General features: G+C 37.3%; 1 protein-coding gene across 1 annotated transcript; it reads right to left on the reverse strand.

Moving 5' to 3' along the window:
* Window positions 1-881: 881 nt before the first annotated feature.
* On the reverse strand, window positions 882-60,053 carry LOC127619690 (U3 small nucleolar RNA-associated protein 18 homolog). Its single transcript, XM_052092639.1, has 9 exons — window positions 60,034-60,053; window positions 58,955-59,050; window positions 58,808-58,875; window positions 58,613-58,710; window positions 53,668-53,793; window positions 53,268-53,442; window positions 49,034-49,134; window positions 35,611-35,701; window positions 882-1,009 (listed from the first exon to the last, which is right to left on the reverse strand). Exons 1-9 carry the CDS (start codon window positions 60,051-60,053, stop codon window positions 882-884), a joined length of 903 nt encoding a protein of 300 aa, XP_051948599.1.
* Between the last annotated feature and the right edge of the window lie 9,910 nt (window positions 60,054-69,963).

Raw genomic sequence — 69,963 nt, forward strand, 5'->3', positions numbered from 1 at the left:
AGTTCACCTTTTGACTTGCATAATATTCTTGTGTGCACTTCATTGGTGAAACAGATTGCTTGTATTATGAGTGATGATCATCGTGCGAACCACAGATGTCGCACCCGTTTAATAAGCTTCTCTTCATTTTCTTGACCTGTTTCAGAGTCGTACTGTTCTGTGGAGATTTTGTTCTCCATTTGGGGTTTTCCTGGGTCAAAAATGATCGAGTAGCACAAGTAATCCCGCTCAAAGCTCTGTCTTCGGAGCAAAAATATTGGAAAGCCTGCTGCCAAAGTCATGTGAAACATTCAAGTGTCAGGTGAGAAGAACATTTGGCACTTTTAAACGCTCGATGAAGGTCATTAAATTTGCTTGAGTGGCCACAGAAAAATATTAAATGCCAGAAAAACCCCGTCCATGTTTCTTCAATTCTGTCCTTCTCACGTGAAGACCTGCCCACTGATAGATAAGCCCATGCTGTGCACATGGATATTTACACATCGCAATATATACAATTTAGCAAAATCTCTACCGGTTGACACTTTATATCGTCGCCACGATATACATAGTCAAATCGCCCAGCCCTAATTATAATAATGATATTGTTGGTCAGTGCAGATGGGAGCAGTAAGCCAATAAAATTTTGTGCAATCACTCGGTTGCCTGCTCGCTCTACAGCAGCTGAACTTTAAAAATATTAACCCAAATGGCTTCGCTCCTCAAACAAAACCATTTTAAATTGCTACATTTTTCCTCCAAACTCTGTTTTACAAATAATTTGTTCCACTTTTTAGTTTTTGGGAATTTCTTTTGAAAAAAATACAAATTATATATACACAAATAAATTATGTTTTAATGTTTAAAGTTTTATAAAGCAAATAATGTGTTGTAAATGTTACTCACCCACAGGCCAGGTACATGCCATCTCTTGACAATGCAAGTGATGTTCCTCTTACACAGCCATCATCTGCAAACTTGTTCAAACACTTACTGGTACGCACATCCCAGACGAACACCTCACCTTCCTCTGCCACAGACAAACATATAAAATAATAATAACAACAACAACAACAACAAATGCATCACAAATTCAATGAGAATTTCTATGTCCCAAATTACAACATACACCATATGTAGGTGATCAAACCACAGTTCAATTTAATATTCAATATAAAGAACACAACCATGATTTATGAAGGCTGTGATATATGGCTGAACTTGGGAAATGCACATGACAAATGAATGTTTAGCAATAAGTGTTATTTTTACCAATTCAAACGTTATTTTCTTGTAGATTTGATTCTGGGACATCGGACCAGGTTTTCTCACTAATGAAATGCATTTGGCCACTTCCTATTTCTTTTGTTGACGTTCTTAAAAGAAGTTCGGGATGAACATGAGTAGTCGTTCTGCACCAGATATAGCAATTTAATTTTCCTTTACACATTTGGCTGCCATCTACAATGCTGAATTAACACTGAATCTCTCACCAAATCTTGCAGTTAGAATTGAATTCACTTGGGGGCGCGGTGTATATTTGTCTTTGGGGTGTTGGATGAGAGACGATATAATGGCTTCTGTGCATCTTAAAGCAAAGCCAAGTTATATTACTCGACAATACTTGTAATATTTTGATTCTTATTGAATTCTACTCAAAAAATGGGACAGCCCTAGTTGCATACTCTAATATTTCGTTATCCAACGTTCACAGCATTTATTTCCATCCATAATTGCATAAATATTTGGCCGAGATCTTGTATTGATGACAGGAGAGTAGAAGTTGACTGTCTCCTCCATGTATCTGCCCACCACTTCGTAAAGTCTTCTCCAGCACATCCCAAGACTTTCAATGGGGTTAAGGTCAGGACTCTGTGGTGGCCAATTCATGTGTGAAAATGATTCCTTGGGCTCCCTTAACAGCTAATTGACAATTTGAGCCCAATGAATCTTGGCATTGTCATCCTGGAATATGCCCGTGTCATCAGGGAAAAAAAAAAATCTATCGATGGGGTAAACTTGTCATTCAGTATATTCAGCTTACTTCATTTTATTGTCGCATAATGTTGCTGAGCCTAGACCTGACCAACTGAAGCAACCCCAGATCATAACACTGCCTCCAGAGGCTTGTACAGTGGGCACTATGCATGATGGGTGCATTGCATCATGCGCTTCCTTTCTTACACTGATGCACCCATTGCTTTGGAATGGGGTGTATCTGGACTCCTCAGACCACATGAATGTTGCACTAATGTTGGAATGTGGTCTTTATAATTTTATTTTTAACAATCGATTTTTTCTCATAGGTTAAAAACGTCAATAGTTGGACTTCCGGTTTGAACATCACCGTGATGGCAGCACTGTGAACGGGCTCCCAAGGAAACCTATGAAATTTAAAACTTTACCCCGTTAAGACTAAGCAAATTTGAGCTTAGAGGTAGATAAATGAGGGGGTAAGCGAAATACACCAAAACTAACGCTTCGACGAAGCAATATAGTGGGTGCTTAAACCTGGGAAAATAGCGCTGGCATTCCTGCTAACGCTAACGTGATTCACTGCTTGGCACGAGGCTGCACACTGGTGGACCGCTACCGCACGGTGAATCGATATGGCCAACATAGACGTGGTACTTCAGGAATTGAGAGACTTTCGCCAAGAAAACAATGCGAGTTTGGGGGAAATTAAGGAAGAAATGTCCAAGATGAGCGCGAGAATGGACGAGGCTGAAGGACGGATTGAGAAGGCGGAGGAGAGGATTCAAAACACGGAGGACGCCATGACGGAAATAATAAAGTTACAAATAAGGTTGGAGGATAAATTAATGGACTTGGAGTCGTACGAGAAGGGAAAATGTCTGCATCTACGGGGTACCCGAGACTCTCCAACAATGAGTGATTTTGTGGAGAAGTTGCTGCGTGACGGTTTTGAGGTGTCCCAAGACTAGCTTGACATATGCTTCGAACGGGCGCATCGCTCTCTAGGCCCACCACCGCCAGACGATGCACCCCCACGCTCTATTATTGTGAAATTCCTCAGCTTTAAGACCACAGAACTTTTGCTCCGTAAGGCATGGCAGAAAAAAGGATTTATCTGGAATGGTAAACAAGTAAGTTTAGACCATGATTATTCTCCTCTCATCCTAAAGAAACTAAGAGAATACGCAGAGGTGCGCAAGATTCTGAAAGAGCAGCAGATCCCCTTTCAAACTCTCTTTCCAGCTAGGCTGAAGGTGAAATACACTGAAGAAACTAAAATTTACAACAAAGTTGTGGAAGCTACTGCAGATATGTCCAGAAGAGTCTATGCGGTGAAGGTCATCGGATCGCGAGAAACAGCGTTGGAGCAACTGAAGCAGCTGACGTGGAGCAGAGTTGGCAGAGGAGCGGGGAGCAGCGCAGCGAACAAGAGGCGGAACCCCGGTTACAAAGAAAAACTCAGAGCCTTCAAGAGGACCTCACCTACGCCTTCGGATCATTACCTCGTCTCTTGCATGCTGCAATCAGCTAATGTTACTCAATCTACACCATGCTATCGTTCAGGTAGAACTATTCTTTCGACCACTAAAGATGACTTCACTAATACTCTTCCAGATCTATCTCATATACTCAATAAACCCCAAAGCCCAGAAGAACTTGATGAAATAACAAAAAATTTAAATGCAGTCTTCTCTAGCACCCTTGATGTTGTCGCCCCACTTCGATTAAAGAAAATTAAAGAAATAAGCCCTGCACCATGGTACAATGATCACACTCATGCTCTCAAGAGAGCAGCTCGGAAAATGGAGCATGTGGAAAAATACAAAATTAGAAGTATTTCAGGGTGCATGGAAGGATAGTGTCTGTAGCTACAAACACGCACTCAAAGCTGCCAGGTCAGCATATTTTAGTAAACTCATAGAAAATAACCACAACAATCCTAGATGTTTATTCAGTACTGTGGCTAAATTGGTTAGGAATAAAGCCTCAACCGAACCAGATATTACGTCACAGCTCAAGAGTAATGACTTCATGAATTTCTTTACAGATAAAATTGAAATAATCAGAAATAAAATTGGAATTATGCAATCATCTGTCATAGCACCTCAGAAAACAGTGTCGAATAATTTCCCTCATGTGCAACTTCAATCCTTCGCTATCATAGGTCATGAAGAGCTAACAAAACTTATCAAAACATCAAAAGCCACAACTTGTTTGTTAGATCCTATACCAACTAAGCTCTTAAAAGAGGTATCTCCTGTAATATCAGAACCTCTTCTTAATATCATTAACTCCTCGCTATGCTTAGGAACTTTAAAATGGCAATTATCAAACCGCTAATTAAGAAGCCACAACTTGATCCTGGAGAACTTGCTAATTAGCAAATCTATAATTATAGACCGTTTTCAAATCTCCCGTTTATGTCAAAAATACTAGAAAAGGTAGTATCCTCCCAAATATGTTCATTTCTACAGAGAAATAGTATATATGAAGAATTTCAATCAGGATTTAGGCCTCATCAAAGTACAGAGACTGCACTTATCAGAGTTACAAATGACTTGCTCTTATCATCTGATCGCGGCTGCATTTCTCTTCTAGTGCTTTTAGATCTTAGTGCTGCATTCAACACGATAGATCACAACATTCTCTTGAATAGGCTGGAGAATTATGTTGGAATTAGTGGAGTTACATTAGCATGGTTTATGTCATATTTAGCAGACCGCTACCACTTTGTCTATTTAAATGAGGAACTGTCAAACCAAACAAAAGTAAAGTATGGAGTGCCACAGGGATCAGTTTTAGGGCCACTGCTTTTCTCCATGTATATGCTTCCCCTGGGAGATATTATCAGGAATCGTGGAATAAGTTTCCACTGCTATGCTGACGATACACAACTTTATATTTCTTCAAAACCTGATGAGATTTCACAATTCTCAAAATTAGCAGAGTGTATCAATGAAATAAAAGATTGGATGGCCAGAAATTTCCTTCTACTCAATTCTGACAAAACAGAGGTTCTAATTATTGGACCAAAAACTCTAAAAATAAGCCACTAAAATATAATTTGACTCTAGATGGATGTACTGTTACATCATCTTCAACAGCAAAGAACTTAGGTGTTATATTTGATACCAATCTGTCCTTTGAAAATCAAATTACAAATGTTTGTAGAACAGCATTCTTCCACCTAAGAAATACTGCTAAATTAAGGCATATGCTCTCGGTTGCTGATGCCGAAAAACTAATTCATGCGTTCATGACCTCAAGACTAGATTATTGTAATGCATTACTGGGAGGATGTCCAGCAAGATCAGTAAATAAACTTCAATTGGTTCAAAATGCAGCAGCCAGAGTGCTGACGAGAACCAAGAAATATGATCATATTAGCCCCATTTTATCATCGTTACATTGGCTACCTGTTAAATTCCGTATTGATTTTAAAATTCTGTTAACTACGTACAAAGCTTTGAATGGTCTAGCTCCACGAGTACTTAAGTGATCTTCTAACACGCTATATTCCAACACGTTCATTAAGATCGCAAAATTCTGGCCTATTAATAGTTCCTAGAATATCAAAATCCACTAAAGGAGGAAGATCCTTTTCATATTTGGCTCCTAAACTATGGAATAGTCTCCCAAACACTGTTCGAGATGCAGACACACTCTCTCAGTTTAAGTCTAGACTAAAGACTCATCTATTTAGCCAGGCATACACCTAATTTATCCCACAATTAGGCTGCTTTAGTTGGGTCTGCCGGAACCAGAAACCAGAAACATTGAGCATGATCTCTAACTCTGCAATAAATTCAATGGCATCTACGCTTACATCTTTTTATTTGTTTCCCTGTCTCAACCTCGGGACTCCTATCCTGAGGTCACCAGAACCGGCTGGATCCAGCACCATTCCTGCTTCGTGTTGGACTCCACTGCTACATGTCGCAGAATGATGATGACTAAATGCAGCCGGTGCCAGCCAAACATCACTTCAATCTATTATGACGGACTTCAGAGGATGAAATTATGCCAACTCCAACCTGCATCACCTCAGTCTACTTATGGACTACGATCCTGAAATGAAATGCTTAGACTAACAATTGCCAACAAAAGCCTTCATCAGCCAATTAACAAGGACAATTGCATCTATGTGAACTTCTGCAATTAATCAAGATGGACTTCAAAGACTTTGGTCATTAATCTTACAGTTCAAACACAATCAATGTTTAATCAATGACCCTTATCACTTAGTTTAATAATTTTAAACCATGATTTTACCTATACATAATTAATATTTACATTACATTCATAATGTTAGCCAGAGGGGAACTGGCCCCCACAGTGAGTCTGGTTTCTCCCAAGGTTATTTTTCTCCATTAATCTACATCTTATGGAGTTTTGTGTTCCTTGCCACAGTCGCCTACAGCTTGCTCACTGGGTTATTAATACAATTATCATTTAATTATTTATAAACACTATTAAAATTCGTATTTTATCTAAATTACACAATGATGATTAATCGACTTTATAGACATTACAGTTCTTATCGTCTGTTAATGCTAATATTCTGTAAAGCTGCTTTGAAACGATGTGTGTTGTGAAAGGCGCTATACCAGGGGTCTCCAACCTTTTTGTGAGTGAGGGCTCCCTGAAGGAATAAAATAGTCTAGAGGGCTACTTGTTTGATATAGGCGCAAGCACGCACGCACGCACGTTTCAAGTTTTGAAAAATACAACAACAAACAGTAATATTGTTAAATACTATGACAATTGAATTTATAATTATATATTAGGGGTGTAACGGTTCACAAAATTAACGGTTATGTTCAATATGATACAGTGCTGACACGGTTCGGTACGTTTTCGATAGAGCAAAATGAAAGAAATGCATTTTTTTTATATAAAAATAAACAATTTCTCATTTTTAAAATGTCATAAAATAAACAAACACTGTGGCACTTTTTTCACTTTACTTTTAAATCACCAAAATATGTCTAAGTAATGAAATGAATATTGACATCATGGCTTAATAAATGTAAATCATTTCTCACAAGCATTTTAAATTATTATTAATTATTAGATTATTTTTATTCATCAATCAATCCTATTTATAGGAATTTATATAAAATATTTACAATTATAATTGTATTTATAATTTCTCTCTGTAGATCCCATTACACTGAACACATTTAAACACAATTTTAATACAAAATGTCAAGAGTTATTTGTCACACTTACAACAATAAATAGGCCAAATCAGCCTGCTTTTATGGGCAAAACAACAACTACCTGTTTAGCGTTTTTGTAAAAAATGATTGCTGCCTGCTTAATGTTGTTTTCATCTCACTAACTTTTTCTTTTCTAAGTGATGTACCTGGTGGATAATGAACATTGAAGGTCTTGTGGGTTGTGGTGAAATGTCTCTCCGCATTGTGTCTCTTGGCAACCGCAATGCTAGCTCCACAGATGAGGCATACAGCTTTATCTTTAACGTTAGTGAAGAGGAATTCTGTCTCCCACTCCTCGTTAAAATAATAAGTGTTCTTTTTTGCATGACCTGCATCATCAGCCATAATGAATCTTTTTTTCTTTTTTATAGTTCAATTTATCTTATGTACTGTCTGCCCGCGACCGCCTCAACTCACAGAAGTTACGTTACGTTTTGTTTTTTTTTTAAACGTGCTCGACGTGCAGATTCTAAATATTTTACATTATTTTATTATGTTTTAATGGTATATGAAATGTTACCATTAGTTATTTTCTCATTTTATGCCATCATCATAAATAAAAAATAAAAAAACTAAATGAAAGATTACAATTCAGGCTATTTATAGAACGTGCTCGGCGGGCGACTCAGAGACTCCATGCGGGCTACCAGGTGCCCGCGGGCACCATGTTGGAGACCAATGCGCTATACAAATAAAATTGACTTGACGAAATTGAGGTTTACCCACTTTTTTTTTTTTTTTTTTTTTTAAAAACAACAAAGTTTAATGGTGTGTAATAAGGAGATAAGTAAGGTTTTTGGAGGGTGTTCTTCTCAGTGAGGCCTTAGCCATTAAGGGCCTCCTCCACTGACTGATGAAGAAGCTGCCTTTTAAAGGCGAAGCAGGGTCCACCTCAGGGATCCCTACCTTGGAAGTTAGAACTACCTCAGTTTGATTTTCTTTTTATTTATTTTTTTTATGCTATGTTATTTGTTCACAAGTTCCATGTTCAGTGTTTACAAGGGTGTGCGGAGAGCCTATTAAAACGTGTGTACTTGTTCTATAATTTAGATGAGTAGCAGATCAGTGAAAACGGTATCAATCAATGTTAATGGCTTACATAATCCAGTAAAAAGGTGGAAAGCCCTATCTAAATTTAAAAGAGATAAAGCTCAGATTGTTTTTATGCAGGAAACACATCTGTCTGATAGCGAACATGAAAAATTTAACAAGCTTGGTTTTAAACATGTCTTTTATTCTTCCCACAGTTCGGGGAGGCGAAGAGGTGTGGCGATCTTGGTGCACGGCGCTCTAAATTATGAACATATAACAGAATATAAAGATAAGGAGGGAAGATATATAAATGGTAACTGGTAAGATTGATGGTATTACTCTGAGTTTCTTAAACGTGTATATTCCCCCAGGAAGCAATTGGTCCTTGTATAAACAGATCCTAGAATTAACAACAAGGAGTCAGGGAATTGTATTACAGTGGGTACGGAAAGTATTCAGACCCCCTTTTTCACTCTTTGTTATATTGCAGCCATTTGCTAAAATCAATTAAGTTCATTTTTTTTCCTCATTGTTGTACACACAGGACCCCATATTGACAGAAAAACACAGAATTGTTGACATTTTTGCACATTTATTAAAAAAGAAAAACTGAAATATCACATGGTCCTAAGTATTCAGACCCTTTGCTGTGACACTCATATTTAACTCAGGTGCTGTCCATTTCTTCTGATCATCCTTGAGATGGTTCTACACCTTCAATTGAGTCCAGCTGTGTTTGATTATACTGATTGGACTTGATTAGGAAAGCCACACACCTGTCTATATAATACCTTACAGCTCACAGTGCATGTCAGAGCAAATGAGAATCATGACGTCAAAGGAACTGCCTGAAGAGCTCAGAGACAGAATTGTGGCAAGGCACAGATCTGGCCAAGGTCACAAAAAAAATTTCTGCTGCCCTAAAGGTTCATAAGCGCACAGTGGCCTCCATAATCCTTAAATGGAAGACGTTTGTGACGACCAGAACCCTTCCTAGAGCTGGCCGTCTGGCCAAACTGAGCTATCGGTGGAGAAGAGCCTTGGTGAGAGAGGTAAAGAACCCCCCAAAGATCACTGTGGCTGAGCTCCAGAGATGCAGTCGGGAGATGGGAGAAAGTTGTAGTAAGTCAACCATCACTGCAGCCATCCACCAGTCGGGGCTTTATGGCAGAGTGGCCCGACGGAAGCCTCTCCTCAGTGCAAGACACATGAAAGCCTGCATGGAGTTTGCTAAAAAACACCTGAAGGACTCCAAGATGGTGATAAATAAGATTCTCTGGTCTGATGAGACCAAGATAGAACTTTTTGGCCTTAATTCTAAGCGGTATGTGTGAAGAAAACCAGGCACTGCTCATCACCTGTCCAATACAGTCTCAACAGTGAAGCATGGTGGTGGCAGCATCATGCTGTGGGGGTGTTTTTCAGCTGCAGGGACAGGACGACTGGTTGCAATCGAGGGAAAGATGAATGCGGCCAAGTACAGGGATATCCTGGACGAAAATCTTCTCCAGAGTGCTCTGGACCTCAGACTGGGCCGAAGGTTCACCTTCCAACAAGACAATGACCCTAAGCACACCGCTAAAATAACGAATGTGTGGCTTCACAACAACTCCGTGACTGTTCTTGAATGGCCCAGCCAGAGCCCTGACTTAAACCCAATTGAGCATCTCTGGAGAGACCTGAAAATGGCTGTCCACCAACGTTTACCATCCAACCTGACAGAACTGGAGAGGATCTGCAAGGAGGTATGGCTGAGGATACCCAAATCCAGATGTGAAAAACTTGTTGCATCGTTCCCAAAAAGACTCATGGCTGTATTAGCTCAAAAGGGTGCTTCTACTAAATACTGAACAAAGGGTCTGAATACTTAGGACCATGTGATATTTCAGTTTTTCTTTTTTAATAAATGTGCAAAAATGTCAACAATTCTGTGTTTTTCTGTCAATATGGGGTGCTGTGTGTACAATAATGAGGAAAAAAAAAATAACTTAAATGATTTTAGCAAATGGCTGCAATATAACAGAGTGAAAAATTTAAGGGGGTCTGAATACTTTCTGTACCCACTGTATGTGGCGGTGATCTTAACCTCACATTAAATGCTAAATTGGATTCTTCGAACGGGAAAGGTGATGCGAGAAATATTGGAAAAAGAATGGTACATCTTATGGACGAATTAGGATTAGTTGATGTGTGGAGAGATTGCCATCCAACTGATAGGGAATATACCCAATATTCATGCGCACACAATGTCTACTCAAGGTTAGACTATCTCTTCATGTATAGAAATGACCTCTTTAGGTTAAAAAATTGTGAAATAGGTCCCTGTACTATATCAGACCACAACCCGGTTTACGCTAACATCTGCCTGAACAGGAAGAATAGATCTACCTTATGGAGGTTGAACACAAACATTCTTAATTACCGAGATATTAAAGAGCGTTTGAAGAAAGAAATAGAGGAGTACTTAGAATATAACGATAAGGACGAGATGTCTCCAGGAATACTATGGGATGCACTTAAGGCAGTGATTAGGGGGAAAATAATTGAGATTTCCTCTCACCTGAAAAAAAGTAGGTCAGCAAAATCTCCGGCACTTAGAAGATAAGTTGTTAGATCTGCAACACCAACACTCTAGGTCTCATAACAGTAATATTAAATCAGATATAATAAAACTGAAAAAAGAAATAGATGATTTGAACACCATGGACATACAGAAAAAACTAATTTTTATAAAACAACAGTACTATGAGGTAGGGGGGAAAATCACTGAAACTCCTTTCTTATAAGCTCAGGAAACAGCAAGCAGAGAGAACTATTCACAAAATTAAGAATCCCCTAAATGATCAAATAGAATTTGAACAGGAAAAAAAAAAAATTCAACAATGCTTTCTGGATTACTATAAGAAATTATATTCTCAACCTCATATAGACAACAACCTGGACATCAATACCTTCTTGTTTGAACTCGAGCTGCCAACAGTGACAGAGGAACAAAATTAAAAAGTTACTATCCACAATAAGTAAAGATGAAATCCATTTAGCAATTAAAAGATTAAAGGGCGGGAAGATGGCAGGGGCAGATGGATTTGGTCCGGAATGGTACAAAGTAATGCAGGATTTTTTGGTCCCAACGTTGTTGAAAACATTTAATTGGGTGATGGCAAATAAGATAGTCCCACCCTCAAGGAGGGAAGCAATAATTTCTATCATCCCAAAAGAAGGAAAGGATAGATTGCAATGCAGTAACTATCGCCCAATTAGTGTTCTGGATATAGACTAGAAGTTGTTCACCTCAATCATGTCAAGAAGATTAGAAACAATTTTACCAGGGTTAATACATAAAGATCAGACGGGTTTTATCAAACAAAGACAGACTCAAGACAACATTAGGAGGGTTTTACACATAATGAGGCAGGTTGATAAGCAAAAATTAGAGACCTTAGTATTGAGTTTAGACGCCGAAAAGGCATTTGATTCAGTGAGGGGGTCCTTTTTATATAAGGTGCTTGAAAAATTCAGTTTTGATAAATCTGTAATTGAGGTTATTTCAGGGTTATACAATAACCCAACTGCTAGGATCAAAATTAACGGAGACCTCACTGAATCATTCATATTGGAGCACGGGACTCGACAAGGGTGTTGCATCTCGCCTCTCCTCTTCGCCTTGTTTATCGAACCCTTAAGCCAGTGGATCAGGCAGAGAAGTGATATAACTGGAGTAAGAACAGTAGGGGGCAAAAATTTGCACTTTTTGCTGATGATTTATTATTGACTATATCTTACCCCACACAGGTTGTTCATTAAACTACTACTACTAGACTATGGCTCTTTTTCAGTGTACAAGGTTAATGTAAATAAAACACAGGTATTAACTCTGAATTATGCCCCACCAGAAGAAATCAAGGATAGTTATATATGGAAATGGGAGGCAGACAGTATCAGATATTTAGGGGTGGTATTGCACCGAGATTTCACTAAAATGTTTGAAGCTAATTATGGCCCTCTGAATATAGCAATAATATCGGATATACAAAGATGGATTACCATACCTTTTTTGGATTTACATTCTAGGATTGATTCAATAAGATTAAATATTCTCCCCCGAATGCGCTACTTATTCCAGTGCTTACCAATTTTCATACCTCAAAAACAATTTGTAGAGTGGGATAGAATGCTGTCAAAATATATTTGGAAAGGGAAAAAAATCCAGAGTTAAATATAAAACCTTACAATTGAAGATAAAGGAGGTCGTGGTCGTCCTAGTTTACGAGAATACTACTGTGCTGCACAGTTAAGACCATTAATATGTTTGTGTTCTTCATATTACACCGCAGGATGGAAGGAGGTGGAGGGGCCAGCTATTGAAGCAATACCAGTTGAAGCTTTATTAGCAGATATCAAACTGCAGAATAAGATTCATTTAACAGACGAACCCATTTCACATGTAATGATATCTGCTTGGAATGAAGCAATTAAAATTTGTGGTTTGGAAGACACTTCAAAAATCTTAAAATGGTGTGCATACGATTCAGATTTTACCCCGAATCAGCATGATGATAGATTTAAGAATTGGATTTTAAAAGGATTGACTGATAACTCATTTGTCCACAAGGGGGCACTCCAATCTTTTGAAGCCTTGCAAAGAAAACATGGATTAGGCTCTGCTGACTTTAGGTATCTTCAGATCAGGCACTCTTTTAATCAGGACCTGAAAGTGAATTTAAACAACCTAGGATTTGTGGGAACATTTATATCATTAACTACAAATTTAGGAGCACACAAAATGATATCCAAGTTATACAAAAGCATCCTGCGGTGTAAAAAAGACAGCACACATTATGTTAAAGCGAAGTGGGAAAAAGAATGTAATTTGATAATCACCGAAGAATGTTGGGAACACATATGTGAGATACAATGGGTTACAACGGGATCTAAATGTATGGCGTGAATTTTGTTGGAAAAATATAATGAGATTTTTCATCACCCCTGTTCAAAAAAGGTATCGGGGCATTGGAGATGCATGCTGGAGATGTGGGGGGGGAGGGTGCTAACCATTACCACATTTTTTGGGACTGCCAAGTTATTTCTCAGTATTGGGCTAGACTACATGACCATATACAGAATGTTTTTGCATTTGTTTTTCCATTTACTTTTGAAACCCTATATCTAAGTAATATATCAACGGATAAATTGGACTCGAAGGACAGAAACTTCTATACATCTTATTGGCAGCAAGTTAAAAGGCTCTAACAAGGAGATGGCTCAAACCAGAACCACCGACAACTGAGGACTGGATAAACATTGTGCAAGAGATCTACACAATGGAAAAACTGTCCTTTTTACTCAAAGGGCAGAGGGACACTTTCTATAGGATATGGTCCAAGTGGACGGAATATGTTAAGGCGGTTAGATCTGATTTTTTGTAAACACTGCTGCTTTTTACTAATTTTGCACAGATTTAAAAAAGTTTAAATGAATAGCATAAATAATTTGGAAGTAATTTGATTTCCCCACCACCCACACCTGAGTTCTGATGTTCTTGTAATAGAAAGTAATATATGTTAAAGCAACGTAATGTACTTCATATGTCAAACAATTGTAAAATTCAACATGCTTTCTCAATAAAAGTTAATAATTTTTTTTAAAAAACGTCAATAGTTAATATCAATGGATTGTCTCTCTCCAAGTGGAATGTAAATGGGTTGGGCACCTGAAGGTTATTTCTTTTCTTAAACGTAAGAAATATGATAGTGTTTCTTCAAGAAATGCATCTTTCCCTGCAGGAAAATGAAAAATGTGGGAAGATATGGGGTGAACATGTTTTCTTTAGTGCTTACTCAAGTAAAAGCAGGGGAGTCATTACATTGATAAGCAAGCGTCTACAATTCAAATGTCTCAAACAGATTAAAGATAAACATAATAAGATTAAAGAATCAGTGTTTTAGCAGAAAATCAGGGGCAAAGGTTGGTTTTGGCTAATATTTACGCACATAACGCTGATGATCAGGGCTTTTTTATAGATCTTGAAGGGATGTTGCAAGCCGCTAACACCCCTAATGCTATAATATTGGGAGGAGACATTAACCCAATGATGGATTCAGTCTTTGATCAAAGTGAAGCAAAAGTGTGAAGCCCACAACAATGACACTTCACAGGATGTGTAAAAATCTTGGTCTTACAGATATTTGGAGACTTTTAAACCCATCTGGTAGAGACAATATATTTTTTTTTCCATCAGTTCATAAGATTTTTTTTAGAATTGTTTTTTTTATATATACATCTAAGGCTGTAATTTCATCTGTTGTTGATTGTTCAATTGGAAACATCTTAGTCTCAGATCACACCCTGGTGAGTTTAGAGGGGTTGCCATATATGGAGAAAAATGAATCATACAGTTGGTGCTTTAATGCATCCCTTTTGAAAAATCCTGATTTCCAACAAATGTTAAAGGCTGAAATCAATGTTTATTTGGAGACCAACTGGTCCTCAGTATCCTCTGTGGGCATGGCTTGGGAGGCACTTAAGGCAGTTCTTAGGGGTCAAATCATACAGTATGCCTCGTTCATCAAAAAATCCACAGCAAGAGAACTCGTGGAAATGGAAGGGAATATTAAAAGTGCCGAGGCAGAGCTGAAGTGCCGAATGTCGTCTGATGGCCTCAGAGTGGTAGTGGGTGTTAAATGTTGATTCTGTGTATTTGTTTTACTTTGTGATTTAATAAAAATGTTAATCATTGAAAAAATAAATGCTTACTTTGGAGAGAACCCTCACTTCGATTGAGAGGCGCATTGCCGAAAATGGAGTTCTGTTCAGATCTCTTTATAATAAGGCCAATAGCCAGGCTAAAAATTGATAACATGACGGCTAAAGCAGACAAAATGCAGGGAGCATATCATCAGGCTAAAAGAGATACTATCCACTGCCTTACGGAAATTGAAATAGTTTATCTTTCTATTTTCAGCATTAAATCTTCAATCTCTGCCATAGGTGATTCACCATTGTAAAAATACCTTCTGGGAGCCAGAGCATTTGTCATAAAATCAAATATACAAGTGCTTTTTAGAATTATACACTTCCAGAGTGAGGAAAAAGGCTGGAAAAATCACTCCCCCTGCCCAGTACTTTTTTAACTGTTGCCTTCTGGCAGGCGCTACAGAGCACTGAGCACCAGAACTGTCAGGCACAGGATCGTTTTCTCTCTCAGGCTATCCATCTCATGAACATTAAAAATTGCCCATTGAGCAATAATTAATGTGGTTGGATGCTAGGTGGTACTATGGGGTAATTTTCGTTATGCAGGGTTAGACACCTTGATTTCAAACTTTAAATTCATTTGTATTTATTATACCTAAAAATTTGAATTAAACTGGAAAAAAATTAAGTGCAATTAAAATGGGAGTTCACTTTTTGTTTTTGAAAGACAGCTTTACAACAGTTGTGATGGGCAATATCTCTGATAAAGAACCTACTTCATCTGTGCATTCTTTACCGGTCAGGTATTTAGTTGTCAGGGAAAATACCAGACATAGAACTACGCTACTTGAATAAACTATTTTCCTCATGAGCACTTGGTCTGGCTTACTCTTCTGTAGAAGAACTCTTACACATTGGCGAGCCACCTGATATCTGGTCAGCCATATACAATTAACAATTTGGAGAGACAGCCAGGTGAGTCTGATAAGAAGAAACTCATTAATACAAGCGAGAAGAGAACTCAAGCTACATTTCTACATTTGTTTTTAAGTTGAAGACAGAACAGAACTGCATCCGTGGACAATTTATTTGTAACACCTGGACTAACAAAAAGATCCTAATTTGGTGAGAGAATTGTTAAAAGAGAACAATTTGTTACAGTAATCCAGAGTCCGTAGAAGCTGTAGAAATATCAAAATAGCTTGGGTTTTAGCTTGACTGAAATCGCAGCAGGAATTTGGGGTTCCTGTCTAGGTGCCAAGGAGCCAATAAGTAAAAATCAGTACCATGGTATATTTATTCTTAGCTGTGATTGAACTGAAAAATTCTATTTTTATTTGTTAGAAAATACAATTTCTCCAATGCTTCATTGTGAGAGAGTTAAGAAATTGTGCGTTATACCAATATTGTAAATTGCAAACTGAGCTGTGGATCTTCCAACTATGAGGAGTTTGAAAATAATTTTCTAAGGATTAGAAAAAAGATGGCATAGAGTACTAAAAGTACTTTAATACGGCATTTCTCTGTGCTAAAAGTGAACTTGCCTTTGAAAAAAATGCCTTGGGGAAAAAAGTAATGAAGCTGATACACTTGTGATGACTTGTCACAAGTGAGAAAAAAAAAAAAAGTAGAATAGCCTACATATGATTCAATTGTTTTCATAAACTGCCAAGTTAGAACTGAACAATAAGCATAGGCTGAACCAATAACACAATCTTGAACTGATGTAAAATCAAGAGTACACTATATATAGTTGATACAGGACATACAAATTTTGTATTTTGGAAATGCATGTTTGATTTGACTGTGTATCTCAGTCTGATCAGTCAAATAAAACTAGTTGACCAAACGGTTCTGATGTTCAGATTTAATGAACAGCTTCCATATTAGATCAATGGCTAATGCACAACATTTCACTGCATTCTTTTTACTCTTGTAGATTTGGCTTAGTGTTCCTGTTAATTATTTTCAACATTGTTCTGACTATTGTAATATGTTAAGTAACATTTATGTGGTGAATTCAGTTTAGAAAAGGCTGGGTTGCTCCATTGGTCTTGCACCATTCATTGAATTTTTGTCAATAAACATGCCTGTTAAATATTCGCTAATGTTGATTGCGTTGTGTTCTATATTTAAATGTACAATGATCATAACGAAAGGTGAGCACGTTGCAGAAAAATGCCCCTCTTCAGTGGAATTTAGCATCAGATTTCGAATGCAGGGCTCAATGCTAAAAAAATTCTACTGGCCCGCTTGGGCCAGTGGTTCAGATTTTCACTGGCCCAGCCAAAATTTTCACTGGCCCGAACACAAAAATGACAAATAGCTGTTTTTACCAGCATGGCTTTAAAAAAATATGTTCGAAGATACATATTTTTTACATATCTTAGGTTTTTAATACAATGTTCCTCAGGGGCCTGTGTACACTGTAACTGATTTTTGAAATTTGAACGGTATTTTACTGTAAAATGTGTATATAGTACATTACTGTAAATAGCAAAGGATTATGGGAAAATATATGGTCATTACTGTAATTCTACAGTAATTCTTCTGTACTGTAAATCCATTTACAGTAGTGAACCTGCCCACAAAAAAAAACTGACCAATGGCAAGAGAGATTTCTTTTCAAATATTTTTTTCCATACTGTTTGGTGAAAGTGCGATAAATGAATGACTGGGAATGAAATTTTACAACAGTGATTCATCGAAAAGGTTAGTATATTGTTTGTATTATATTTAATTATATAAAACAGAGACATATTCAAATGTATTGATTTGTAATGTTAACAGCATACTAACGTGCGTCACCTGATTAAAGTTTTATTAACAGTAACTGTCTTTTGGCGCCCGTTTTTTTGGCTGTTGGCTAGTTGTCGGTGATTGCCGTCATAACGGTGATATTATCAACTTGTGAATATGTTCATATCAATTAAATTAGCTGAAGAAACCCTTACTTAAACAGAGAAACACAACTTTTGTGTGTTCCTCTGCCGCTTTAACGTTAGCTAACCAGGAGGAAGAGTGTTTAACTCTACGCTAATAGCAAATGTGAAATACTAAATAGTGTTAGGCAACATCGATGTTCAAACGGAGTTTATTATTATTTTATGAGACAGTGTTTTCAAGTGCATCTTTTTTTTTTTAAGGTTGTAGTCTGGATCGTGTTCGAGTCCCAAATTGGAGGTGTCTTTTGTCTTTTCTGGTGTTTCCGTCGTAACGGTAAGTTAAGCAGACAAAGGAAAGAAACTGGCGCTTAAACCAATGTATTTGACTTTAATATTAAAACGTTGCCATTAAATCAGCAGCCTCTCATAACATTGTTTCTTGGTTGATATTTATCAAGCAACTAGTTAGTGGTTACTGTAAAAATGACTGTGCGATTTGTGTGCAAACAATGTAATTTATCTGTGTGAACGCTTTCCTGGTTTTACCACCATATCAAAATATGAACCTGACTAATTCTAGATTTGTCAACTTGACCTTGCAGTTTTCATCTATGATTACCATAATTACGTACTTCAGAGAGAGGGAGGATTCACTCTTTCTTTTGGCTGAAGTATTAATGCTAATTTGAACAGCTGTTTCTAGAGAATATTGATTGTAATTAGGATCACAGTTTGACATTTCAAAGACTATTCCTGTTTTGTATATATGTGTCATGCATCTGAGGGTCCATTTTATTTGCATCATTCAAAAATCAAACTTTACAGGTAATAAGCCTGTAATAGAATTTAACTTTGAATTGCAAGATAGGCAGACATACTTGAGCTGGTCAAGGGGTTGTATCACAAGATATAACACATAGTGGCATAACCTCTATAGAGGAGCCTATTAGAAAGTATTGTAAAGAAAGACACAAGTATGTTCTCTATATATTTAATTAATTTCTTCCTACTTTTGTTAATTGCTGCACTTAGGTCACTGCAACTCCAGCAGATGTAGAGAGAAGCTTCACTGTTCCCAGCATCCCAAGGTGACTGCACTTGGTAAGGATATGAAAATAATTGAATTGATACTATTGCTGAGATTATCATCAGATGGTGGGTCTGTACAACACCAGCTTTAAGATCTTACGCGTAGGCTGAACATAGCCTGTGACAATACTAAAAAGCTGCTGTGATGGTGTTTGTTACAGGAGATTCTGTTGTCCAAGCAAAAACATGGATGCTAACTATGGAGGGCAGAGTCATCATCCAGCTGCAGGAGCTAACAGATTTTTCATCAGCATTAGCTGTCCTGTTTGGCTGCTACCATGTATTCAATGTGGAGTACCAGGAAGGTTCAGCCTGAAGTTTATTCAGAGGTTTGTACATCATTAAATACTTCAAAAGCACCATAACACCAATTGTTAAATGACAGTGTTACAACAAATTGCGCAGAATTTATATTCCTAATTTGGGTTGGGGTCAATCCACTTTTATATATATTTTATTGATCAAATATAATATAAATCCTGTGTAAGCACATTGAGAGCAATGAAAAACTGTGGTCAAATTCCTTGTACGTGTACAAATACTTGGCCATTAAAGTTGATTCTGATTCTCATTTTGATATTAACCGTAAATGTAGTAGATGAGGGATGTGAAGAGTATTGGTGGGAAAATGGACAGTGATTTTGTTGTAATACCAACCTGTCTAGGCTGAAAAAGGACAGCGCAGTGGTAAGAATTGTTGCCTTGAAGTAAGAACATCCTGGGTATGCATGTGCTGGCCATCTAGGGCCTTTCTTTGAGTTTGCTCCCATTGCTATACTTTTTCACAAGTACATATGCTGTAACTGAAAATACGGTACATATACTGTAAATGAAAATACAGTAATATTACTGTAAATGTAAATACAATAATCATACTGTAAATAATTTTACAGTAACATTACAGTAAAAATTACAGCAAACATTTTACAGTGTAGCTAAGAGAGTAAAGACAGTGACAACCACCCCTGGAGTCGCGAGTTCGAATCCAGGGCATGCTAAGTGACTCCAGCCAAGTCTCCCAAGCAACCAAATTGGCCGGGATGCAAGGGAGGGGAGAGTCACATGGGGTAACCTCCTTGTGGTCACTATAATGTGTGGTTTTAACCACATTTAACCTCAGCCGTCCTGCCATTTACATGTGTTTTTAAACCAAGAGTTCTGTGGAGGAGATGATGGGTTTTCGGTCACCAGTTTAGTCATGCAACTTTTGCCTACGTGTAGTGTTTTCACAAGAATAATCAAAGATTATTCACAGAGTTAAAGATTTGATTATTGGCAGAGAGAACAGAGACTTGCTACTAAATTGGTTGTGTGTGTGTAATACAGGTGCTGGTCATATAATTAGAACATCAACAAAAAGTTGATTTATTTCAGTAATTCCATTCAAAAAGTGAAACTTGGATATTATATTCATTCATTACACACAGACTGATATATTTCAATTGTTTATTTCATTTAATTGTGATGATTAAAACTGACAACTAATGAAAATCCCAAATTCAGTATCTCCGAAAATTAGAATATTGTGAAGTTCAATATTGAAGAACTTGCCACACTCTAATCAGCTAATTAACTCAAAACACCTGCAAAGGTCTGTGTGGAATGAATGTATACATTATCCAAGTTTCACTTTTTGAATGGAATTACTGAAATAAATCAACTTTTTGATGATATTCTAATTATATGACAAGCAACTGTATACAGTAGGTAGATATTAGGCCTAATCTGTGAATAAACAATGTATGTAACATGAAATCAGACAACCCAAACAAGACCAACACTGAATGATATAAAAACAACAAAAACAAAAATACCTGTATGGTCCAGAATTGAGACATGTAACAGGTGTTTTATGAGGATGATATGAAGTAGAATGGTATTCATCTTCACCCTGCAGTTGAACAGCTCTGATAATAATAACCTAATAGTCATAGTGATCTTGCTTTTCATATCAAACAACATTATCATGTCAAATTAACTGTACGTTCACACCAGAAGCGGCGAGAGCGTCAAAATTCGCTCTGGCTGCCCTGCCTTCGACGCTCAAGGACGCTCGTGGACGCTCTGGCGTAGTTGAAATAGGCGGCAACGTTTGTTCAGAATGCTTTGTTTTGTGAACTACAGGTCCTTCTCAAAAAATTAGCATATTGTGATAAAGTTCATTATTTTCCATAATGTAATGATAAAAATTAAACTTTCATATATTTTAGATTCATTGCACACCAACTGAAATATTTCAGGTCTTTTATTGTTTTAATACTGATGATTTTGGCATACAGCTCATGAAAACCCAAAATTCCTATCCCAAAAAATTAGCGTATCATGAAAAGGGTCTCTAAACGAGCTATTAACCTAATCATCTGAATCAACTAATTAACTCTAAACACCTGCAAAACATTCCTGAGGCTTTTAAAAACTCCCAGCCTGATTCATTACTCAAAACCGCAATCATGGGTAAGACTGCCGACCTGACTGCTGTCCAGAAGGCCATCATTGACACCCTCAAGCAAGAGGGTAAGACACAGAAAGAAATTTCTGAACAAATAGGCTGTTCCCAGAGTGCTGTATCAAGGCACCTCAGTGGGAAGTCTGTGGGAAGGAAAAAGTGTGGCAAAAACGCTGCACAACGAGAAGAGGTGACCGGACCCTGAGGAAGATTGTGGAGAAGGACCGATTCCAGACCTTGGGGACCTCGTGGAAGCAGTGGACTGAGTCTGGAGTAGAAACATCCAGAGCCACTGTGCACAGGCACCAGAAACAGCGGCAGAAGCACCTGACCTGGGCTACAGAGAAGCAGCACTGGACTGTTGCTCAGTGGTCCAAAGTACTTTTTTCGGATGAAAGCAAATTTTGCATGTCATTCGCAAATCAGGTGCCAGAGTCTGGAGGAAGACTGGGGAGAAGGAAATGCCAAAATGCCTGAAGTCCAGTGTCAAGTACCCACAGTCAGTGATGGTCTGGGGTGCCATGTCAGCTGCTGGTGTTGGTCCACTGTGTTTTATCAAGGGCAGGGTCAATGCAGCTAGCTATCAGGAGATTTTGGAGCACTTCATGCTTCCATCTGCTGAAAAGCTTTATGGAGATGAAGATTTCATTTTTCAGCACAACCTGGCACCTGCTCACAGTGCCAAAACCACTGGTAAATGGTTTACTGACCATGGTATTACTGTGCTCAATTGGCCTGCCAACTCTCCTGACCTGAACCCCATAGAGAATCTGTGGGATATTGTGAAGAGAAAGTTGAGACGCAAGACCCAACACTCTGGATGAGCTTAAGGCCGCTATCGAAGCATCCTGGGCCTCCATAACACCTCAGCAGTGCCACAGGCTGATTGCCTCCATGCCACGCCGCATTGAAGCAGTCATTTCTGCAAAAGGTTTCCCGACCAAGTATTGAGTGCATAACTGAACATAATTATTTGAAGGTTGACTTTTTTTGTATTAAAAACACTTTTATTGGTCGGATGAAATATGCTAATTTTTTGAGATAGGAATTTTGGGTTTTCATGAGCTGTATGCCAAAATCATCAGTATTAAAACAATAAAAGACCTGAAATATTTCAGTTGGTGTGCAATGAATCTAAAATATATGAAAGTTTAATTTTTATCATTACATTATGGAAAATAATGAACTTTATCACAATATGCTAATTTTTTGAGAAGGACCTGTATATTTAAAGGGGCCGCAATTTAAACATCCAGACATGTCGACCATTTACTTTTTGCCAACCTATCACAAGTAGCGTATATCCTCATGAACTCTTTAAAATGTGAAAATAAGAAATCGATCGATGGCAGTAATTAAAATTATAGTTGTTCGTTATAAAAAATAAAATACATTTGTAGTAATAACTGTGGTCTTGGTCATATATTACAGGGAAACCAGTCACGGCAATAATTCGTTTCTCCTCCATTTTATCTTCGGAACGAATGCTTGGTGGGAACCAAAGTTTACACGGTTGTGTTCTCTAGACTTCGCTAGAGCGGAGCACTTCTATATTCCAATAGGTTGCCGCCGAACCGTGTCACAGCTCATTACCATAATGTTGACTGCACTTGAACTTCCATCTGACGCCCACGCCGCCCAAGACTCGCCGCGGAGACGCTGGCTGTCATTGAAAATGAATGACTTCCGGTCGATTTGACGCTCTTGCCGCCTCTGGTGTGAACGTACGGTAATGTTTACATTTTGAAACATTACCTAAAAGTATACTTGCGTGCCTTGGCGCATCCAATATATTATGCATTTGCGCATCTTTGCGAGATATACTCGTGCTCGCTCCTCGGTTAGAAGACTTTGTTCGCTCCATGTAATTGTGTATTGGTCGTATTTTTGGCTTCTTTTTAGACTAGTCGACTTAATTTTAGTTTAAACGTCAGTGAAATTATTCATTCAGCAGATCACTATTATTTACATCTGAATAAGCACCCTTAATGGTTCTAAAACCCTTCTGTTATGTTTACACACCTTTAGGGCAAATCTCCTGTATTGCCATGGCGGAGTCTACAAAAAAACAATGGTTACAGCTCTGAACTTAGGCCAACATCAGAAAGGCATGGACACTGGATGTGTGAACGGCGAGCTTTGCACACTTTGCTTGTTTTTAATACTTTGTGTCATAAACCGGTGAGATTCGTTATATCCTGAACCATAATTGTTCTATGAAGACAATGTAAAAAAAATAAAAAATCCTCAGGTGACAATAAAAAGACACCAATGTGCTCAAGCGGACACCCCTAACCCAGTTGGTTAAAAGAATGGGGGACGTCGAGAAACAGATAGATTATCTGGAGTCATCAGAGAGGGAATAAGCTGCTAAATCGCTAGCGACCAAGATAGACTTAGAACGTGTTTGGGAAAAATGGGAAGGCCATGAGAATCGTAATTGGCAAAACAACGTCCGTTTCTTTGATTCTTTTTGTGTTGTTCTGCCTAGTGGCTGGAGTATGTTTTGTGGAATAACACTCCTTCAGGACGGTGTTGTGGATGAAACTGCACATTCTTTCTGCTTATGCCTCCCTATTGGATGGATTTTGTTTTGAGAAATATTTCTTGCAAATCATTAGAGGGATTGGGGTATTTGTTACCCTCGTTTGACTGCCTGAGGAAGTTGAACGTTCTTTTATTTATTTTTTGCTGGTTCCACTAATGAAAGAAATTCACTGCAAAAAATCCTATTATCATAGTGTTTTAGTCTCAGTTTCCATTTAAAATGGTCTAAAACATAACAAATATTTAGACTTGTTTCAGAGAATGTATCTTAAGTGGATTTTGTAAACAACTGTATTTTTTCAATTTGTTATACTTCTGTGAGTGCAGAAAAGACAATATACTTGTATTCAAGATCTATTCTCTACATCGGAAACCTCGGGGCTGAGGGATTAGTCAATATTCTTGCTTTATTGATTTTGCATTGAAAATTAAATAACGTAATTAAAAAAAACTTAAATCAAATAAATTTCTAAATTCAAATTGCACTCCAAACGAAACAACAAATAAAAACACACACACACACACACACACACAGACACACACAGACACACACAGACACACACACACACACACACCTTTCCATTTACCGTCAGTCAAGAATTCGTCTAAACATGCAGGCGGAAAATTACTTACACAAATGAAGACATAAAAACAATTATATATACACACATGTAAAAATAATAATTATAATCACTGAAATATAAATCTTGGTTCGAGGTGAATGTGTTTTTGTATTTTATACATCATTTTATTTTATATAGTTTTATTTTACAGGCTGCAGAGTTGCGTTCTCAATAACCTGCTCTGTGAACTGAACTCAAACCACCTCCTGAACTGAGATGTCTGAGGTCATTTGCAGCTCTCATAAGAAAAGAAAAATAGGAAGGCAAAAAAAAATGAGATCCTCGTGTTCCACAAGACTGCACGCCTCCGTATCAGCACGACATATGTGCCAATATACTTTCTTCAAACGCATGTCTTTGTGTCTATGGCCAAATTATTTTGAATATTAATTTGATAATAATAATGTAATAGATTAATGGGAAAATTAGCCAAATATCATCATGACATGTTCAAAGGCATCAGCTATTGGCGTTCACTCTGACCATCATTGATCCAGAGATCATCGTCTGCTTGCTCAACCTGAATGTGCATTTCTCTCTATAAATTAACAAAATGTTCAGACAGTCTCTTGCTGTGTTTGATTCAAATTGTATTTGAAAGGCTCGTTATTACGGTTTTGTATTTCTCTGTCATGTAGAACAGTGTTAGCAATATTAAATATAACATTCTTTCTCAGCCCTGGAACGCAAACCATTTTCTAAAAACTAGTTTTTCCTTGATGCCTAAACGCAGCTAAATCACCAGCACTTTTAGATTTGGGCACATCTAGCATGCTACATGCTTATCACTGACGTTGACGAGATTAACCCCTTTGGTATCGAAATTTGGTACCGAACGACAAGACATTTTTCGATACTCGATTATTTAGAGGCAATTCGGTCTGTGTATCGAACTTGATACCCAGCCCTAATTTACATAATGCACAAAAGTGCATTCTTTATTTAACCTTCAGAAGCACTGAATGAAATGTAAACAAAACTTTGTTTAACCTTGGTTTTACATATAGCTGTAAATGTTAGCTGCTCTGCATCCAAAATATAAGTAGACATTTTATTGTTATGTTTCAAATCTTAAACATAAATTTGTCATGTTAATTGTGTTTGCCATGAAAATAAGCAAAATCAATATGGCTATTATAATTTTCAGAGCAATTCAGCTACAGGGTGAAGTGACATTAAAAAGTCTACTTAATGTCATCCTCAAAACAGACCTGTCGCATTTCTCATTTCTGGACTGTACTGTATTATCTTTGTGCGTTTTGTATCAGTCAGTGTTGGTCTTGTTTGGGTTATCTAATTTCATAATTATATTCTTAACTCAAAGATTAGGCCTAACATCTACTTAATGTGTTTTACATATCACATCCAATTTAGTAGCATGGTCTCATCTCTTAGGGATTTATGTTCATTACATTCAGCCTGCTTGTGAAAATACAAAGTTGACAGCTTGACTATAATTTTCCGACTAACTTCTTCATTTGATTATATCCTAAAACCGATTTTATGCGCAGCCCTTTAGTGAAGCCTTAAGCTGCGTTCACACTGCCAAAGACAAAACGACCACATCTCATTCATTTTCAATGAGAGCTGGTGACTTCTGGCAACACGAGCGACGGTGACCATTGGCGACCGTATGTGGAGACATTAAAAGACACTTAAGTGCTCAAGATGAAACCTCCGATCACACACTGGTGAGTTTAGAGGTGTTGCCACATATGGAAAAAAGGAAATATAGTTGGTGCTTTAATGTATCACTTTTGCAAAATCCTAATTTCGAACAAATATTAACGGCTGAAATCAATGTTCAGTAAAAATCCACTGGTGGTGAAACGTCTTCGTCTACTGATGACGATATTAGAAACTTTGTGGAACCATTAGAACTCCCTAAATTGACGACTGAGCAAAAAAATCTTCTTATCTTGATTCTGAGATAACCTTGGAGGAACCCTGTAGCAGCGGAACAAAACAAATTTTTATGGGTTGCCCTCTTTCCCCATTATTGTTCTGTCTTGCCCTGGAAGCATTTGCAGCAGAGATAAGGAGGATGATTTTTACAGGGGTGATGGCGGGAGTTGTGGCGCATAACCCAGATTGTATTTTATTATTTGTCTCTGACCCAACTAGATCTATGCCTTGCCTCCACAGAATTATTAATTCCTTTTCCAAGTTCAGGATACAAAGTCAACTGGTCTAACTCCAAAGCTTTGGCTTTGACAACTTACGGTCCAGTAACTACCTTCCAGCCGGGCACCTTCCATTGGCCCAAACAGGGCATTAAGTATTTGGGCATTTCATTCCCAGCAAAGTAGTTGAGTTCATTTTGATCCCTTAATAAAACGATTTTAGAAAGATGTGGGAAGTTGGGCTTCATTACAATTATCTATGATTGGGAATTAATATAATTCAAATGAACTGCATTTCAAAATTCAACAACCTGTTACAAGCTCTCCCTGTAGATGTCCCCCTCTCTTATTTCAAGCAATTTGATAGCATAGCAAAATCCTTCATTTGGAATGGTAAGAGTCCCAGGTTAAAGTTAAATAAGTTACATAGGCTGATTGACAAAGGTGGGTTAGGCCTACTCAAGATTTGTTTTTAATTTTATGCATTCGGTCTCAGACATTTGGCTCATTTGTCATTTCACCTGAGAAAGCCACTCCCTAGTATTGTATTGAAAAGGAAGTTCTTGCCACTGCAAAGTCCTTCTATCAAACTAATTGAAGAAGTTAAGTGATATGGACAAAAGCGTCCAGAGTGTTTAACTCAGATATTTATTTAAAAGCATATGGCTGAACCCTAAACTATGTATTAATAAGTCACCTTTCTGTTGGTCAGATTGGATTGTGATGGGGGTTAATATTCAACATTTTGGGATTCCCAGATCTCCATTTTGGGATTCCCAGATCTCAATTATATCAGTGTTTCCCATTAATTGACTAGACTATGGCGGCCCGCTAGTCTAATTTGCCCCGCCACAGTCTCGTAATGAACCACATTTTTTTTTTCACTTCTCATCTAAAATATTTTTGCACTTCTCAGCCTCATAATAATATAAAATAAAAGGTTGTGTTTTGCACTCTCATGCGCCAGTCAGCTCCTACCCCCGCTGTTGTAAACTCACATGCTCGCAGATATCTGCACTGGAGTATTCCTGGATCCATCTAACGTTATTTGGTTGAGGAGGAGGACACATTTTTGAGGTAAGTAACGCGTACATTTGGCATTATGCAACCACAAAAATGTCTGTTATTAGCTGCTGTTATTAACAACTAATAAATATTAACATTTCAATCGGCAGAGATAAAGTTGTGTAGTTTCAAAGCATCGAGTCCCTTTTACTAAATAAAAAGCAGTTGATTAAGAAGCTGGATTCAGCCTCATCTTTCCCTGCATGATGTCTGTAGCCTGCAGGAAAAACACTCTTCTCATTCAGTTGAACTCAGAGCATCTCAGGAAACCACACCACGGACGTCATTTGAAGATGAACCACTTCTCAAGGGCTCTGATGTGCACGCCGTCTACAGAGACTTGCGGCAAACTCCCGCAAAAATATAAACAAGGTATAAACGCATTAATTTTGTGAATGCAAAGCACTCCAGTTTCACTTTTCAACAGCCATGTAATGTCAAATATCCATGGTCATTGTGGGTTTATTCACACAGTGTTAATAACAGGCAGTGAGACAGGTGATGCCCTGCTCTATTTCTGTGGAGATGATAACATCCATGAAACAGAATCTCAAAGTCTTCCTTCATGAGAAATAAGGGCTTGTGAGTTAATCAGAGAGCCTTATAGGCAGACATATTTGATTATTGCATAATATAATTATTATTATAAAATATAGATATACAGGTTGGCTGGGTTACAAAAAAAATAATAATTACAAAATCGCGATGATTAACTCAAATTAAAGTTAGCATTACTAGGTTAATTGGCACAACGTTACACTTTATGGCTTCACTAGCTAGCTATCGTTAGCAGTCTGAGGTAACGTTAAAAGCTGAAACTGACATCACTAGTTTGTACCCTGCTTTTTAGAATGGTTATAGCAGGGGTGCCCACACTTTTTTGCATGATGATCTACTTTTAAATGACCAACTCCATAAGATCTACCAACTCAAAAAAACTGTTTTATTTAAAAAATAAAATGCTTGTTGGGACTACTGCATGTATATATACACATGGAATTCATCTTCAAATTAATTTAAAAAAATAATGTTCAATGTTGATATCATCCAGTTTTAACACTAAACCAAAAACACCTACAGCACAATAGATTACAATAGACGGGGCATTTACCTTATTCTGATGACTTGCACTGAATGTAAATCAGACAGTTTTGCATAATCAGGGCAGTAGCTGCTGGTAGCTAGTCTCAAACACTGCTAGCTTTGCAATTTCGTGCTCTGATCTCAGAAGCCCTTGGAGGCCGCAAACCTAGTTGTCATGGCAACTGAAACAAATCTCGCCTGGTCAAAATACTCGTCAAGTTAAAGTCAGAAAACTAAAAGGAAAGACATTATATTTTTATAAAAATTTAACGAAAGCACATTTAAATTGTGTGCGATCTACCAGCATTGCCTTTGCGATCGACTGGTAGATCGCGATCGACGTATTGGGCACCCCTGGGTTAGAGCATGAAATCGTTAAAGCTACAGTAGGCAGTATTTATTAATTGAAAAAAACATTTCTATATAAACATGGTGTCTAAGCTAAATTAAGCCCTGTGAGAAATTAGTTCGCACCACAGACTCAATGAAAAGCAGGCCTTGGCTCTGTTTGTGAACAGCTGTCAAGTAACCCTGGCTGGGGGTGAAGAGCATAATGTATATGGAGAAGAATTGGGGGCACTGTTTCTCACAATTTTATTTCAAAGTTGCCTACTGCAGCTTTAAGTGCACAAAACTGTTTACAAGAGCACAACACTAGCCTCTTAGTTTTGATGGAAGTATTGGACTTTAAAATGGAAGTATTTAACTTTAAAATGTACACATTTTTCTCACGAGGGAGCATACCCCCGACCCCCTAGAGTTCCAATGTTGTGAAATGTGAATAATTGATTTAGTTTCTTATGTTGTGTTTATCTTTGGAATCGATAAAATTGTTAATAACAAAAAGCTGGGGGGGATTCTCGGAGCTGCTAATGGAGTAGGACGTGAATTTTGGAGGCTCCTGCTGTTTTTGATTAAAATTGTAATTTACTTGCGCTTTTCAGTCATACATTTGAGCTTGACTGACTTTAATCTGTTTTTGTTTTCATATTTAACCTTTAATTACGTTAAAATGTCTGGAAAAAATGTGAAAACTCTGAATACTATTCAGACACAATTGAGGCCTAGTGCACGCGCTACGACCACACCCCAAGTGAATCGCCTCCTCCCGCTGAGGCCGAATTGCCTCGGCCTGACCCTGACATCGCCTCTTAAGCTCGAGTTGTTGGCTTCGCTGAGGAAAGACATCGCCGATATTTTTAAAAAGGAACTCCAGGAGACGCTCGGGGATGTCCTGTCAACGATCAAGCTTGATCTGCAAGCCGTGAAAACACAGCTGGTTAAAGATAAAGCTGCTACCGGTGCTACTATACTGTCACTCAAAGGTACTGTAGGGGAAATGGAGCATGCTCTCTCAGGTTGTACCGATGACATAGCTCAGATGAAAAATACCATTGAGTGTCTCACTGCTACCGTAGATAAGTTGGAGAATAAATGTGAGGATTTGGAGTCTAGGTCAAGGCGTAACAACATTAGGATAGTGGGAGTTCCAGAGGGGCCTGACACCTGTACCACTGTTGCTGTGGCCGCCTTACTAAAGGGAGCGTTTGGTCTGGAGAAGGAGCCGGTTTTGGACCGGTCCCACCGGACCCTTCAGCCTAAGCCCAAGCCTGGTGAACGACCTCGAGCTATTGTGTGTAGACTTCACTATCATAGTGATTGTGTTGACATTTTACGCCGTGCGAGAGAGCTCCAACGGATTAAATTGGGGGACTTGTCCATTTCGGTCTTTCCGAACCACACTGCCAAGATAGCCCGGGCTCGGGCCGCATTCAAAGAGGTCAGGCGTCAACTTCGGGGCATTGAGGGCGCTCGCTATGGAATACTTCACCCAGCGCGGCTTCGCATTACATACAATGGTGTTCAGAAGGACTTCGTTTCGGCGGAGGAAGCAGGGGATTATGTCAACTTTTTGACATCTGGGTGAGCTGTAACACCTATGACAGTGCCGTATTTTCCGCTTTATCTTTTTATTTTTATTTTTTTGCACTCAGGCTTCTAATTAGATTTAGTGAACTACCTCGTCAATCTACCATTGTAATAACGTGTTTTTCTGTTTGATTCTCTGTCTAGTTTAACGTTGTTTATATTTATGTTAGAGTATTTTCTTTTTTTTTTTTTGCTCTCAGCCTTACGTGCTATATTACTGTATTACTTGCTTTTCATCCATCTGCTCTTTGCAATCATTTGATTTATGCTACTGGGGCGCTTACCAATGTCTTGCTGTAATGCTCCCCTTCAGTTGACATAATAGTTTGTAACACAAAGCTTTAAAATATTTTATATTGTATTTGTTATTGTGCGCAGACTGTTTATCAGACTTAAAATCAGTAGGAGTCTTTTCTATTACCTCTTTTTTTTATTTTCTTTGTTAGTTCTGATTAATCTCCGAGTTGTTTTCTCATTGTGGACAACTTTTGGGTATTGTCGGAAACACTGCTGTCTCCTTTGTTGTTTTGTTATAGGGAGACATTGGGTGTGTGTTGTGTGTGTGTGTGTTCAGGGGTTTGTTTGGGTGGGTGGGTGGGTTCTTCTTCGGCTCTGGATGGCTATCTGTATATCTGTTGTTTACTTTATTTAAATGGTTAATAGTAATATGGATCCCAGCGCTGCTGGGTTAGGCATGCCCCTAAGATTTATTAGTTGGAACGTCAGAGGTATGGGGAACCCTGTCAAGAGATCTAAGGTTTTTACACATTTGAAACGTTTAAACTCTGATATAGTATTTTTACAGGAGACTCACCTTCGTATTAAAGATCAACATAGGCTTCACTGCCCTTGGGTGAGACAGGTCTTCCACTCAAACTTTAATTCAAAGGCAAGAGGAGTTGCTATTTTAATTAGCAAAAAGTCAGGTTTTTCCTCTTCTAATGTTATTGCTGATGTGAATGGCAGATACCTTATAGTTGCGGGTACCCTAATGCAAAAACAGGTTTTGTTGGTAAATGTATATGCTCCAAATTTTGATGATGTGGCATTTGCAAACAGATTATTGAGCAACCTCCCCTTTTTAAATACTCACCTGTTGATTTTTGGAGGGGATTTAAATTGTGTTTTTGACCCAAATTTGGATCGTTCTAATCCCCTTAACCTGACTCAATCCACTATGTCTAAAACATTTTCCGATTTCATGTGGCAGAACGGTCTCGTTGATCCTTGGAGATCCCGTAACCCCTCTCTTAAAATTTTTTCTTTTTTCTCCCAGGTGCATCATTCCTATTCTAGGATTGATTATTTTTTTATAGATAGTATTCTTAATTCTTGTGTAGTTTCTTCTGACTATTTGGGTATTGTAATTTCTGACCATGCACCTTTACAATTAGATATTCAACTTTCTATTTTATAAACATAACCCTCCACTTTGGAGATTTAATTCTCTTCTTTTGGCGAACAAAGAATTTTGCGAGTTCATTTCAACTTCTATTGATGATTTTCTTTCAATCAGAATGACTCCACGTCTTATTCATTGTTATGGGAGACACTTAAAGCATATCTTAGAGGGCAGATTATTTCTTATTCTGCTCTCTCTAATAAAAGGCGCAATGCTAGGCTTAATGAACTCACATCTGAGATCAGTAACCTCGATCTAAGATGTTCGCTGGGGCCTTCTCTGGAACTACTTAAACAGCGTCTTGACTTAAAAGCAGAATTTGATCTTATTTCGACTAAAGAAGCAGAGCGCTTGTTACTGCGTACTCGTGGTTCATATTATGAACACGGCGACAAGCCAAATCGTTTACTTGCACATCAGCTACGGCGACAGGCCACTTCTCGGCTGATACCCAGTATTAAAAACACTAATAATGTTATAACTACAGATCCCATGGAAATTAATGCTACTTTTAAATCATTTTATTCTTCATTTTATAAATCTGAATTTCCTACAGACAATACTAAATTAGAGGAATTTCTTCAGAACATGTGTAACCCTGTTATTGATTCTAACACTGTCGAACAACTGGACTCACCACTCTCTCTTGAAGAAATTTTAAATTCAATTAAAACCATGCAATCTAATAAAGCCCCTGGTCCGGACGGGTTTCCAATTGAATTTTTTTAAATGTTTATTGGAAAATTGGCACCATTGCTTTTATCTGTGTTCAATGAATCTTTAGAACGTGGTTCTTTGCCATCAACTCTGACACAAGCCACTATAGCCCTCCTTCTTAAGGAGGGTAAAGATCCGACTTCCTGTGGTTCATATAGACCACTTTCTCTGCTTAATGCAGATGCAAAAGTGTTGGCCAAAGTAATTGCATCTCGTTTAGAGAACGTGCTCCCTTACATTATATCTGAAGAGCAGAGTGGTTTTATAAAGGGACGTCAGTTGTTTTTTAATACCCGTACACTTTTTAATATAATTTATTCAAAGCATTCGACTGAACGTCCTGAGATTGTAATTTCTTTAGATGCTGAAAAAGCATTTGACAGGGTTGAATGGGAGTACTTGTTTGCAGTTTTGAGGAAATTTGGATTTGGGGATACATTTATTTCTTGGATTCGTCTCCTTTATTCATCACCTAAAGCCAATGTTCATACTAATGACACTTATTCTGATTATTTTGCTCTTGGACGTGGATGTCGCCAAGGCTGTCCCCTATCGCCTTTGCTCTTTGCGGTTGCTATCGAGCCTTTGTCTATTGTATTAAGATCTTCCCATTTATTTAAAGGAATAGTTCGACATGGTGTTGAATACAAATTGTCGCTATATGCGGATGACTTGTTACTTTATGTAAACGATCCTATCGCTTCTATGCCTGCAGTTTTGTGTGTTCTGGAGATCTTCAGTTCCATCTCGGGTTATAAATTAAATTTGGAGAAAAGCGACTGTTTTCCCGTCAATACTGCAGCACTTCATCTCCAACAATCAGTTCTACCTTTCCAGTTTAGCCAGTCAGGGTTTAAATACCTTGGTATAAACGTGACGCGTTCTTTGTCTGGTCTTGCATCGGCCAATTTCACTCCCCTTATCTCAAAGGTTAAATCCAATATTCAAAGTTGGGGTAGCCTCCCCCTTTCTCTAATTGGTAGGATCAATGTTGTCAAAATGAATATATTACCGAAATGTCTTTTCTTATTTCAGTCAATTCCTCTTTTTCTGCCAAAACAATTCTTTGATTCTTTGGATAAAATAATTAGTCATTTTATTTGGGGGAAGTCACTGAGGGTTCGTAAAACTTTATTGCAGGGATGTAGACTTAGTGGGGGACTTGCATTACCCAATTTTCAATCTTATTACTGGGCTGCGAACATCCATAAACTCTGTTACTGGGTTGAGTCTCCTGGCTCTTGGTGTAAATTGGAATTATCATCTTGTAGGGAATCCTCTATACCTTCTTTATTCTTCGTTACCTACTAAACTTTCTTTATATACTAATAATCAAGTTGTCCTTAACACACTTAAGATCTGGTATCAATTTAGACGGTGCTTTAAATTTATAGATGCATCCTTTTTGGGTCCATTATGCAATAACCACTTATTTCCTCCATCGTGTTTGGACTCATCATTTTCAGTGTGGTATGACAAGGGCATTAAACAATTCAAAAATTTGTATGTCGATGGTGTCTTTGATAGTTTTGCCAACCTGTCATCTACTTATGACCTGCCTGCTACACATCTGTTTCGCTATTTTCAAATTCGAAATTTTGTATCTAGATGTTTCCCTAATTTCCCCTCTGCACCTCCAGAACAGCCGTGGGAGATCTTCCTCTCATATAATCCTCATCAGAGAGGAATGATTTCAAAGATATATTACGTTATTCTGGCCTTAAGCAGTCAGTCGAGTACCAATATTAAAAATGCTTGGGAAATGGAATTAGGAGTACAAATAAGTGAAGAGTTTTGGGAACGTGCAATAGATAGGATAGATATACAGTCTAGATATACAGTCTACCACTTCTTGTGCTCGTCTCGGACTCATCCAATTCAAAGTCTTGCATAGGGTCCATTGGTCTAAGGCGAGAGTTTCTGTAATATATCCAGAAGTGGAAGACAAATGTGATAAGTGTCATGGCTCTCCCTGTCATCTTAGTCATATGTTTTTTCTTTGCCCTGATCTGTATGGTTTTTGGACTGGTTTCTTTATTATTATGTCCTCTATTCTCAGAGTAGATTTAAAAACTTGTCCACTGATTGCTATATTCGGGATCCCTGATGCCTCACTTCCATTCAGTACTATACAGAAGGACATTATAGCTTTCACATCCTTAATAGCAAAACGTTCCTTACTGTTGCATTGGAAGTCTGCAAGATATCCATCCATCTCCCAGTGGCTTAGGGACACAATGTTTTTTTAAAACTCGAGAAAATAAAGTATACGTTGAGGGGATGTACTGACAAGTTTTTCCACAAATGGCAACCCTTTATTTCTAACTTTATGGAGTTACAGACACTACCCATTTGAATTTTTGCCTGTTGTTGGATTTTATAGTATATAAACAGCCTGAGATGTATGTGAATTAGCCATCTTGAGCTGGGGGGTTAAGTTTATTTGTCCTTTTTTTTTTTTTTAATTATAATTTTTTTTTTTTATTTAGCATATATATATATATATATATATGTGCGTATTTGTATATAACAAAAATGTGAATTGGATTGTGTCATTGTGACAGGAAGTATGCGTTTTTTCTCAAATATTTTGGGGAAAAAAAAAAAATAACAAAAAGCTGAATGAAATGAGCACAAGTGTGATCAACTACCGTGCAAAAGACAGAAAAACATCAAGAAAACATCTTCCCTTCATGCGCCTATAATGGCATGTGATCAAATTACATGAAAACTGTGTGAGGAAAACTGTGTGAGGATAATGCATTACAGCACAGGTAAAAGTGACCGTTTTGACTTACCAGAGTTTGTGAAGATCTTACTGCTGTCGGCAGCGAATGCTGCAGCACACACATTACCACTGATCTTCACACTCCTTATCACTTCTCTTGTCTGAAACGTGAAGTGCTCAGATTAGTTCCTGCACATCAATACACTGTCAAACCTGCCAAAACCTTTAACATACCTAAAATAACAAAGACAGAAAACATACTAGTATTTATATTCATATTGATTGAAAAAAAAAAAAAAAAAAAAAAAATGATGTTTGAATAGGGCAGAACAATTATCAAAGATACAAATGATTTTAATTGTTTTTTACAATATGAAACTGTGAAAAGGTGGGAGGATATAGGATGAGATAAGGCTGGGTGATATGATATAAAGTGTCAATGTGATATTGTGTACATCATGATATGTAAATATCCATGTGCGCAGTGTGAGCTTATTCATCAATGGGCAAGTTTTCATGTGAGACTAAGAACATTTAAGAAACATGGACAGGGTTTTTTATGGCATAAAAAAATTTTTTGCATCTGCCCAAGAAAATTAAATTTCATCTCGCATTTGGTGCTTCATAAGGCTTTAAGTCGGTATGAAATGGAAGTTGCAACCGACTTTTCGGTATCATGACGTATTTCCGGGTGCATTGGTGTATTAAAGAAGACAAATTTGTGAGGCATAGACTTGATTATATTCATCGGTTGTTGATTGAATTTTTAAAGTGGCCAATGCATAGCCGATCTAGCTTTCAAATGATTCCAGGTAGGGCTGGGAGATAAAACGATATCGATATACATCACGATAAAGAAAATCCATAATAAGCTTGAGGAATTTTCGACATTAACTGCGTGTCGCTAAAACGAAATCCGGTCAAAAAGGCGCTCACAGCGCTAGGAGAGAGCTTGCTCCGCACCACTGCCAATCCTATGATCCACCTTGCTATCATGACACTCTGCTTTCATAGGAATGAATTGAAAACGCCCTCAGCTTCACTCACAACGTGCCAGTGGTAACGTAGGGTCAGACTGGATGAACTTGCTAACAATTAGGCTACGTCAGACACCGGATTGATTCCATCCAACCGCAAGATTTCATGACAACGGTTGCGCCCTCTCATCGTCTCTAGTGAAGAGCGCGACAGAACAACAGTGATGTGGACAACAGCTCTGATCTTTCTGCCCTGTAATCTTGAATATTGTTCTCTAGCAAACATGCATAATTTCTGCCCTGTCCCGCTCGCGTTGCCTCTTTCCTGCATGTGTGTAGACATGAAGCACCACATGAGTTAATGTGGTTTCAAAGCACCTTTTAGACCATAACGTTTTTCCCTTCTAAATATTTCTTTATTAATCAGCATGTCACGAGCATTTAATAATAAACAAATCGAATTCTGTTCTAATTTTGTGAAAATTAGATGTCTGGAATGGATAAGGAAAGACTAAAATTACTAGTTGGTAGCCTAGTCTCTCACTTTAATGAAAATATACAAATTTCTACATTTTCTCTCGGGACACCCCTGAATCTAAAGAAATACATAAATATTTCATTTTAATCTAAAAATATTCCAAAAATACTGGACTGCTGTCACTATGCTTCAGAACAAACATGTTCTTTTAACATTCATTTTCAATTGATAAATGGTAAAATAGGTAAAAGATCCCACAGAGCCCACTGCTTTGGCCGTCTCTGGACCCCCTGTGCAGTTTTGTAGAGACCATTTTGACAATTTAGAATGTATTTTTTCTTCTTTTCTTCCATCAACTTTGGGGTTGTAATGTACAACTCAGTGTAAATGTATATCATGATAAATATCGATATCGAACAATATGAAAAAGATTATCGTGATAATTTTGGCCATATCGCCCAGCCCTAATTCCAGGGCATGCTGAGTGACTCCAGCCAGGTCTCCAAAGCAACCAAATTGACCCGATTGCTAAGCAGGGTAGAGTCACATGAGGTAACCACTTCGTGGTCGATATAATGTGGTTCTCACTCTCGGTGGGGCACGTGGTGAGTTGTGTGTGGATGGTTACCATATAGAAACTACAGTATTACCATTATAAACCCATGGTTAAACCATGGGTTTAGAAAATCAGAAAACCATGATGACCACAGTCATGGTTACTACAATATTACTATAGTAAAACCATGGTTAATTTTTGTCAGGGTCCTTAACTAAAAAAAAAAAAATTCTCTAATTACCAAATCAACATTTTAACTTAATACCTGCACTAATACGCTACATACATCAACATAAAGTGCACTTCAAACTCATATCAACATATTCAATATTCGGAAGATGTACACTATGTTGTAGAAATATTGATACTCATTGATCAGTGATAATCATTGCAGCGGAATGCCTCTGTGTCTGAGGGATGCAGAGGGGGAGGATCTGCTTTTGTTGAGAAACCTTGGGATAAAAGAGTATAAAATACAAGTCAGCCCTCCCCTCTAGGTCCCACTCACGGCACAGATTAACTCCTGTGTAATGACCGGGTCCTTCTTGCAAGAATAAATAATTTTAAAAGACTGTTTGAGTCAGAGTGTCTCTTACGCAGTGATAATGGTTGGTTGATAATTTTTTGCCACAACAACTATAAAAGGAATAACCTTCAAAAAGGGATGTTAATGCTGCTCAAGTATTTTAATCATATGTGGAAATCACACATGAACACCCCAAACGCTTTAGTTAGTGTTTCATGTCTGTCCGAATTAGCACTGAGTGCCTGCTTTAAAATGGATGGGAGTGTATGTCATTCGGCTCACCTGCAGCTCTTTCCTTGGGTATTGTAGTGTAAATGATTAATCATGTATCAATGTATTACTATAATGGCATCTTAATGCCATTAATCAAAGGGCATTATTGATGCTCGTGATAGATTACAGCCGCGTAAGGAAAAGGGATGAACTTGCGTGCATTTTTTTTAAACAAACCCTCATGCGCTTTATTGATTTATTGACTTTTTCCACATTTTGTTATGTTACAGCCTTATTCCAAAATGGATTAAATTCATTATTTTCCTCAATTCTACAAGCAATACCCCATAATGACAATGTGAAAGAAGTTTGTTTGAAATCTTTGCAAATGTATTAAAAATGAAGAAAAAAATAAAAAATAAAATCACATGTACATAAGTATACACAGCCTTTGCTCGATACTTTGTTGAAGCACCTTTGGCACCAATTACAGCCTCAAGTCTTTGTGTATGATGCTACAAGTTTGGCACACCTATTTTTGGGAATAAGGCTGTAACATAACAAAATGTGGAAAAAGTGAAGCGCTGTGAATACTTTCCAGATGCACTGTATATACATAATTCATAACTGATGTCGGCCGGTCAAACACACCAAAACAGATGGATATATCAGTGATAGAGATAGCATTAAAATGTTGCATATTCGGAGTATTTTGCTCTAAAAAGTACTTTATGAAAGCAGTTTAAATATTCGGTCATTGTTACATTATTGTTGGAACAAACTCTAGACGGCTGTCAAACACAACCCCAAACATGCCCATAAAATGACGTTTAATCACATTTCGCAGTAAAAACATACAATCAGTGAAGCAGATCATTAATGCATAACAAACAGGGTTCCAAATATCAGAAATATCCACAGATAGATGGTCGCTAACATTAATGAATAAATAGAATACAACAGGGATATTGTTTTACTCAAACTAAAAGCTGTTTGTGCACAGCATAGTTTCAACATGTGGCTTATTTGTCACAGAATATGAGGAAATGTTACACATGCTTAAAGCAAATTCTCCTGTTTAAAACAAGGCCAAATACTGTGTGTTATGAAGTGAAGATGCTGAGGTAATTTCTTCACAGAGCGATTCGGAATTTCTGAAGGGAAGTCGTGTGACTAATCCGAGTCCTAATGCCTGCCAAATACATCCTCTGTCAGTGCGACTTATATACAGATGTGACTTATCTGTGTTTATTTTATCTCAACACGATTTTGACCCAGTGTGAAAATACGGTACATCACTGGGATCTGTTATTAAGGCACATAGATTTTCCTATCATTGCTATGCTGATAACACACAACTCACCAAGATTGTTATATTGAGATTGAACTACTGCAATGCTCTTCTGGCAGAACTTCCTGCATGTACAGTCAAACCTCTACATTTGATCAAGAAAGCAAAGACATGTTTGGTCTTCAACGAGCCCAAGAGAGCACACGTCACACCTCCCTTTATTGAACTGCATTGTCTGCCAATGGTTGCTCATGTCAAGTTCAAGGCATCAATGCTCGCATACAGAGCATCCACTGGTTCCACACCCCCTATCTGGAGACCTTTGTGCTCTCCAGAAACTTGCGATCGTGGGTGACCGGCCCCTCGTGATGCAGTCTCACAGAGGTACTAGTGTTGTCAAAAATACCGGTACTCCGGTACCAAGTCAGTACTCAAACAAAAAATTATTTACGATACCAGAATTTCTGGAGGTACCAGGGTACCGAGTACTGGGTCTACCCGGTATCCATGCAGAGTCAGGAATTTTCAAACCTCACAACAAGAAAAAAAAATGGCGACAAGCAAAGCTGCTGCAGAATCTCAACTGAATCTTGTCGAAAAGTGGAAAAAGCCAGGTTTGGAAATTCATAGGTTAGGGAAACATCATAGATCAGCAAAAACCTATTTGTAAACGCTGCTTTTGCAATTTTCTGACGAAAGGACACAAACTTAATAAAGCACATGAAAGACAGACACCCGGATTTATTCAAGCAACTAAAGCAGGTGAATTTAAAAGCATTATCATTTGCAAACGTTTAGTCAACATCGTCAAATACAAAATTGACGAGAAATATGTTCGTTGTTGAATAGTCGTTTGATCTCATTTAACGTAACATGAAATCACAATAAACTGTAACAATGACGCGTGAGAGCAGCAGTTCACGCCTGATGGAGGAAGAATTGCACTCTAGAATGCGACTGGCATATGAACTTCGCTACGGCCATATGAGTCCAGATGCACTCTAAACTTTCAGTTTATTTTATGTAGACGTATTAGGGAATTGTAAAAAAAAAAGTACATTCAGAAGCATGTACCGTTGTGGAATAAGCGGAGGCGGAGCTCTTAAAAGGAAACATCCAGGCGTTACATCTTAAATGCAGTAAAAGTTAATGCGTTATAGCTTTATTAATGTTCAAATACAGAAGCAGCTCATGTTAATAACTATAAATCCAGAAATTTCTCTGTGAGGTCGGTGCCTCTTCTATAAGTTGCGTGAATTTCCCAATCTAAGGGGGAGAGATTGAAACTGCACCCGGCTGAGAGAGACTCTGCCTCGGGGACGCTCAGCCCTCGAGCGCGCACGCTTAATGCAGCTAGATTAGAACTTATTTAATTACACACACACACACACACACACACACACACACACACACACACACACACACACACACATATATATATACACACATACACACACACACACGCATACATATACAGTGAGAAAAATAAGTATTTGAACACCCTGCTATTTTGCAAGTTCTCCCACTTAGAAATCATGGAGGGGTCTGAAATTGTCATCGTAGGTGCATGTCCAGTGTGAGAGACAAAAAAATCCAGAAATCACAATGTATGATTTTTTAACTATTTATTTGTATGATACAGCTGCAAATAAGTATTTGAACACCTGAGAAAATCAATGTTAATATTTGGTACAGTAGCCTTTGTTTGCAATTACAGAGGTCAAACGTTTCCTGTAGTTTTTCACCAGGTTTGCACACACTGCAGGAGGGATTTTGGCCCACTCCTCCACACAGATCTTCTCTAGATCAGTCAGGTTTCTGGGATGTCGCTGAGAAACACGGAGTTTGAGCTCCCTCCAAAGATTCTCTATTGGGTTTAGGTCTGGAGACTGGCTAGGCCATGCCAGAACCTTGATATGCTTCTTACAGAGCCACTCCTTGGTTATCCTGGCTGTGTGCTTCGGGTCATTGTCATGTTGGAAGACCCAGCCTCGACCCATCTTCAGTGCTCTGAGGGAAGGAGGTTGTTCCCCAAAATCTCGCAATACATGGCCCCGGTCATCCTCTCCTTAATACAGTGCAGTCGCCCTGTCCCATGTGCAGAAAAACACCCCCAAAGCATGATGCTACCACCCCCATGCTTCACAGTAGGGATGGTGTTCTTGGGATGGTACTCATCATTCTTCTTCCAAACACGGTTAGTGGAATTATGACCAAAAAGTTCTATTTTGGTCTCATCTGACCACATGACTTTCTCCCATGACTCCTCTGGATCATCCAAATGGTCATTGGCAAACTTAAGACGGGCCTTGACATGTGCTGGTTTAAGCAGGGGAACCTTCTGTGCCATGCATGATTTCAAACCTTGACGTCTTAGTGTATTACCAACAGTAACCTTGGAAACGGTGGTCCCAGCTCTTTTCAGGTCATTGACCAGCTCCTCCAGTGTAGTTCTGGGCTGATTTCTCACCTTTCTTAGGATCATTGAGTCCCCACGAGGTGAGATCTTGCATGGAGCCCCAGTCCAAGGGAGATTGACAGTCATGTTTAGCTTCTTCCATTTTCTAATGATTGCTCCAACAGTGGACCTTTTTTCACCAAGCTGCTTGGCAATTTCCCCGTAGCCCTTTCCAGCCTTGTGGAGGTGTACAATTTTGTCTCTAGTGTCTTTGGACAGCTCTTTGGTCTTGGCCATGTTAGTAGTTGGATTCTTACTGATTGCATGGGGTGGACAGGTGTCTTTATGCAGCTAACGACCTCAAACAGGTGCATCTAATTTAGGATAATAAATTGAGTGGAGGTGGACATTTTAAAGGCAGACTAACAGGTCTTTGAGGGTCAGAATTCTAGCTGATAGACAGGTGTTCAAATACATATTTGCAGCTGTATCATACAAATAAATAGTTAAAAAAATCATACATTGTGATTTCTGGATTGATTTTTTTTTTTAGATTATGTCTCACAGTGGACATGCACCTACGATGACAATTTCAGACCCCTCCATGTTTTCCAAGTGGGAGAACTTGCAAAATAGCAGGGTGTTCAAATACTTATTTTCCTCACTGTATGTATGTATATATATATATATATATATATATGCATTTCTTATGAAGAAAAATGGCAAAATGCAGCTTTATTAATAAGAGAGCACTTTGCACATTAGTTTGGAAAATGTTTTTTATTAATTCTATTGTATGCTTGTTTATTTAGGTTTTGTTTTTTAGTACTTGGTAAATATTTAAATTAAAAGTTGCAAAAGTTGAAGCAAATCTTATACAAGTGTTCAAAAATACTTAAGCATACATTGTTCAGTTTTGTAAAAATAATATATTTAAATTAAAGTGTTGCTCAATGGCATATTTTTGTTCTTAGTTCTGCTGCTAATGTTTTGTAGACTTTGTTATTAAAAGTGTTGTTTAGTAACCTGTTTTTGTGTTTTGCTTTGGTACCGAAAATGGTATCGAGTACCGTGAAATTTCACTGGTATTGGTACAGACTACTGAAATTTTGGTACCATGACAACACTAAGAGGTACTACTTCACTTTCCCAGACTTTCCCTGCCACAGTTCCTCTTTGGTGGAACGATCTTCCCGAACTCCACCTGAGCAGATGATTCTCTATATACATTCAAGAAAAATATAAATATGGATTTTTTAGTGAGCACTTGACCCAATCCTACTAAAGCACTAACTGTCTTCTTTCTTTTAATTATATATATATATATATATATATATATATAAAAAAAAAAAAAAGAAATATTATTTCACCTTTCTCTCTACATTTACTTCTTGGAGCAATTTAAAACTTTGTATCACAGCTCTTCTCATTTCATTGCCTCCTTAGGATTCATCAGTTTTGCCATATTGCATTACTGTATTGATAAAAGTGTCAGCTAAATTAATAACTATAAAATCACTGTAAAACCGATCGTATGGCTTCAGAAGACATGGATAAAATCACTGGAGTCGTATGGATTTCCTGTGTGCTGCCTTTATGTCCTTTTGGAGCTTGGAAGTGGAGTTTAGACTCAACTGACATACATTTTATAGATATATTTACATCATAACCCATCAAAATATCTTTTTAATATCTTGTGTTCCACTGAAGAAAGTCATCTGAGTTTGAGATGGTATTAGGTTGAGTAAATGCTGAGAGAATTATAATTTTGGGGAATCAATTATTTCTTTAAAGAATTGTTTATTATTTTAATTAGGAATTACTGTTTTTATTTATTTTTCCCATTTCAAATAGCAGATGCTAGAGGTGGGGGCAAGTCACACATGTGCAAGTCTCAAGCAATTCTCAAGTCCTCACCTTCAAGTCCCAAGTCGGCAATGCATAAATTCAAAGCAAGACATGTAGGGCTGCAACAACTATAAACAATGAAAATAATGAAATCAGACAACTAATTTAATTATCGTTTAGTTGGATATTTGCGGTGAGTACGGAGAATCTCCATCAGTGCAGTCACTTTACAGCCCAGTGAAAATGTGTTGCATGATAAAACTCAAACTATTAATGCAAAAGAAGGAAAGCACTTTCCACACAGCTGTTGCCATCACAAGTGGTCAAAAGGCTAAACCAGAGACAGTCACATACTACAACAGAACCAAGTTCGGAGTAGATGAGATCAAATGGCGAGGAAATACTATGTGAGAGCACACACACATGTAGATGGCCAGCGGCTGTGTTTTATAATATCCTTGACCTGTCTGCGAAACATGCTTCCATCATGTTCAAGAAATGCACAAATTAGAGAATGTCACGTAGGAACTTCATAATGCGACTGGCATATGAACTTTGCTACGGCCATATGAGAGCAAAAGCCACACAGCTGACGCAGAGCCATATAGAGAGAGAGAGTTGCGACAACTCCATTGACTCCAATGGAACGTTTTTTTTTTACAGCAATGGCGGCTCGTGGAGCCTCTCAATAGTTCCCAGAAGTAGCAGCAAACACATGCCGCGCCGTAAAGATGCAGCAGAACAAACCGTTTGCTACGCACTTTTAAAAGGTGAGACGTTTAAAGAATAACATTATCTTATTCTGTATATTATCAGTACATCTAAACAAAAATAACTTGTAAATTAAAACCCTATAGTTGAGTATTACTCATTAAATTAGGAGATAAGGGATGTTATCGGATAACTAACAGATTAGGCAAGGATTGGAGCTGGATAAAGTTAGTAACGAACACCCTATTAATTGTAAAATCTGTTCTCTTGATTCAGTTTCATCCATCGTTTAAAAAAAAAAAAAAGTAATATCATAATATATTATTACAATTTAAAATAACTGTTTTCTATTTTAATGTATTTTACAATGTAATTTACTCCTGTGATGCCAAGCTGAATTTTCAGCCTCATTACTTTTGAACGGCAGTTTATATACACGAGTATGCTTAAGTTGTTTTAAAGCTGAATATATTGTGTATATGAATAAGTATTGTAAGAATTATACATTAGATATATAATATTTATAATACATAATTATATTACTATATATAGAATTGTAAACAATAAGCTTCATTTCACTAAATTTTACATTTACGTAACTGCTGCTAATAGATAATAGTTCATAGACCCCTTGTGCAGTGCGAGCTGGAAATCACCTGTCACCAGCCTGTCTCTGTACTATCTGAAAAGTCATAAATATGACATTAGTTACCATGAGATTAGTGAAAACAATAAACATGAGGTAACATAAAAAGGCAACAGAAACCCTAGCCTGAAATAAGTTGAGGCAAATAATGGTAAGCGAACACTAATCCTCAAATATTAGCTGATTTGATATTTTATAAAAACAACATCGCTGTAATATACTCATGCTACATACATATGTCGGTGTGTTACATAAATATATAAAATAAATGCATTTATTGACTACTAATTACCAGAAATCGCAGTTCTGTCACTCTACTATAACAGTTTGAAATGCCCGCCAAAGCACTTCCTGGAACAATCTGAAGTCTACGTGAATCACGTGACGATCAAGCATTTAGAACTTCCGTTGTCGCAACTCTCTCTCTATATGGCTCTGAGCTGATGGTGCGAGGACTCAGGCAGGAGCAGCTGATGATGGAGTGGAAGGCAGTGCCAAGTGTGGAGAAACTGCAAGAAAAACAAAACTAAGGACACTTGATGTGAATGATGTGTGGTGGTTGCCCCCAAAACAACCAGATGCCTTGTTCAAGTGAGCCCACTTTAATGAAAATATTATGCTGTAAAATCATTATGAACTAATTCTCCTAATAGTTTTACAGCATGATATTTTTGCTCACAGTAAAACAAATATTGCTTTCTAAATCAGTTTGTTTTCCCACAGTATAGCGAATGTTCATATTAACCGTTTTGGCCATTTTGTGTTAGGCCTATGTGTGTTTCATACATGTCTAAGGTTTTTACTATGCATTGAAATACACATTGGTGATGTTTTTATAAGCTATTGTATTGATTTGTTTTTAATTTTACAAATAATAGAATATAAATAATAACATTTGTATCTGTAATTAGCTACAATAGCAAGTTATGTGGTTGTAGATGAACTAATACATTTTCACATTCATTTGAATTTAAATTTCGTGTCCTGTGATTTATTATTAATATAAAGGATTCATTTATTCATGGATTTTGATTCCAGTGGTGGCCGCATAGGATTGTTTCTGATTCGTTTTGTCCAAATATTTCCAATAACTCCAGAGCGTTGTAAAGTCCAAAAGAGAACATGTTTTTATCTAACGAAATATTCTGCCTCAATCCATGTTTGTTGGCGTTTAGACTTTCAAAAACCTTTTCATTGTGGTGAAAAAACTTGCTGGACACAAAGCGAGACGCGCACCTTCAAGGGCAGTCTAGCACCTCATATATATATATATATATATATTTTAGTCTAGCACTATTATATATTACAAAAAAGATCGTATTATGTAGGCATATATCTGCGTTCGCTTGGCGCTCCGTGCTCCATTTAATCCATATTATTCTATTTTATTCAAATTGAAGATTTTGTTCAAGGATTTTTTAAATTTTTCAGGGTGATGATGTCATAATACATGACGACAGACATTAGAAGCTTCATTCTAAAGCCTCAAAGTTTTGAATGTAAATATGCCATGAAAAAATTACATTAGGTACAGTCTAGTATGAACTGTCAGAATGACCGCTATTAAGATGTAACGCTGGGATGTTTCCTTTAATGAGCTCCGCCACAGTTTATTCCACAACGGTACATACTTCTGAATGTACTTTTTTTTTTTTTTTTTTTTATAATTCCCTAATACTTTGGGATCTACATAAAATAAACTATGAAAGTTTAGAGTGCATCTGGACTGATCTGTGTAATTTTTCCTCCATCAGGGGTGAACTGCTTCTCTCCTGCGTCATCATTACAGTTTATTGTGATTTCATGTTACGTTAAATGAGATCAAACAACTATTCCACAACGAACATTTTTCTCGTCAATTTTGTATTTTCGACGATGTCAATAATGTTGACTAAACGTTTCAGCCCTAATGCAAATGATAATATGCTTTTAAACTCACCTGCTTTAGTTGCTTGAATAAATCCGGGTGTCTGTCTTTCATGTGCTTTATTAAGTTTGATGTTTTTCCTCCTTTCGTCAGAAAATTGCAAAAGCAGCGTTTACAAATAGGTTTTTGCTGATCTATGATGTTTCACTAACCTATGAATTTCCAAACCTGGCTTTTTCCACTTTTCTTTTCGACAAGATTCAGTTGAGACTCCGCAGCAGCAGCTACTTTTGCTGGTCGTCATCTTTTGCTTGTGAGCGTTCAGAAGTTCCCGACTCTACATGGGTAGACCCGGTACCTCCAGAAATTCTGGTATCGTAAATTATAATTTTTTTGAGTACCGACTTGGTACCGGAGTACCGGTATTTTTGACAACACTAATCCATATCATGAAACACATCGATGGCCTACTGTTGCACTGCGCTCAAGCAAATAAATGCATCAACAGTTGGCTCATCGTAACGTTGAATATAAGTGCTTGAATCCATTTGCGGGTTTGAGAATGTGACGAAACACAAACATTTTTATTCCAAACAACTGGACATTTTCATCACTCTCCTCAATATGTAACAATACTTCATTTGAATTTCATGCCAACACTACAATGCAACCGTAAAAATGTATGTCATTGACATCTAAAGATCTCCAGGTAAACTGGCTAACTTTGAAGAGTTGAACTTCATTCTCCTCTGGCCTTGTTGCACTTGGGAAGACTATGCACTACAGCAAACTCACAGATCGGAAAAAAACCAATTGGACCTCGTTTTTACACTGGTTTCTTTTCTACTGAAGACTTGAAGACTGGAATTTCTGTTAATTTTGCTGCAACATTATCCTGTATACTAGTTCATAATAAAGGGTTTCTTAATAAGCTATACATTTATATTGAAATAGTGTAGAGGTTTGTGTTTCTTTACATATTAAAGAGTACTCCCAATTAGTTCCACACAATAATGTAAAGATATTCTAAACTGATTATGCAAAAAAACAAAAACAAATTTGTTGTATCAGCTTGGGATCAGTATCGGCCGATACTGAGATATTCCGTTATCGGAGTCACAAGAGAAAGTGGTATTGGTGCATCCTTAACCCAAATCTACAAGATTACATTACTGATTGTATTTTTTTTTTTTCCATATCTTTTGTAATCAGTAGTATCTGATAACAATTCACAAGTAATCTGCCCAGCACTTGTTAAACACGCACTCTCTCTCTCTCTCTCAAACCCACTAACCTATGCACTCTCTCGCAAACCCAATAACCTATACACACTAACAATACACAAACACAATCTCTCACACAGGCACGCACACACAATGTTTTAAACTCATATTTTGCATCAAATAAAACAGAAATATTGATGACTGACTTTTTTATACCTTAATTGGGCAACGTATCCTGGGAGATACAACTCATAAAATCTTATATATATATATATATATAAAACATATCAAAAGTAAAACATATCCAAAGGAATTTAAGTAAATGATATAAATAGTGACATGAAATGATTGTTTGCCAATCATTTTCCACTCTTGGCTGTTTTAGGGTTAACTAACAATAATCACGAATATAATACCAAGGGCAATATTCCACAATTATGATTTTTGTCATAATTGTGAAGCCCTACCTACAACCGTAGGAAGGGCTGCACAATTATGAAAAAAAATCATAATGGTTAGCCTTCGGCTTAAGAAACAAACTAAATTATGGGCAGCAACAAACTAAATTATGGGCAGCAGAGGAACTGGAAAAAAACTGGTATTACAATAAAAAAAAAAGTAATGACCATAGGCCTTAATAGGTTACTTACAAAACATGATAAATCTAACCATGACACATTTATAGTTAGAGTTGGACCACTTTCTTTCAACTGATCAGTTATAGTGTGTATATAATTACATGAACTGTGCACACTGTACCTTTGTGGTCATTAGATGGAGATATCCTGAGGAACCAGACAGGAGAAGATGTTTTCCATCTGGAGAAATCTCAAAGTCCTTCACCCTTTGCTCCTTCAGACCTGGCATAAAAACATTCAAACGCATATGGTTGTGTTCTTTATATCTTAAATTCTTGCTGCAGTATTGTTTAATGTTGTATTAATTCATTTAAATTTCCATCACCCATCATGAGCTATCATGTGTACATGAGTTTTATCATTTTAGTTAACCAGAGTATTTCCTGGGTCTTCGGTGGTGGCTGACTTACACACACTGTACACATACATCAATTCACGTGAAGTTGGTTTATTACATATTTGCAATTAATTAATATTTAATGTAATTATATAGTTGTATGTCATGCATACAATTACAGTGTAGCATTAGAACAGAACATTTATAACATGGAGGAAATCTCTTAAATTTGTCCATAATTCTTGAAGGTCTAGACTTTAGAGTCCTTTATTCTACATTAGGGCTGTAATGGTATGATATTTCCATGGTAAAATATCATCACAAAAAATAAATAAATAAATAAATAAATAAATAAATTAAGGTGCATTCCTAATAGCAGATTAATTTTAGTTATAGCTAAATATAGATTTAAAAAAAAAAAAAAAAAAGTGTTCCTACTGCAATTTAACAATGTCAAACAATGTTTTAATTATGATTTTCAGAGACTGAATTTGGCCAAAAAAAATAAATATTTTTTTTAAATTACTGCCTAGGTTTACAGATCAGATATGCATTTGATTAGTTGCTTTTGTAATATATTTTGATTTCAAATAATACTTACTGAAAATGTGTAATTGTAATTTACAGTTTATTGGTGTTTTTCCAGTATGGTCTATTTTCACTGTCCATTTCCTGTATTACCTTTAGTACTTTACAAAAAAAACATTATTATCAGTATCATTAAACACATCGATGGCCTACTGTTGCACTGTGCTCAATCAAATAAATGCATGAACAGTCGGCTCATCGTAACGTTGGATATAAGTGCTTGAATCAATTTGCGGGTTTAAGAATGTGACGAAGCACACACATATTTATTCCAAACAACTGGACATTTTCATCACTCTCCTCAATATGTAACAATACTTCATTTGTATTTCATGCTATCACTACAATGAACCACATAAAAATTAATATCATTGTCATCAATCGATCTCCAGGTAAGCTGGCTAAGTCAAGTCAATTTTATTTGTATAGCGCCTTTCACAACACACATAGTGTCAAAGCAGCTTTACAGAAGATCAGGCATTAACAGACGATAAAATTGTAATGTCTATAATGTCAATGAATCATTATTGTGTAATTAGATAAAATACGATTGTTAAACAGGTTTAAAAATAATTATATTTAATTATATACAATAATTATATTGTATTAAATAATAATTGTATTAATAACCCCAGTGAGCAAGCTGAAGACGACTGTGGCAAGGAACACAAAACTCCATAAGATGTTGATTAATGGATAAAAATAACCTTGGGAGAAACCAGACTCACTGTAGGGGCCAGTTCCCCTCTGACTAACATCATGAATATAATGTAAATATCACTTGTGTATAGTTAGTCATGGTTTAAAATAAGGGTCAGTGTTTAAACATCGATTTTGTTTGAACTGTAAGATTAATTACCAATGACTTTGTGAACTTCTGCAGTTAATCCAGGATGGACTTCATAGATGCAATTGTCCTTGTTAATTGGCTGATGGCTAACTTTCATGAGGAGCTAGATCTCCTGCTACCCTCCTTCCTAGAAGATGGCAGGCCACTTGTGGTTCTTGGGGATTTCAACATAAACCAAGACAAGCAACAGGCCACTGAACTTCATACTCCCGTGGCCTTGTTGGACTTGGGAAGACTATGTACTACCGCAACTCACAGATCGGACAAACGGTTGGACCTAATTTTTGCACAGAACTGTTCCACCACAAATGTTCTTGTTACTCTTTAACACGTTTCTGATCACTACTTCGTTCAATTCAACATGACTCTCCCATCTATATGTAAACAGACTCCCCCTTTGTGTCCTTTTATCATAACCTCCATTCTCTTTCACCCACCTGCCTTTTAACTGCAGTTTCAAACTCTCTCCTCACACAATTTATTTTCCACCCTGGATGAACACCCTATGCTCTACTTTAACAACCTGTCTAGACAGCAGCTGTCCTCACCAATCTAGGCCAGCACGTATGACACCACCCAACCCCTGGCTCTCTGACCTTCTTCGTGAACATCGGACTGAACTCAGGGTGGCTGAGAGATGGCGAAATCTAAAGTTCCAGCAGATCCAAGTATCAGTCTCTGCATGCTTCCTTTTCTGATAATGTTAAATCTGCAAAAACTTCCTTTTATCAGGACAAGATCAACAACACCACCACCAGAGTCCCACAGCCTATTTAGTACATTCAACACACTCCTCTGTCCTCCGCCTCCACCGCCTGACACCTCACTGACAGCAGATGTCTTTGCCACTTTTTTTTACCAAGGTTACAGCCATTAGCAGTATATTCTCAGCACCACCACGCTCGCTAAAACACCCACCACCTGTATGCAGCTCTTCCATCTTCTCTCCCCTGTCTGACACAGAGATCTCTAAACTCCACTCCAACCACCTGCCCCTTAACCCTATTCCTTCCCACCTTCTCCAAACCATCCCTGTCCATCCTACCAGCACTCACACACATAATTAAGATCTCTTATTACAGGTACTTTTCCCACCACGTTTAAGCAGTGTAAGCAATGTACACCTGCATCCATCTGACGCAGGTGTACACTGACACGTCCGTAAAACAAGCCCTTATAATAAATCTCAGACTGATTGATGAATTAAAATGCATAATGAATTGCTGTGACCTGTAGGCCAATGACAGTCTAATGTTCAATAATATGGGAAAAAAAAAAAATTGCATTCAAAGGCCACTTTTTGTATAGCCTTTTTTTAATGCTCGAGTGCTTAAATAATGTAATGCATTTTAATTGTATGTATTATTACACACACACACATATATACACATATATATATATAACTATTTATAATTATTTAATCATTATATATTGTTTTATTGTTATTTGAGGGGCTTTCTCAGCAAATATTTTATGTATGCAATTGTTTGCGATTAATTAATCAGGACCGAATGTAATTAATTTGATTAAAAATCTTAATCTATTGACAGCCCTAGCCTAAAACACATTTAGATACTTTAACTACAATGGGCAAAGTTTTAATAAAAATAAAGTCTTACAGATTCCCAGAGAGATTACTTAATATGAAACAACATTATTTTTGTCATAGTTCACCATTTTAATTTTAGTAAGGTTGATAGTTTAAAAAGCCTTGTAGGGGCCTGGGTAGCTCAGAGAGTAAAGACTCAGCAACTACCACACCAGGAGTCTCGAGATCGAATCCAGGGCATGCTGAGTGACTCCATCCAGGTCTCCTAAGCAACCAACTTGGCCTGGTTGCTATGGAGGGTAGAGTCACATAGGGTAACCTCCTTGTGGTCGCTATAATGTGGTTCTCTCGCGGTGGGGCGCGCAGTGAGAGGTGCGTGGATGCCGCGGAGAATAGCGTTAAGCTTCCACATGTGCACCATGTCTCCGTGGTAACGTGCTCAACAAGCCATGTGAGTAGATGCACAGGTTCACGGTCTAAGACATTGAGGCAACTGAGATTCATCCTCCACTACTCAGATTGAGGCGAGTCACTACGCCACCACAAGGACTTATAATTGAAGTTGGTGCATGCCACTTTTCCTTAGTGGTTTATAGCCATTTAAAATCAGAATAATCATAATCCGTGCAAGTGATCCTATCTGTGCCATCGTGTCTCTGGTAGGATAGCCTGCAGCAGATAAGTTGCACAAGTGTTTGTGGTGCTTGGCATGCAAAACCAGGCTTTCAGATGAAAAACATTTAAAGCTTTAAAAGAAGAACATAAGATGAATCATTAAATATGATTTGATGGCCCGGAAATTTGTTTGGGTGGCTGCAGAAACATTTTCAATGCAGACCCTGTTAACATGCATAATATAAAAAACGTGTTCAATTAGTTGCTGAAGATTTGCCATTACAGACATGGATGCATCGTTAAACAATGTCTGCTGAAAAAAATTAACATTTAACTGTAACCACAAGTAAATTAAACTCTCCTGCTTTTACCCTGGTAGCGAATTCACACAAGTATGGACTAGCCCCAAACCTCACCTCGGACAGTGGACACGGGGATAATTTTGCCTTCCATCATGTCATAGATGTAGAAGAGCTTGTTCCTCATTCCAGTGGCCACAACATGTTCCCCATCATTGCTAAAAGAAGCTTTATGAACTGGAAAATTCTCCAGATGGATGCTTTGGATTTTGGGGTTGCTCTTGCCATCAACCTGTTTAACAGCAACTGTTAGGGTTATTTTATGTAGTGGAGTTCATTCAAAACTACCATTGTCTAGAGAAGAAACAAAAACTGTTATTTTGAGTCAGAGCTTTCAATTAATTTGTTCAACTAGTTCACAAAAGCAGTCTTAATGATTCATTCACTAATCCGATTCTTGAGTTCCCCATTCATTATAATGGTAATTGCATGGAAATAAACAGACACTGTAGCTGACCTGAAAGAGTGATATAGAGTGATCCAGACCTGCCGTCATCACAATCTGAGCAGATGGGTGAAACTGTACTGTCGTAAGCCGATCATCACCTGGACGTGCATTATTAGCATTCAAGCACTTTTTTATCTGCCACCAAGAGAAAAAAAAATTAGGCTAATACTACAATAGACTAAATACTTTATTTCACGTCACATTTAATGCAAGTTTTGCCTATAGTGAAAAGTAGGGACGTTTTTTTCCCCCATGGCCCAAATGGAAACAGATCATTTTTTTTTTTTTTCAGATTTTCTGCAGGGGTAGAATCTGTGGAATTCAGTGAAATATAGAACTGGAAAAACTGTGAAATACTTTAAAATTGACAATGTCCCAGGGTACCCATTTTCTAATCATGCAAGTACAGTTCTTATCTACTTAAATGGGAAAAGACAGAAATATTACCTTTTATTAACATAAGAAATCACAAATAGAATCTGGTAACAATAGAGCGCAACAGTCTGGTTCCACCAATCAGAGAACCACAGCTAACAAAACGTGCCTCGGACCGACCGCCTGCTCCCATGATGCATTGTGAATGACAATCGAGCCGGTCTCCTTAAACTACTTATATATTTCTACAAATCTGAATATATAGACAGATATAGACCCATGTCTATGTCTGAAATGTCTTTTCAAATAATATTTAGCCTCAAAACAAACTTTGTGATGTTGTGATTCTCCTCTGAGCTGGTTAATTTTGTTCATGGCTCACAACTCTTTAATGAAGGATTTTATAAAAAGACTATGAAAGAAATGAAAGGAGAAAATATTTCCAGAACCTAGACAGCTGAAAAAGTGGGCAATGGGGTAATGGTTATTTTAGGTTTTATTTGTATTATTTAGGTTTTATTTGTTAAATTTTTATAACCATAAACTAACCTATCCAGAACATTGCATTATGTTTTTGTAGGACAACCTAATAAGAACTTAAAACGCTCCATAACGGTTATTTTTAGGATTTATTTTTCACTCACATTTTCAAATTATATTATAATATTTTTTTTTTTCATAAATGTAGCACAGAGGTTTATGGACAGCAATGACTGACAATAGTACAGTACAGCAGTAGAAGATCACAGTGTATATGGGATTTAATGCATCATAATGAACAGATGTGAAATGCATACATACAATATGTGCCTTCTATCTTACTCTCTGCATCTGATACTTGGACGTGAATTTGATCCGCACCCATTTTATTCCTTGACAGACATTTGTGACCGCTCAATTTAAAAATTAACAGTCATTCCAACAGACCCACTCACTAATTGACATTTGATTATTGATTTCCTCAAAACATAATTACTTCTAGATTAAATATAGATGTTACTGATTCAATAAAGATTTGACTCATATAATTGAAAATAACATGATGGGTCTGTTCCAAAACCTTGTGAGCTTCCTCCAGAGGTGGCATTTTAATGAATCGCTGGCACGCTCCCAACGAGTAGCCTGTTCCAAAAGGTAGGTTTTAATTATGATGCATCCCAAGATATCTAGTTTTGGCCAAATTCTAAGGTAGCACGTATGTATCCTTCGTATGCATTGGTATACGATCCCAGAATGTACTGCAATGAGCGGATGGAGAAGCGAGAGAAATTTAATTATAACTCTACTTAATTACATAAAAGTATCCATAAAAAAGTTTAATAAGATAGAAAACTGACTATTTTACCCAAAATGTGTATGCTATGAATATTTATGCTCAAGATGATGTTTATTAATTAATCTCGCACCTCCAGTATTGAAATCAGTTGCGAGTGGAGTCTCGGCTGTGTCTAGAACAGAAATCATCAAACCTGTTCCTGGAGGCCCCCAACACTGCACATTTTGAATATTTCTCTTTTCTGACACACCTAGTTCAGGTTTTGGGAGTCTCCACTCTGAGCTGATGAGTTGAATCAGGTGTGTTTGATAAGGGAGAAATCCAAAATGTGTAGTGTTGGGGGGCCTCCACGAACAGAATTGGGAATCACTCGTCTAGAAGATAACCATCTGAATGCAAGTAAAAACGCTGACTACTACACCTGGGGTCAAAAGTTTGAATCCAGGGCATGCTGAGTGACTCCAGTCAGGCTAAGTAACCAATTGGCCCTGTTGCTAGGGTGGGTAGTCACATTGGGTTAACATCCTCGTAGTCGCTATAATGTGGTTCTCGCTCTCGGTGGGGCACGTGGCGAGTTGTGCATGGACACCACAGAGAAGAATACCGTGAATTCTCCACACGTGCTAGGTCTCCGCAGTATTGCGCTCAACAAGCCACATAAGATGCGCAGACTTACTGTCTCAGATGCGGAGGCAACTGAGATTCGTCCTCTGCCACCTAGATTGAGGAGTCACTAGGTCACCAAGAGGACCTTGAGTTTAGGAATTATCTTTTTAGATTTTGGAAATGTATGGGTTCGGGAATACTTGAATGGATTAAGTTATTATCGGTACTAACAAATGGACTAATTTCAGATTCAGTTACAGATTCAGTTTCTAATTTTTATGAATTTCTTTCCCCATTATTGTTCTGTCTTGCCCTGGAACCATTAGCAGCTGCGATAAGGAGGATGTTTTTCCAGGGGTGATTGCGGGAGTTGTGGCGCATAAGCTTCTGCTTTACGCAGATGATATTTTATTATATGTCTCCAACTCTTCTAGATCTATGCCTTGCCTCCACAGAATTATTCATTCCTTTTCCAAGTTCTCAGGATACAAAGTCAATTGGCCTAAATCCGAAGATTTGGCAGCGTACTGTCCGATAACAGCTTTCCAGCCAGGTGCCTTCAAGTGTCCTAAAAGTGGCATTAAGTATTTGAGAATTTTATTCCCAGCAAATGTGTCTGATTTAGTGGAGTTAATTTTGATCCCTTAATAAAAAGGTTTTCAAATGATGTGGACAGATGCTATCCCCCTCTCTTATTTCAAGCAATTTGATTAAGTCCTTCATTTGAAATGGTAAGCCTCCGAGGTTAAATTTCAATAAGTTACATAGGCCGATTGACAAAGATGGGTTAGGCCTACCCAAGATTTTGTTTTATTACTATGCATTCGGTCTTAGACATTTGGCTCATTGATCACTTCCACTTGAGAGCACCTCCCTGGTTTTCTATTGAAAAGGAAGTACTTGCCTCATCTCGCCACTGCAAAGCTTTTCGATAAAACAAATCAGAGAAATTTAGTCACACCCAGTTATCTTGCATTTACACTCGATACGGACAAAAAAAAAAAAAAAAAAAAAGTCTGGTGTGTTTAATTCGGATATTTATTTAAACGTAGCCTCGCGCGTATGGCTTAACTCTAAACTATGTATTAATAAATCCAATCTGACCAACAAAAAGGGGATTGTGATCGGGGTTAATACACTCGGTGACCTATATGAGAGTATTGAGACCTTTTGAAAATTTGGTTCAACATTTTGGTATTCCCAGATCTCAATTTTATAAGCATTTACAGCTGCAGAATCTGCACTGTTTTTGGGAGTGGCACGCACCCCCTAGTGCGGCAGATACTCTGAGTGGTGACTGCTGCTTTTGGAAAAGGTCATGAGGCATCAGTGTATTACTCCCTACTAATCCAGAGTCTGGGGAACGGAGCTTTAAATTCTCTCAAAAATTATGGGAGAAAAATTTGTATTTGTTTTTGGAAGACGGAGTGTGGGGTAAGTCTGCATCTAGAGATGCAAGAGTGCGCCTTATGCAATTTAAGATTCTACATAGATTTTATTGGACCCCTTCTGAATTGTATAGGCTTGGTCTTAAGGACACACCCACCTGCTGGCGATGCCATTCAGCAGATGGAGACACCACCCATGTTTCTTGGGGGTGTTGTAAGATACAGGAGTTCTGGTTGAGGGTCCAGAATTTTATGGGCGACATATCGTGTACTTTGATCTCCTTTTGCCCAAGGCTCTTTATTTACATCATTGATGTAGGAGATAAGTACATGAAGAATTGGATCCTGGCCAGTGTTAAGGTGGGCAGACAGGTTATCCTTAGAGGATAGAAATCAGCTGGAGCCCCCTTGTTTTGTGAGTGGTACGAGGAGATGGGCAAGGTGGCTGCTTGGAAAGAGTTGTCATATAGAAGGCTAGGCAACATGGTTCTGCTCATCAGGAGGTGGGGCAACTATTTGGCCTTTTTGAAGGGCTCTTGGGGAGGGGCAGTGGAGGGAAATGTGTTGTTTTAAATGTCTGTTGTAGCTTTATTGTTTTTGAACATATACTTTTTCCAAATGTATTTCTAAATATTTTCTACCGTTTTATTGTGTTTGTGTGTCTTTTGTCAATTGTATTTGAACACTGGGGTATCAGTTTATGTTAGGTGGTGGGGTGGTTAATGTTCAGGAGGAAGAGTTGTAAAATATAATGTGATTCCAAATATTCTTTTATTGTTTTTATTATATTTTTTATAATAAAAAATGTAATGACAAAAAAAAAAAAGTATGCATAATGTTCCTTTTTTAAATACATCCATATCAACATTTAAATCACTATGCAAACACCTCAACTCAAAACTAGCCAGCCCAGTAATATGGTCAAAATAAATTAATGAGAATCCCTTGGCTTTGTAAAAAGCCTTACTCCACTGGATTTTATTCCCCCTCCTAAAAGTCTATGCTGACTGTCAGTTTCAAGCATTTCAACTATTTCAATTTCATTTTGTTGCCTGAGAAATGACAGTGGTTTTTACTTAGAGGTTTGCGGTCACACAGATATAATCCCACATATATGCTTGCACTAATGTAGTGTACATAATTATAAATATGATGCAATCTCTGGATCATCATTCTAAATAATAAAAGGGCCATTCTGGTTGCATCTACGTACTTCAACTTTTTTCTGTGCATCTAAATTTCGGAAAATAAAACTAAACACAATGGACATAAAATTAGTCAAACGCACAAACTGAACAAAAGACAAAACCTTAATAGCTCCTTTTGGAAGGCCGTCTGATGAGCCAATAAAATTTCCAGTCCTTCGCAGCAATTCTTCACTATCATCCTCATCTTCACACTCATCTTCTGCTTGTAAAAAATACAAAATGTAAGAATACAATAAGTATAGTTTGATCTCCAAAGTCCTTCTGCTGTATTTTCTCAAAATGTAATTTCTTATTACCTTTTCCATGACTCTTCCTCACAGTCACTTCTGCCCAGTCAGGTGTTCCGCCCATTGCTTTCTGAAATCTGTTAAAACAAATTATTTGTAAATTTCATTTCACATTGGATTTTTTTTTTTTTTGTCTTTTTGTCACCCATGACTTACTGTTCCTTTAAGCGCTGCTGTAACTTTTGTTTTGTTATCTTGGCTTCTGCTTCACTCTTTTTAATGTCCTTGCGAAAGCGATTCATCATATCAATCCTAAATAACAGAAAACAAGCTGTAAGAAAGATCACATTAAAGATAGAACTGACAATTGGCCCTTCGCTAAGCTCCGCCCAGCCTTGGTAACCGTTGCCCGCTCTGACAAGCTTTGCAGAACTTCTAAAAGGAATGATTGGGAGATTGAATGCCACTGTTTTTGTACAAATATTATATAAGAAAATATAAATTGAATATATTAAAAACATTCTAATTTCTTATTCTTGCTCATTTTAAACAATGACCTGCACTGCACATAAATAACTAATATAGGCATTGTATTAATGCTGGTTAGCCAGAGGGGAGCTGGCCCCCACTGTGAGCCTAGTTTCTCCCAAGGTTATTTTTCACCTTTAACCAACATCTTATGGAGTTTTGTGTTCCTTAACCCAATTCACAGATGCCTTCGGCTTGCTCACTGAGGTTGTAAATACAATTATTTATTTTTATAGACAATTTACAATCGTATTTAATAAAATTACACAATGATGACCAAGACTTTATAGATATTACAGTTTTCATGTTTTGTTAATGCATGATTTTCTTTAAATCTCTGGGGTCGCATCCTGCTGGATTTTTTCGTCATTACAGCGGAAACCGCATTAAAATACTCCGTCATTTTGGGGCATACAGATAAGTGTAAGACATCATTAGAGACAATAAATGGACTACTTTTATTTGTGTACACTCACAATAACAACAAAACCTTGTGCTTTTGTAAAATAAAGAAAACAAAAAGGGTGCGATTTCAGCTGTCTCTGTGTTCACAAGCATATTTCTGAAATGCGTCACAAAAATTAACTGAAACTCCGCGAATACTTCACACAAACATGAAACAAATGTCTAAATAAAGCTTAAAATGTATACTTTTAAATAAAACAATTCAAATTTAAAATAAATATTCTCCTGCAATGTAATCTGTACGATACAAAGTGATGAACAATTTCTCCTGGCTCAGCTAATTATCCCTAATGTGATCACACCAACGGGCAGAGGGCGCCATTCATACGGTGATGTGCTGAGCCGATCAATGCAAATGGTAAACGCCCCCAACTGTGCCTAAAAAAAGCATCAAGTTCATTCACTTTTCTGCACGTTTGGAAGATGCCACGATACACAGGTGAGGAAACTCCATGGATAGTGATGAAGTGTTAACATTTTCCTCAAAAGAAGAGCGGGACTCCGATGCACGTTTGCATTTTGAAGAGTGATTTGATCCAGCAGAGGATATAATTTCGGATGAGTAAGTCATTTAGATTTACTTTCATATTAGTTGACATGCTATTTTATATAAACATGTACATATTTTACTAGTGGGACTGTTTTCAGACATGCCAGCCAGGATTCAGAGCATTGAAATATGTCCTAATAGGCAAGTTTTAGTTACATGCGTTTAACTAAACAACATTTAGTTAAATGTTGTTATCGGCTAAAGCAGGCATTTAAATTGTATGCTGTATGATATAAATATGATATGTACTATGATATAAAATAATACGAATGTTTAGATTATATTTTAACTAGTGTTTATGCTGCCTCATTATCATCAACAAAGCTTGTGCTTCCAAATATGTGTTTGATTGAAAATGTGTCAAATGTAGGGCTGGGCGATATGGCCAAAATTGTTATCACTATAATCTTTTTCATATTGTTCGTTATCGATATTTATCACGATATACATTTACACATTGCACCTTTTTTTTTCCAAAGTTGAGGGAAGAAGAAAAATTCATTCTAAACAGTCAAAATAGTCTCTACAAAACTGCACAGGGGGTCCAGAGACGGCCAAAGCAGTGGGGTCTGCGGGATCTTTTACCAATTTTACCGTCTTTTACCGTTTATCAATTGAAAATGAATGTTAAAAAGATCATCTGTTTGTTCTGAAGCATAATGACAGCAGTCCAGTATTTGTTGGAATATTTTTACAATCAAATTAAATATTTTATATATTTCTTTAGATTCAGATACCAAAGTATGTGGGCATAGAAGCCTGTGTGACTGTGGAATGATGCTGAATGTGGGTTCAGGGGTGTCCCAAGAGAAAATGTAGAAAACTTTTTAAAAAAAAAAATTTCAAAATGTAAAAAACATTTGTATATTTTCATTAAAGTGAGAGACTAGGCTACCAACTAGTAATTTTAGTCTTTCCTTATCCATTCCAGACATCTAATTAATTCTCACAAAATAAGAACAGAAATCGAATTGTTTATTCGATTTGTTTATTATTAAAGGCTCGTAACATGCTGATTAATAAAGATATATTTAGAAGGGAAAAACATTATGGTCTAAAAGGTGCTTTAAAACCACTTTAACTCATGCAGCGCTTCATGTCTACACACATGTAGGGAAAAGAGGCAATGCGTGCGGAGGGGGACAGGGCAGAAATGATGCATGTTTGTTGCTAGAGAACAATATTCAAGATTACAGTGCAGAAAGATCAGAGCTGTTGTCCACATCACTGTCGTTCTGTCACGATCTTCACTAGAGACAATGAGAGGGTGCAACGGTTGTCATGAAGTCTTGCAGTGTGGATGGAATCAATCCGGTGTCCGACAGAACCTAATTGTTAGCAAGGCAGCTAGCACTAGCAAGTTCATCCAGTCTGACCCTACGTTACCACTGGCGCATTGTGAGCGAAGCCAAGAGCGTTTTCAATTAATTCCTATGAAAGCCGAGCGTCATGCTCGCAAGGTGGATCGTAGGATTGGCAGCGGTGGAGCAAGTTCTCTCCAACGCTTTGAGAGCCTTTGAGCTAGACCCCGAAGCCGCCGCCAGGCGCCGCCATTTGCGCCATTTAGAATTTCAGCCGCCGCCAGCCAATAATTTCGTAAGCCAAATTGAGCCGCCATCTGATAAAGTTTGGCTGAGCCGGCTAGAATTATTTGCATCAAATAATAATTCTATCACATAGAGACATACACACACGGAATATATAAACAATACACAAGATCTATTTTCCCACTGGATTCATAACAGCACAGTCTTGTGCTCGTTGCTACGATACACAGACTCACAGTGAATTGACGACCAATTAAAATTGCTCGTTTTCCGTACAGAAGAAGCGATGCATTTTTTTCTCGCACTGAGGTAAAATGGCGGAAAGAAGCAAGCAAGCAAGGTAATTTTGATCTCACTTCTCACATACTTTCCTAATTCCTACTTACTTTTTTCTTAACTTAGGCCTACCCAGACTTTTGTTAAATCTTCAGGGCACGGTTGCACAAACACCTGAATCAAAGATTGATGTTATGAACCAAATATTCTGGAACGGAGAGATGTATAGCACTGAACGTGATATTACTGCAGTAACAAACCACCGTTTCCACATTGCTAATTCACGACGCATGCTTCAGTGTACATTTAAGTGAAATGTGCAAAACTTTGTCCAAAATAATAGGCTACTGATAACGGTGTGTGTTTATATTAAGGCGAGACACGGCAGGCAAAAACATAGTTTTTTTTTTTACTGGTCAATTTTGAGATTTTTGGATATTTGTCTTCAATAACAAGTCTTCTTTCAGACTTGTGGTGAAAAAAAGTCCAAAATACACATTTAGGTCTTTATTTTACTACACTTCGTCTGTTTGCGTCTGTAGATTTCTCATAAAATTCAACAAAAGTTTGCATTCTTAATCAAGGTGTAATATGATAAGCTTCATCCATGATAATGCCAAGTTATTGTATACAACTTAGCCTACATACATTTAGCCTAAACACAACACATTGTAGGCTATTTGAAAATGTTTAGTAGCATACAGACTACAAAATAAATATGTGCATACGTTGTGAAAGTAAAATCTGGCGTTTTCTTTATTACATTGTATTGCATTTTGTAGAAATATAGTGTAAGCCATGCATTGCTTGGAAATATTGAGATCTAGTAAATCAGTATAACATAGACAGTGGTGGACGAAGTACACATACCATGTACTTGAGTTAAGTAAAGATACTCAAGGTAAAATATTACTTAAGTAAAAGTAGAAGTGCTGCCTTTAAAAATTCACTTGAGTAAAAGTACAAAAGTATTTGCCTTCAAATGTACTTAAGTATCCAAGTACTATGATTTTTTATGGCCATAATGTCCTATTATAATTTGTCACAAGACTCTTGCTTAACTCAGTCTACATGAAGACTAATGTCACTCTTGGCACACCAATCTATTAATAATATGACATTAATTAGTCAGATGTGTGTATGTATATATATATTTGAATTGAATACATTTTGTATGTGTAAAATTTTGGAGGGAAGGGGACTGTTCCCATAAGGTATAATACATTTACAGTATTTACTGTATATATTTTTCTCGAGCGTCTATGGTCATAATTATTAACATCCTAATGTTATGATACATTCACATAAACCTGCACAATGCCATTAAATATAAATATATATATACACACACACACACACACACACATACATAGAATATATATATATTCTATGTTATGGGAGCAGCCAATTTCCCTCCAAAATTAAACACAAAAACGTATTAATGCAGTGTTTCTGCTACTCTCCAGAAAAACAATGCTATTATATGAGTCATTTTAGTGTCAACATAATAAGCAATGTACATTATGCGTCAATATTTACAGATAATTGCTGCAATAATAGCTGCTGCTCTCTGCCCCGCTTAAAATCATTGGCAACGCAATTTGTTTGGAACTATTGAGAGCTACACGAATCACGTGACCGCGCGGCGGCGAGATCACTGTCGCAACCGTCTATGTTCGCAACTCTCATATTTAAAGGCTCTGGGGTGCGTTTCCCGTACAACAACGTAACTTGCTGCTCCACTACCGTGAGTACGATGCACTGTTGAAGAAATCAACTTGCTAGTCACGACTGTTTCCCAAAACCGTATTGTCGCAAATTGGTTGTTCAACCACGTTGGTTAATGATGTCTCACATGTGGTGGATTAAAAACTACTTTTAATGAATCTGTTCGAATTAATGCTAGATGTTTTGCTATAAATTACGGACATGTCATCTGAGGACTCTCTCATATTTTTCTCAGTTATTTGCTTTATTTCCAGATTCAATCATAGGCTCGTTCTTACGCACTAGAGCACGTTCACACATGCGCACTCTTCAAAAACAGTGCTTTAAATCTATTGACAAACTAAAAGACATAAAGGACATTTGTATGTCTTCTAAATAAAAGATACTGATTGTACTGAATGTCATCTTGCTTATTTGGCTCAAGATAATAATTTATTAAGCCCACATGTTATAATAACAAGAAACTCTGCTTCTAACCACAGGTCGAGAGCTGTCGTTCCAACCACACAACTCTGCGATGCCGTTTGCGAATGTTTGTTGGAACGATGGTTTCGGGAAACACCGACTCGTTGAACTATGATGATAACGACGGAACTTGCTACCATAGTTGGCTAACGATGCTTTTGGGAAACGCACCCCTGGTTCAGGCTTAGTAGATGCCGCCAAGGCAAGTTCAAAACAAAGCGCTGCTGTACTGTGATTGGTGGCTCGTTTGACCAGTTACATTTTTATCCACTCATAAATAAAAAGGAACGACTGATTTTGAAAATGTAGTAGAGTAAAAAGATATTTGACTTTGAAATGTAGTGGAGTTAAAGTAAAAGTCTCCCCAAATTTAAATACTTCAGTAAAGTACAGATACACAAAAAAAGCTACTTAAGTACAGTAACGAATTACATTTACTTCGTTACTGTCCACCACTGAACATAGACATCTGTAGACATGAAGTGGCAGCTTCAGCCATTTGTAGCTATGAAAAGTTTGGCGGCTGCAGCAGCCATTTAGGTTTTGGCTGAGCCGGCTAGCCAGCCAATAACTTCATCAGCCAGCCATTATTCTTAAAACAAATGGCTTCGGGCTCTACTTTGAGTGGATTTAGTCCACCCCTGTAGAAACGCAGCCTGAGAAAGCCGAACTACTTATGTTTTAGCAACACGCAGTAAATATAGAAAATTCCCCAAAAGCTTATCGTCAATATCGTGGATGTTCTTTATCGTGATAAATATCAATATCGTTTAAATCGCCCAGCCCTAGTCAAATGTGATGTAAATACGGACATGGGACTGCGGGATGGAAATCCCTTGTGTCCAAAAGAACAAAAATCATCACTTACGGGGAAACTGTAGCCACTGTGACTATTAATAAAATGCTTGTGATTTAGAGCAGGCAGACAAAACACTCTAGAAAAACTTCATGTCTGGGATTTATGTTGTGACAAAAAAAAAAATCAAATAAAAAGTGTTATATTTTAGCATCTTCAAAGTGGCCACAATTTGCCTAGATTTTGCAGAAATGTATTCTTGGCATTTTCTCAACCAACTTCTTGAAGCATCACCCTGGGATACTTTTAAACAGTATTGGAGTTCCCATCTATATGCTGGGCACTTAGTGGCTGCTTTTCTTAATTATTCGGTCCTAGTCATCCATTTCAAAAACAGTTTATTTTTTTAAATAAATTAATATTTTGGCACAATTATATTTTTGTCTACAAAACCAATTTCAAACATTTAAGCATACGCCATCAGATCAAAAGGTTTTTAAGATCATGAGAAACATTAAGCAAGTGACACCAAACTTTTGAACAGTGGTGTACATTTCTTTAGCCTGTGTCGATGCAATGAATGAGTGTGCATCCCATCATTACCGTCAATAGACAGAGTAGCCCCATGTTGGCTATAAATGCCACATTTTTTTTCTTTGCAGCGAGCGCACATCTACAGGAGAAAACACAATATGAATTGTCGGATGATTGTCTGGAGAGGGTATTCATAGTTTGATCTATTATACTGCTGACGGATGACAGAAATTCCCAATTCATCCATGCCACAGTCATTTTGTCTGTGGCCAGGGAGAGCAGAGTTGTCAAAACCTTTATCTCTGGTGTAATTGTGTTGCTTCGATTCGTGGGAAAGTTAGATGCATCCGAGTTTACAATAATGTAAACACCTTTGTGATTCAGACGATATAATGTCAACATTATATTTTGTATATTATAAAAAGGCGATACCTTTTTAAAAAGATCAAAAGTCATAATAATATCCTAATAAAGCAGAAGCCTTGCTTCGGTTCATTTTTGAGTCACTCTTAAGGATTTAGAAGTCCTCAGCATGACTTCCAAGTTGTCGTGATTTTAAGAGCTACTTAGAGCATTACGTTACATGAATTACTCTAAAATGAAAATTTCACAAGTCCTAAAATTAGGAGTGACTTAACCCTAATTTTTAAGTGTAGCTCTTAAATTTACACGTTAGGAGCTACTTTTAGCTTTAAGATTTTTATTTATAGTTCCTAATCCCACAGCAGCTTAGATGTCGTCCTGAGTGACTCAAACAAAACAAAACATGGCTTCTGTCATCAATCCACATTAAAAACAATGTATTAGAATATTATCACATTGACCTTTTAAAAAGGTATCGCCTGAATTACAATTGAGTCAATGTATTTTAATAATATAAAATTATAATATTAAAAAAAAAAGGTATCGCCTAAATCGCAAGGGTATTTTCATTATTGCAAACTATATTGGAGATGCAGGTACCTCTCCCATAAACCGACATAACCAAATTACACTTTGATTGGAGTCCACCTGTGGCAAATTCAATTGATTGAACATGTCAGAGGAAAGTTCAAGTGCAGCCAATATTATGGTAATGAGCTTTGACACGGTTCGGCGGCAACCTATTGGAGTATAGAAGTGCTCCGCTCTAGCGGAGTCTAGAGAACACAACCGTGTAAACTTTGGCTCCACCCAAACATTAGTTCCGAAGACAAATTGGAAGAGAAACTGATTATTGCCGTGGCAGGTTTTCCCATAATATTTGATCTGTACCTGTTTGCTTACAGGGATATAAATAAAATTAAAAAAACGATGTGTGGACAAAGGTGTCTGAAATTGTTGGTGTGCCAGGTGAGTTGATGAAGTGGTTTATATAATATTATATAATATATTAAAATATTTCATGAGGATATATGCTACTTGTGATATGTCGTCAAAAAGATACCGGTCGACATGTCTGGATGTTTTGTGGCCCCTTTAAATATAGTTCACGAAACTGATGTAGAAATTTTGATACTCATTGATCAGTGATAGTCATTGCAAGGGAATGCCCCTGTGTCTGAGGAATGCAGAGGGGGAGGATCTGCTTCTGTCATAGACCTTGGGATAAAAGAGTATAAAATACAAGTCAGCCCTCCGCTTCGCGTCTCACTCACGGCACAGATTAACTCCTGTGTAATGACTGGGTCCTTCTTGCAAGAATAAATTCTTTTAAAAGACTGTTTGATTCAGAGTGTCTCTTACGCAGTGATAATGGTTGGTTAATAATTTTTTTTGCCACAACAAAACTAAGCACTCTCAACGAACGTTGCCGCCTATTTCAAATACGTCAGAGCGTCCACTAATTTTTCGATAGCATTGTTGGCAGGGCAGCCAGAGCGAATTTTGACGCTCTCTCCGCCTCTGGTCTGAACGCACGGATATTGCAAGAATATCTAGCTTGGCCTAAATGATTGATAAAAAGAGCTATTGCTGAAATTAATAATGTTGTTGTGATATTCTTTTGTGTAGGCAGTAGGCTGGCTCGCATTTCCTTCAAATTCGACCGTGCTGTAAAAATAAGCATTTGAAAGAGTTAATAAGACTACAGAATAAAAACGCAAATTTGGAGTATGCTATGAGGCCAAGACAATGACTAATCAAAACAAGAGTAGGGTTGCAACGGTATGAGATTTTCACGGTATGATAACAGTCTCAGATAGTATCATGGTTTCACGGTATAACAACTATTATCTGTGAAAACAGAAGGGTTATTTATTTATTTTTGAGCAAACACTATTTTATTTTATTGATGTGTAAAAAAAGTCTCCCTTTTGAAAATAAAATAAATAGAAAAAATAAGAAATCTAACAGAATTATAAACATGATAAAAAATAGCATGCAACTATAACATGTTATATAACTAAAGCATGTTAGTTTACATGTTATCATAGCATGTTATATTAACTACTAAATGAAAAATAACATCAGCTGTGCGAGCTTTCAGACTGCTCCTGTCTGTCCCTTTAACTGAGTGGTTCTCAACTGGTTTTGCTTCAGGACAGATTTTACATTGGAAATCAAGTGTCGACCTGCCATAGATTAAACATAAACTGCATTTAATGTATCCTGGGTTACATTTCCTTTTATGTTGTATAGTTTTGTTCATGGTTTTCCAGTATAAGGACATGCATCAAGTGACATTATTAGATTCCTCCGTAAGGAGGGAATCTATTGTATTTGATGGTTTTATTATTATTAGATTCCTCCGTAAGGAGGGAATCTATTGTATTTGTCGGTTTTATTATTATTATTATTATTATTATTATTAGATTCCTCCGTTTAACCCCAACCCTCTACTGATCAATTTGAAATGATTTGCCATTTTGAGGAGGAATCCGCATTGCTGCTTGCAGCTATATTTATTATTATTAGATTCCTCTGTAAGGAGGGAATCTATTGTATTTGATGGTTTTATTATTATTATTAGATTCCTCCGTAGGAGGGAATCTATTGTAATTGATGGTTTTATTATTAGATTCCTCCGTAGGAGGGAATCTATTGTAATTGATGGTTTTATTATTATTATTATTATTATTATTATTATTATTAGATTCCTCCGTAGGAGGAATCTATTGTAATTGATGGTTTTATTATTATTATTAGATTCCTCCGTAGGAGGGAATCTATTGTAATTGATGGTTTATTATTATTATTATTATTATTATTATTATTATTATTAGATTCCTCCGTAGGGAGGGAATCTATTGTAATTGATCGGTTTTATTATTATTATTATTATTATTATTGATTCTGTATGAGGAATCTATTCATTTGTAGGTTTATTATTATTATTATTATTATTATTGTTATTAGATTCCTCCGTAGGAGGAATCTATTGTATTTATGGTTTTATTAGATTCCTCCGTAGGAGGGAATCTATTGTAATTGATGGTTTTATTATTATTATATATTATTATTATTATTATTATTATTATTATTCTTCTCCTTGAGCCCCAATAGCTCAAAAAGTCACTGGTCAAAAATTTTCTAAATTGGCACATTGATACTCCATGCCAACGGGTACCCCCAAACCAAGAATGGCCCACATTCGCCCATAGGTGGCGCTACAGGCCACGCCCAAAAAACAAAATTCAAAGTGATACAATTTCCACCATTTGTCCAAATCTTCTGAAATTTGGTGTACATGCCTCATTCCTCATGGGGAACAAAAAGCCTCAAGAACCCATAACTTCCGCCATGATGGATTTTCCCATATGTTGAAAATTTGCGAAAACCTACAAAACTCTTCTTCTCCTGAACCGTAGCTCCAATTGACTTGAAATTTGGTACACATGTGTAGAATGGACATCCTTGAAAACGTTACTTAGGAAAAATGAATACGATACAAAATGGCTGAAAGGGCGTGTTTATGTAAATGTCCAAATTTTAACAATATATACGTGTCAATAAATCAAATGTAATTTTGACTGATGGTTTTTCAAACCTAACATGCTTAAAGATGACATCACTCTGAAGTACTGTGCAAAGAATGGCCATGCCAAAATTCCCATTTTCTGGTCAAAAATGTTCTAATTTGGTAAATTAATAGTACAGGCCAACAGGAATCCACAAACCAAGAATGACCGACATACGCCACTAGGGGGCACTACAGGACAAGCCAAAATTCCCATTTTCTGGTCAAAAATGTTCTAATTCGGTACAAGAATAGTACAGGCCAACAGGAATCCACAAACCAAGAATGACCGACATTCAGCCACTAGGGAGCACTACAGGACAAGCCAAAATTCCCATTTTCTGGTCAAAAATTTTCTAATTTGGTACTTTGATACTACAGGCCAACAGGAACCCACAC

Source organism: Xyrauchen texanus, chromosome 26 (genome assembly GCF_025860055.1).
Source record: "Xyrauchen texanus isolate HMW12.3.18 chromosome 26, RBS_HiC_50CHRs, whole genome shotgun sequence".
In the NCBI taxonomy this organism is placed as follows: Eukaryota; Metazoa; Chordata; class Actinopteri; order Cypriniformes; family Catostomidae; genus Xyrauchen; species Xyrauchen texanus.

Excerpts from the sequence above, each read along its gene's own strand:
- LOC127619690 (XM_052092639.1), bottom strand. The coding sequence starts at position 60,053 with ATGGCGCCCTCTGCCCGTTG. Across the intron at positions 35,702-49,033 it reads TCCATCTAATGACCACAAAG|ACAAGAGAAGTGATAAGGAG; the intron begins GTACAGTGTGCA and ends TTCACGTTTCAG. Across the intron at positions 1,010-35,610 it reads TAAGATCTTCACAAACTCTG|AGGAAGGTGAGGTGTTCGTC; the intron begins GTAAGTCAAAAC and ends TGTCTGTGGCAG.